The 65,722-nt window shown below is 36.9% G+C and overlaps 3 protein-coding genes, 1 long non-coding RNA gene and 1 pseudogene across 4 annotated transcripts; 2 read left to right on the top strand and 3 right to left on the bottom strand.

Annotated features, from left to right (window-relative positions):
- The first annotated feature begins 9,747 nt into the window (after positions 1-9,747).
- Positions 9,748-16,969, top strand: LOC147496414 (RNA polymerase II C-terminal domain phosphatase-like 3). The gene is made up of 12 exons (XM_086559440.1): positions 9,748-10,588; positions 10,663-10,795; positions 10,886-10,941; positions 11,036-11,096; positions 11,205-12,845; positions 13,349-13,960; positions 14,080-14,226; positions 14,314-14,582; positions 14,868-14,979; positions 15,084-15,341; positions 16,143-16,189; positions 16,265-16,969. Exons 1-12 carry the CDS (start codon positions 10,038-10,040, stop codon positions 16,335-16,337), a joined length of 3,960 nt encoding a protein of 1,319 aa, XP_086415566.1. The 5' UTR covers positions 9,748-10,037; the 3' UTR covers positions 16,338-16,969.
- An 11,189-nt stretch (positions 16,970-28,158) lies between these two features.
- LOC147496413 (uncharacterized) lies at positions 28,159-28,498 on the top strand. Its single transcript, XR_015196541.1, has 2 exons — positions 28,159-28,211; positions 28,343-28,498. It is a non-coding gene; the product is annotated as an uncharacterized LOC147496413 (long non-coding RNA).
- Positions 28,499-32,676: 4,178 nt separating this feature from the next.
- Positions 32,677-33,522, bottom strand: LOC147496412 (uncharacterized). Its single transcript, XM_086562573.1, has one exon. It carries the CDS (start codon positions 33,520-33,522, stop codon positions 32,677-32,679), a length of 846 nt encoding a protein of 281 aa, XP_086418699.1.
- Positions 33,523-37,602: 4,080 nt separating this feature from the next.
- On the bottom strand, positions 37,603-38,913 carry LOC147496411 (eukaryotic peptide chain release factor subunit 1-2 pseudogene; annotated as a pseudogene).
- A 9,120-nt stretch (positions 38,914-48,033) lies between these two features.
- Positions 48,034-50,758, bottom strand: LOC147496410 (zinc finger BED domain-containing protein RICESLEEPER 3-like). The gene is made up of 3 exons (XM_086562458.1): positions 48,637-50,758; positions 48,459-48,539; positions 48,034-48,340 (listed from the first exon to the last, which is right to left on the bottom strand). The coding sequence occupies exons 1-2, from the start codon at positions 49,682-49,684 to the stop codon at positions 48,493-48,495; spliced, it is 1,095 nt and encodes a 364-aa protein (XP_086418584.1). The 5' UTR covers positions 49,685-50,758; the 3' UTR covers positions 48,034-48,340; positions 48,459-48,492.
- Positions 50,759-65,722: the final 14,964 nt, after the last annotated feature.

The following is a 65,722-nucleotide window of genomic DNA, read 5'->3' as shown; positions in this document are numbered from 1 at the left end:
TAATAGAATTCTATTAAAACTATGAATTCTTATAGAATTCTATTAAAATTGTGTTCCACTCTAAAATTGAAACTTAACAATATATTTAACTCTAATATGTAAACAGAAAATCATGGAATTTTAACTCTAAATAGGTCAAAAATTCATTCCTATCTATTATTTAGGCTAAACATTTAATGGTGTCGAATTGTTTATGGAGTTTTCACTCTAAAATAGGTCAAAATTTTATTCATACATACTATTTTTATTTGGGCTAAACATTTAATGGTATGTTTAATGCCAAGATTTCATTTATGCTATCCAGTAGTAATATGGTTATTGGTTGTCAGCACAAATGGTCATTGTATCAAGTCGTGGTAGATGAAGAAGAAGGAGAAAGAAAACAAAAAAATAATTCACACTTTGAAGAACTAGAGCAGTTACATCGAATGAGTTAAAAATCTTGTACTAGAAAAAATTAACTTTATCTTCAAAAAAATTCTTAGCTGATATACTCTAGATTCAAAAGAAACCACATGGATATGGATGACTTTTACAAAACATAATTTGAAAATAAGAACTATGCATGGCATATTGAATGGACTAGTGCATATATAATGTATATTTTTCCTCTTCAGATGCAATTATACCTTAGTATAGTGCATTGTATGAAATTAATAACTATGTATATGGTTATGTAAACACATACACTTTTCTAATTGCACATACCTAGTATATTGTACGATATTAGTAGTGATGATTGTGGTTGTGGTAAGACCTAAACTTTTATGAATGCACCACACTATGAGTACTCCCACGTACACTATAATAATGCCCACGCAAATGAACCTCTAAGTACCTCTGGATGATGGCGTTGTTATTGATACTTGTATAGTACTATTTATCATAATCCAAATTTTATAATGTGTAGTGAGTATGGTACCGATCCACTTCCAAAGTTGTGTTCTAACGCGAGAGAACAAAATTAGAAATGAACAAACACGTGACTTTAATTTAGCACCGATAACCAAAAGATGGTTTTTTATTTAAACTACACTAAGAATGCAATTGAGGTACAATTAGAATCATATCAAATAGAGAGCAACCAGAGGAGGGTCGAATAGTTTTAACTTATGATAATTATTAACAAACCCCAAACTATTTCTAAGTGTGTGTGTGTGAATGACTTCATTGACAATGTGATATCAATTCAATCAAGTAATGATACTCAAAGTCAATCTAATGTTCTTTCTAACAACTAGAAATGACCGATCTCGGGCAGAAATTCAACGAATCACAATTATTGAAGACAATCAAAACGTATTTTTCCATTGTCCCATGACATTGCACAACTATAAGAAGATCGAAAAACAGATACTTATAACATGTGGAATTAGACACATGAACTATATCACAAGCTTTCATCTGAGAATCAAACCATGGGATTATGAACTAATTAAACATGCATAATTGATGGGCAAACCTCAAATTTTTACCATGCTTAATTCAAGTTAAAACCAAAAATCGTATTTGTACAAACTGTAACTTAGGAGGTTTTACTGTTAAGTGATTCAGGAGGTTTTACTGATCAGTTATGAAGAATATACATGAATTCTTCTAATGATTTAATTTGAAATTGCATTGTCAACTGACCAAGATAATCAAGAAGTTAAATGGTACAGTCGGACATAAAAATTTCTCAAAATCATTTGGTATTATATAAAATATCTAAAAACTTTATTCAAACCAAAATGGAATTAGCCACGGTTAAGAAATTCACTATGTTATATGTAGTATTCTAAAAAGTTATCCTTAAATGACGTACATGAATTGCTTATGATGACATTAGATCCTTTATTACTTTTTTACAGAATTTTTTTAAAATATTGTCGTAACCAAGCCATGTTTCTTGCTCATAAGAAGAAGACTGGTTTCACTTTTCAATAGTAATAGTATGCTACCACAGTGTCCATGATGCAATGATAAAAGCCTCGTCATATTTGAGATTTTAATCAATATAAAGGTCTCATCATATTCGAGGTAATAATCCAATGTCGTAGATTCTTCTTCTTCTTGCATCCCCCCTCCACTCTCTCCATTTATTGATTATTATTATTATTTTGAAAGCTTATTCACATTTGTTTTTCATTAATCTTGGATTAGCTGTGTTAAACAAGTTATAATTGATGGCTTATTTATCAGGTTCAACATATCCTTGCTTGAGTTATATGTATCATAGCCAGATTTGTGTCTTGGAGAATCCAGAGATCATTTGCTTTTATTTTTTGTATTATTTGTAAGTTTACAACGTGTTTTTTATTTTTATTTTGTTTTGATTAATTGCAAACTCTTCGTAATTTTTTTTTTATAATTTAAAAGAATAACGTGATTGATGAAATATCAGGAGTTTATTATGTTATAATGTCTTTTTCGTTATGGTAAATTTTTTTGTGTTTTTTGTTTTATATGCCAATTTTTTTTGAAAAAGGATTGATTTTGTCAAGTATTTTTCTCGTCAATTTTTTAAAGTTGTGCCATGGATATCCAATAGCTAAACTAAAGGCATCACTAGTGAGCCAATATGATTTTCAATAAAACAAAAATATCTAGTTCATTTAGCAACTTTTAGATTAGACTATTTTTTTTGTAGGTATGATTTTCTATAACTACTAAGTTAGAAAAAACGTGTTTACTCTGTTTTGACAAATTCATGACCAATTAAAGACTTGTGGTATGGTTCAGGGTTTTAGAAAAAAAACATTCGTAAAAATGTTTAGTCCATGAGTGAGCAAGACGGTAAAAACGGTAAAAAAACAAATATTTTGACTATCCCCTCATTCTTCTCTTCTTTACAGGGCGCTCTTATTGTCCTCGCATCTTTTCCTAGTATTATTTGAGGTTCCTCTCACGATTCTCCAGAGTTGGTTATTTCAGAAGCCAGGCTTCTGATATTACGTAGGGCTTCTGATATTACGTAGGTATATATACCACTCCACTTTGACACTCAAAATGTAATGTAATTTGTCGTTCTATATCTCGTCATTAATTTTTGTTTCCTTTATTGCCCTCACTGTATTGCCGAAATTACATATTTGTCTTCCATTATAAATAAAACAATAGAAGACAAGAAAATAGGACCCAATCATGAATGTTTTGAACACTGTAATTTGGTTGTTTCTAACGTGGCAATATGATTGGCCTATGGGCTTAAGATTTTTTTGCCATACCTATTTAGTTTAAGAAATAGTATTTTTTATAAAATTGTTGAGATATTTAATTTTTTAATGCTATGCTTAATTCAACGCTCATCGAGGTTACAGAAATGTGTATATATCTCTATTAGTAAAGTACATCATAATTAACCTAGCCTTTTAAATTAGACCAGCCTTTTTTCTACCACCAAATACCCCTAATTAAATATAAAAAAAAATTATTCAATGTCTTTAAAAAGGACTATTTCGTCATTTAAATTTTTATTTCTATTTATACCCTTCAGTTACAACACACTCACAAAGGAGTTTTATGTAAATTCAGGTCGAAAACCAAATCCACGCCTATATTGAAATGTACACGGGTAGCCTTACCATTAATACCCACTTAAATACCATTAATGTCGGGTCTTAAAAACAGTCCAAAAAACTTAGTTCTTTCAACTTCCCCTCCTTTCTTCATGAACTCATTCAAAGTATTTCTGTAACCTAATCAACTCTTCTTGATGGGCATATATTCTTGATTGCCCTCAATTGCTTACGAACTTTAGAGTCGCATGTGTTTTTACCGTGTTGGCTGGCTCTTTAAGGTATTGTCTTCGTTGTTGAAAAGGTATTTGGAGGCTCTTCAACAAGCATTTGTTTACACCCTTGATCGTGTGGGATGCCAAGAAGATAGATTTTCATCTCTGTTGCTCATCAAACACTCTGAATTTCAGAAATGGAAACTTCATGAAAAAAAAAAAAAGTTGGCGTGCTTGGCCACATTTACGGAACAATGGGTTCGGCTTTTGTCGGGGGAATGAGTGCGTCTCTTCTCTCTCGGCCCTTTGTCTTTTTTTTTTCAAAAATGGTTAGTTTTTTTTTTTTTCTTGTAATATTATCTGTTTGTTTGGTCTTAGTTATGTTGGATCTGTAGTTGTAGGATGAAAATGGGGCTGTTTATAAAACTAGATCGGATCTTATCTTGCATTGTGTAGTTCATGGTCATGTTACACTTAAAAAAAAAAAAAGATTTGGTTCGATTGATGTGAGTGTTTTATTTTGTGTGTGTGCAGTTTGGAACTAGGATTTGACCATATCATTGATTGATAGTATAGAAATTATAAAGGTGAGGGGACAAAGAAGGGGTGGAAATCTATTGTTCCTCTTCATTTAAAAACAAATCGGCAACCCGTTTCTGCATCTTCCCAAAGTTCGCTTGGCTGGTCTTAGTCCGGGGAACTCTCCTGTTTATCTCAATGTGTATGATTTAACCCCCATGAATGGCTATGTTTCTGGGGGCTTAGGCATCTTTCACTTTCGGTGTAGAAGGTACTTTGGATTCCGTTATAGTTTACGTATCGAGGGAATGTGTTTAACTCCTTCATTATCTTCTTTTCGGCATTAGTGTGTATGATAGGATGGTATCTTTCAAGTATCTAGAATTTTCTTCTCCTTTTGCAGTTTGGGAAGTAATCAATTGAGAATTTGAAAATGGAAAGCGGACCACGAGGCTTTACATTTGTGGTGAGGGAGGTTCATAGTCAAAGGAATATGGAGATCATATGTCAATGCAACACAATTTACATTCTAAGTTTTGTGAACCGGTTATTGTGATATTAACTTAATTAGCATCGTTATTGTGATCATTGATTTGTGAGTCATTTAAATTATGGCTAGGTCGGGTCACTTAAAATGATCTCTGAGGAAGTATTTGGAAATCTTAGCAATTGGAATCCAAATAAATTACGGCTAGGTAGCTTGCTTAAATGTTTTCTGATATGACATTTGGAAATCTCTTAGCAAACTGGTATCCAGTTGAATCATAACATATAAGTGATGAATGCCCACGTCAACAATCTATTATCCTTACTTATGCTAGGCAAACTTATTATACCAATGAACAATCTTTTCTTTTATTTGTGTTGTTAACTCTTCTTTCTTTCATGCTTTACGTGATCACAGGTTCCGTTCATCCTTATTTATATTTGGTTTGTGAGGTTGGGGCGATGGTTTTCTTTTGCAAATATTTCTTTAATGTTGTAAGTCACTCTTTTATATATATGATTAACGAAAATTAGGTAGAACCACAGAGTTAAAAGAACTTCATTGGTTATATTGATTGTGTATGTGGTTGACTAAACAATTTCATTCATTGTCTTGCATTGGTGTCTAATGCCTACAGAGTATTGGTCTATTGATACTCTATGATCATTCTCTTATATCTTTTAATGTTAGCAGTAGAATGATAATTGAACTTATAGTTAGAAATCCCTTATGTTTTTTTAATTATATATATATATATATATACTCTTTGCTTTCGTTCAAATATGGTTGCTTAGCTTACTTATTCAGTTATTTGATATCTGATTAGAGAACTGGAATATGCATCAATATGCTATTAATCTATAGTTCAAATTCAATTTTCGATATGCTCTGAAATGTGTGGTAGAGACCTATCTGAGTAACTGGTTTGGTTTGGATGATGCAAATAAACCTTGGTGTTGTATTGGTGTTAGAAAGGTAAGGAAGTATATAGCTTAGGTCTCAGCATTATTATGTTGCAGGAACAGATCATATGAAATGTTACAAGTTATTCAAACTTGATTCCAATCCATGTTTTGTGGAGGATGTTGTTTAGTTTGAGGAATTTGTTGTGTCATTGCACACATGAAAAACATCTAGCAGATCGAAAATTAAAGGGACTACTGCTGTTCAACTTGGTTCATATCACGCCAGTTGAGAGTAATCCCCATATGAGGTATCCTTGGCTCAAGAAGCACAATTTTTACAGGTTCGGTAATCTCTTTTGAATCAATTTCTTATATATATGCATTTTGTAGTCAATTATGCAGGTTTACAACTCCGTGGATGATACGGTTATTTTCAAAAGAGAAGCACATTATACCAGGTCCATGTAATATTAAGGTGTTGCGGCTATTATCAGTTTATCACATATGATTGAATATTAGCAGACATCATTGGATATTTTTGGATCTAAATTTAGGTTAATGGCCTGTCACCGATTTTGCTTATTGAACCTTGCTTGTGCTTTTTCAACATCTCATATACATTATCATCTATTATCGGTTTATCACATATGATTGAATATTAGCGGACATCATTGGATATTTTTGGATGTAAATTTCGGTTAATGGCCTGTCTGATTTTGCTTATTGAACCTTGCTTGGGCTTTTTCAACATCTCATATACATTATCATGTGACTATGAAGGCTTCCGTGAAATACTTAGCATGAATGAAGTAAATTACTCATGCTTTGATATTGAAAAATACCAATTCATGCATGTCGACCCTTTCGTTTATTTTGCTACCCATGAATCTCAAAGCTTAGGTGCAAATTGATCGCTCCAAAGGTTGATCTCAAAGCTCTTTGCTTTCTTCTTCGGAGGCCATGGATTGAATGAATTTTTTTGTTGACTTTCATCTTAACACCCAGTTTGTCTCTCTTCAAATCATGATCATGTATTTTTTTTTTTTTTTTTTTTTTTTTGCTTGCTATTTCTTTCAATTGGTTGAATTAGTATGACCCTTAATTATTCTTGGATCGGCTGATGTAGTATGAGGACAAGATAACACAAAATAACACAAGAAATGTGCTGATTGGAATGGCATGGTTAGTCTCGACACACACATACACATACACATAAACACACCGCTTTTGTCTCCTCGGACATAGTTTATGTACCCACGCATATATGTATAACAATCATCTATTTTTTAGGTTTGATAAGAATGCAATAAGCACCCTGTCAACATTTATATTTCCCTATTGTATCGTTCAAATGAAAATTACATTAGTCAAATATCATTATAATATGGTGCATACTTGAGACTAGCTGCTTAAGAATGCATCTTGTGAAGAAACACCTCAAACTAGATCGACACTTCATAGCCCTATCATAATTTTATCATCCTGCCTTGGACATTGTTATCCCTATATCCCCACCGGGAAGAGTTTAATATTCAATTGCTTAATGTTGAAGTCTCGGTTTATAGTATTAAGGTTTTGTTTCCTAGCCCGATAAAAGTTAAACACCCTAATAGAGTCGTGCTATCTCTTTACTTTTTATGTACTTCTGGGCGGTTGTATCTATCGTTTATTATGATAACCACAATAGTTGTTGAGGGAGAATAACAGGAGATGATGTAGTATTTGGTTATTTAGGAGCTACATACAAGGACTTGCCTATTATCTATGGTTTTGTTGTGTAGGTCATTATATCCTGCTTTTGGTTCTGTTGACTCAAGTGCCCGTTTTATTCTTACAAGTGTAAGAGAGATTAATCATCCCTCATCATTTAAGGCCACTCATTCTTTTGTAATTACTGTTGCACCATATTATCCTTGGGATGAAAGAAGATTATGTTGTTTATGTCATGGCCATGGAATTAAATTTCAGAGAACTCTTGAAAATTTCATGAAAATTTCATTTTTGGCAGGCAAAGAAAGTTTTAGTGTCCTGAAAATTTATATATTAATCATACTATTTAGAATGTTTTTCTTTTTCTTAAAACCTAGACGACTTTTTTTCAACATTCCTAGAAACTTTGATCGAAACCGAAATTAGTTCCTTGGTCACAACTTTTCCTCATCTTCTGTTGTTTAGTGTTATGAGTTATGACTAGGATGTCTTGGTGAGATGAGTCGAAAAGAACAAAGAAAAAGAAAAAAACAATAATGGGCTTACAGTTTTTCTTGGATCTAGAATTCCTTTCTATGTATTAGTATTTTGTACAGTCTTAAATAGTGCTGATTTGTTCATTTGTGTTTTTTTTTTTCTTTGTTGTTTGGTGTTGATCCTTAGGAAGTGGCTATGAAAAAGTTCTTAGATCAGGACTTTTATGGGGATGCACTGGACGAGTTCAACAGTGAAGTAAGTGATAAGTTGACTCTCAATGTGTTCTTTAAAGCATAATTTCTATTCATGACCATATGTACCTGTTTTTCCAATTTACAACATTCTAAAGTAGTCCGGTGTTCTCAATTGCCAGGTTCGCATAATGCAGAAATTGCGCCATCCGAATGTTGTCCTTTTTGTTGGGGCTGTAACCCGTCCTCCTAACCTCTCTATCATCACGTAGTTTCTTCCGAGGTACAATTGGCCACTAAGCTACGTGCTCTTTGTAGTTAGTTGAGCTCGCTAAGAAATTGTTGTTGTTACCTACTTACCTGAGTTTTTACTGTTGAAAGAAAGCATATTTGTTAGCAAAATGCTTGGTACGTCATTCTTTTACTGCCATTTCAGCATGTATATTTAGATTTGGGTCTTATTCCCGTATCTAAAGTTGCTCTATAAGATTTTGGTGTCAGTCAAGGATGTACCTTGCATATTGCCATTTCAGCATGTATATTTAGAAGATGGAGATTTTTTTTTTGTAATACTATCAAATTAGGAAAACATTAATGATTAGTATTCATGTCTTTTGTATTTTAATTATTATGGTCAAGACCCTTTAAGGTGTCTGTTGTAGTTAAGGAAAGTCCACCCTTTACAGATTGCTAATTTAGTAGAAGCTTTTATTTATTATTATTATTATTATTTTTTTATGTCTATGGAATGGAAACGGCAATTACTATTTTTCTTCGTCAAATTTAGAGAACACAATTATTCTTTGTGACTATGTTTACCATGCCGTAGGGACTTCAATTCAACTTAGAACCTATGATGGACAATTGCATTTTTTTTTTTTATGAACTTACACAATATTACCTAATTGTGTTCCACACTTCTAAGTTCCACCTCTAAAACTACGTAACATTTTACGTAATATTTTTTCTAAGAATATATCTGTCGCCACTATGTAAATTTTTTTGTATGTCTGGGCAGATATATGCTATGACGATATTTAATGGCTTCTATATTCTTTTAGCGTGCCAGTTTCAGAAGCTAATGAACTGAGTATGCTAAGATAATTTTATAAAAATTAAATGTAGACACCGATATTATATTCAAATACAAATATCTGTCAACATGATCTATTTGCCATTTATGCGTCTGAGATCACGTATTTCAAATGTGTAGGGGACTTTGAGGACCATATATATTAATCTTTTTTTTCCTCCCATTTTTTTTCATGTACTTAGATTGTTCTGCGAATGCAGCATTGGAAATTATTTGTAAATAGAAAATGATATTTAAGAAATGATATGTATTATGAATGTAATGTAATTTACATGATTTTTATATTGCAGCATTTGTTACACGTGCAGCTTTGTTAGATTTTTTGAATTTTATGTATAAATTAACAACAAATGAATTAGTAACAATCTGACATAGCTCTCTTCTTAATAACTATGTTCACATTCTCTTCAATAAGTTTTGTGTGTCGTTCATGTGCAGAGCACGTGCATTTTGCTAGTATATATATATGATATTGTTAGGAAGGGTGACACGGAAAGAGGAGTGGGGTGAAAATTTGATTTTCAAGTAACCGAAGGGGTAATATCGGCAATTGACATTCCCACCCAAGTCACGAAACAAAAAAACCTGCACGACCAAACAACACTCCGATGACGCTATATATAGATCATCGAAGAAAACTTTATTTCTAACTTTAAAAAAAAACCTCGGATTGCTTACGTGTACGGTTGAGATTCTAGAATAATCTTCTTCTTCTTCTTCACCCCAAAAAAAAAAAAAAAAAAAAAAAAAAAGTCTTCTCTTCTCCTCCTATTAAACACTCTCCCATTCAACATTAAAAAAAAAAATACTTGTTCATCTCTCTCTCTCTCCAAAAAAAGTTTTCATCATCCACCTCTAAAACACAATAAAAATCCAATCTTTCGTTTTCCCCATCTTTGATTTCAGATCTGAAAATAAAAAAATAATAATAATAATAATAAGAATGGGATATGTAGAGGAAGGAGAGTTATCTGACGTGGAAGAAATAAGTGAAGAAGAATTCATTAGACAAGAAGAAGCAAAGATGCTTGAAGAATCTAATAATAATAATAAGAATAATAATAATAATAATAATAATACTTCATCATCATCATCATCAAGTAGGGTTTGGAATAACTATCCTTTTTCCAGCAATTATGGTTCTGGTTTGTATAATTTTGCTTGGGCACAAGCTGTTCAGAACAAACCTCTAATTGTTGAAATAACCCCAGAAGAAGAAGAAGAAGAAGTAGTAGTAGTAACTACTACTAATAATGTCATTCTTGAAGAAAAGGAGGAAGAAAAAGAAGAAGGGGAGATTGAGGAAGGAGAGATTGATGAATTGGACTCCGAGGTGGTAGAACTGAAGAGTGAGGAAGGGGAGAAATGTTTGCCAATTAAGGAGGAAGAGGAGGAGGAGAATTTGTCTCCGATAACTGACGAGGCGGAGTTTGAGAAACGGATTTGTTTGATTTTAGAAGCTTTAGATACTGTTACTGTTAGTGATGCTGAGAAGTAAGTTTTGAGACAATGACTAGTGTTTGGGAATTATTATTGCTTTTTTTTTAATTGAATTGGTTTGTTTGTAGATGTTTTGGTGAAGTTTGTTCGAGGTTACGGACTGCTTTGGATACCTTGCAGTTGATTGTTTCAGAGAGTGGGCTGTCAGTAGTTGGTGGTATTACTGATCAGTGCTTTGTTGGTTTTGAAGATGTGAATTCTGTAAGACCTCATGTTTGTTATATTAGTTTCTCATGAATGTTTTACTGTACTGGATTGTGAGTTAATGTTTGTTGAATATGATGCTGATAGGTGTTCAATTCCATGAACCCCAAAGAAAAAGGACAGAACAAACAAGTTTTTACGAGGTTTTTGCTTACAACTTATCTAATAATGTTATTTGAATGCTCTTGTGCATGTATGTATGTTTGGTTGTCTCAGTTTCTGCATTTGCTTTTACAGCTTGCTTGCTCATATGAAGAATCAAGTTCCCAGTCTTTTCTCAGCAGAGCAGATGGAAGAGGTGTGGCTTCATTATTTAATCTGGATGAGATGATGGCAATGTGATTATGGAAACTCCAGTTTTTATATTTAAAGTAGGGAAAATTAATTTGATGTATTTTGATCTCAGGTTCAGGCCGTGTTGCATTCCCTGGATCCACCACCATCAATTAGTTTGGGTGTTAAGGACATGGAAGTAGAGAGAGAGGTACCAGTAAATAATGATGTGAAGAGTGAGTTGGGCATTTTAGGCGAAAAACCTGTGAAATCTGTGAATGAGCTGGGAATTTTAGGACAAAAACCTGGGAAGGATTTGGGCATTTTAGGTGAAAAACCTGGGCAAATGTTTAACTCTTTAAAAGTAGTTCCTTTGGAGCCATCATCTACTAAACTTGGGGATCAGAACAATGCGTACATGGGATCTCAGTATCTGAAACAGGGACTGACCTCAGGCATTAGGGGTAGAGGAAGCTTTGGTCCCTTACTAGACCTTCACAGGGATCATGATGTAGACAGCCTTCCATCACCTACGCGGGAAGCCCCACCTCCTCTACATTTTAGGAAACAGCAAGTTGATGGAGATAGAAGTATAAAAGCAGAGTCTAAACCTAAGGTAGCAAATAAAAAAAGTGAAGATGCCTCGGTGCATTTCTATGAAACTGATGCCCTCAAAGCTGTTTCTACTTATCAACAGAAGTTCGGTCGCAATTCGTTTCTTTTGAGTAATCGTCTCCCGAGCCCAACTCCCTCGGGGGAGGGTGATGATGGAGATGGTGATTCTAATGGCGAGGTCTCTAGTTCTTCCAGTGTTGGTAATGCTAGAGCCGTCAATCCACTTATGCCACCACAAGCTGTGGTATCTGTTACGGAGCACATGGATAAATCAGGTGGACAAGGAGTAATGCCTGTTAAAACTATGGGACAGATTGCTTCTCGTCCAAATTCTCATGGTAGAGCTTCATCCAAGAGTAGAGATCCTAGGCTTCGGCTAGCTAACCCTGAAGGGGGCACATTAGATCCCAATGCCCGTCCTCTGTTGAAAGACACACCTAAAAATGAACATGTTGCAGGTGTTCTGAATTCGAGGAAAAATAAGAATGATGGGGATATTATTGGAGATGGTCGGACTGTTAAGAAACAGAGAAATGGAGTGGGAAATTGGGAAGTTTCTAGAGAGAACTGCAGCAGTGTTGGCACCCCAGTTATTGATAGGATCCAATCGACAGAGAACAGGGGTGATCCTAGGAAGGGTGATCCTAGGAAATCAGTGATTGGAGGAATTTTCTCTGGTCAAAGACAGGGTAGTACTACCGGTATCTTTAATCCAGTAACAGGTGGACCTCAGCAATTACCAGTGACTGGCAGTACCCCACAGTCGTTACCTTCTATAGGTACCTTTAATCCAATAACAGGCGGACTTCAGAATTTACCAGTGATTGGCAGTACCCCACATTCGTTACCTTCTATTGGTACCTTTAATCCAATAACAGGTGGACCTCAGCAGTTACCAGTCATTGGCAGTACCACCCAGCCGTTACCTTCTTTGTTGAAGGACATTGCTGTTGACCCTGCTCTGCTTATGCAACTGATCATGGAACAACAGAGATTACAAGCTGAGGCGCAGAAGTCTAGTAATTTACCCCAGAGCAGAATGCCTGCTTTCAGCTCGAGTTTCACACCAGGAGCAGCTCCGCTGGTGACTACTGCTCAATCAAAGTCCTCAGGTGTCGAACAAAAACCTTTGGAAAAACAACAAACTCTTCCTTCAATGGTGAGCAACAGATGTTACTGTCTGAGTTTTTACTTTAGATGGTTGAGTTATCACCCTACCAGTCCATTTTTTATGTGGTTTATGCGGTCCCAGTTTCTGCATCTGTTTAGTAATTTACTTGTGTCACAAAATGGAGTAGAACTTTGTTATTTAAATTCATAAATTCGCACACAAGCATAGTAAGTGATACTTCTTGCATGTTAATGCCATTTTAGATGCACTGTGAAGTTAAAAGTTAATCTCTGTGAGTATGATGCCGACTTTTTTTTTTAATGGAAGGGGATTAGGGAATTAAAAGTTCCAATCATAATAAAAGAATCTTTTTGTTTTGTCTTTTTATTTCTTCATACTGTTTCGAAGAATAGCTAGGATTACCTCCTCTTCTTGTGTTAGTGTAGCACTTCTCTAACTCACTTGTGTTTTAGCATGAAAACCAAGAGTATTTAATGTGTTCTGTCTTTCTGTTCATTCTATCTCATATTAATTATATTTAATCTCCACAGAACCTTCAGGGTGAATTGGGAGTTCGGATGAAACCACGCGACCCTCGTCGTATTCTTCATAGTAGTACATTTCAAACAAATGAGAGCTTCGGATCTACACAGTTCAAAACAAATGGATCTCTAACATCGAATTCTCAGGCCAGCAAGGACAATATGAGTGGTAGACAGCAAAGCCAGCAGGGCGATGCCACTTCCTTGCCTACTCATTCTTCTCCTCCGCCAGATATCACTAGACAGTTCACTAAAAATTTGAGAAATCTCGCTGATATTATTTCATCTCAACCGACTGATACTGTCCCAACTGATCCTCAGAGTGCTCCTTCTTCCCTATCAATGCCCGTCAAGGCAGAACAAGCAGATTTGCCAATGACTGCTTCCACAGATCAGCACATTGGGCCTTTTTTGAGACCTGCAGAAGGTGAAACAGAAACTTCCCGATCAGAGACCACATGGGGAGATGTCGAACATTTATTTGAAGGATATGATGAGCAGCAGAAAGCTGCTATCCAAAGAGAGAGGGCTAGGAGGATAGAAGAACAGAACACACTGTTTGCAGCTAAGAAGCTCTGCCTTGTCTTGGATTTGGATCACACCCTTCTTAATTCTGCTAAGGTATTATGATTTAACTACCCAGAGAAAAGAAATGGAAAACCATTTATTATTCTAGTCAAAAGGTAGTGTTGCTATATAAGATTAGTTTTTTATAATCTTCTTTTCTTTTGGCCATTTAGTTTGTTGAAGTAGACCCGGTGCACGAAGAAATTTTGAGAAAGAAGGAAGAACAAGACCGAGAGAAGCCACATAGGCATTTATTCCGCTTCTCCCACATGGGTATGTGGACGAAGCTGAGGCCAGGAATTTGGACTTTCCTAGAGAAGGTAATTTTCAGTAAAAGGTAATTGTTGTTTAGTATCAGTTTCTATTGGACACTGAGTTTCTTTTTGTTTCCTGTTACTTTACCTTAGGCTAGCAAGCTTTATGAGCTCCATCTTTATACAATGGGGAACAAGCTGTATGCCACAGAGATGGCAAAAGTGCTTGACCCCTCTGGGGTGTTGTTTTCTGGGCGAGTTATTTCGAAGGGAGATGATGGGGACCCTTTTGATGGCGACGAAAAGATACCAAAGAGTAAGGACTTGGAAGGGGTTCTGGGTATGGAATCATCAGTAGTGATCGTAGATGATTCTGTAAAAGTATGGCCGCACAACAAACTGAATTTGATACTTGTGGAAAGGTAACAGGCTCAACACCTCCTTGTAGATTTTCCATTTTTTTTAGTGTATAACAACTTTGGTGTATTTTGTTCACTAAAAGAATCGTTGATAAATTTAACTTCAAAATGACATATTCCATAACGAGTGTAATGTTTCTTAAATTGGAGGAACAAAACAGTAAAACGACTTCTCTTAGGACTCATTTGGCAGGTTTCTTTCCACCTACTCCATGTGACAGAAAATAGTCTGAAGTTCCTTTTTTTTTGCCTTCACTTGATTTAGATTTACTATCTGTACTGCTGCAGATACACTTATTTCCCCTGTAGTAGACGGCAATTTGGACTTCCAGGTCCTTCTCTTCTTGAGATTGATCACGATGAGCGACCGGAAGATGGCACTCTAGCATCCTCCTTGACGGTGAGGCTTTAGTACATCACAGATGTTTCGAGTTTTTAATTTTAGATATAACACATATTCAGTTCCATGTTTAAATTATTTTTTGGTCTATATTTATTTAATAGGTAATCGAGAGGATACACCAGAACTTCTTTTCAAACCTATCCTTAAAAGAGGTGGATGTTAGAAATATCCTTGCCTCAGAGCAGCGTAAAATTTTGGCTGGTTGTCGTATAGTTTTTAGTAGGATTTTTCCAGTTGGCGAAACCAAGCCCCACCAACATCCACTATGGCAAACAGCTGAACAGTTTGGTGCTGTATGCACCACTCAGATTGACAATCTGGTCACTCATGTAGTTGCTAACTCTCTTGGGACTGACAAGGTATTTTTTCTCTCTTCCAATTCTTTAAATGTTAAAATGCCACATCAAACATGAAATTATTCGTCTCCCAGAAGAGAAAATCTCAACCATCTATTTGGTGTTCTGTAAAGAAGTTTTTTTAAATAATTATCTTTGAGAGTTGTTCATTGTCTCTGGCAAATCATCTTAAATCAGAAAGCTGCAGGATATAGTGATAAAGCTACTTTTCTATACGTTTTTGTCTGGTCCATTCTTTCCTTTTTCGTTGGTTGTCTGAAGTAATAGGATAATGATCTGTTTGTGGAATAGAAATCCATTATGAGAAGGAAGTGGTCTAGGAGATCTTCACTATGAGAAATAACTAGAGTGAAATGGAGTACAAATAACTTGAGTGGTCTAGAAATGGGTACAAATAACTCTAGGTAAAGGATCTTATTGAAATGGAGTCGCACATGTACTTGATAAAACTAAATCCTTTAGTGGACAGCCTTCAGACAGATTATTGGGAAACGACTAGAGTAAATTTTTCTTTACCCAAAACAGTAAAATAATAACCTTAGATATTATTCTTTGCAAGATAAGGTTGTAACATTACTAGATGCTGGAAAGGATGAAAATGGGAGTCCCATTGTTGTCATTGTGAATAAGTCCCTACATATGGATCTCCTCTTTGATAAGGATATGGAGAAAACCCTACCAGCCCATGCTTTTATGCCAATGATTAAACTATCATCGTTCTACTGATGTATCTGGTTGTGTGGTTAAATTTTTGTTCTTCTGATTGATTTGGTTGCATATTAAGTTTTTGTTATGCTGTAACAGGTTAATTGGGCTCTGTCGACTGGAAGATTTGTTGTCCACCCTGGGTGGTAAGGACCCTTGCTCCTGAATTGTAAGAGTAAATTTTTGTTGCATGTTATGGACTAAACCTCTTGTTTTGACAGGGTGGAAGCATCAGCCTTGTTATATCGGAGGGCGAGTGAGAATGACTTTGCAGTTAAAATAAACCTCCCCTAACTCAAAACTGACCCCATTGGTGAACTAAATGTGGTAATCAAATTGAAAAACAGGGATCTAATTTGGGTGGAACAGAAATTGGGTGCTGGATGGGACAAGTTTTGGTAAAAAAACTGGCCTAGTTTCTGTGGGTGTAGATCAAGATAAACACCTATTACACCCTGAAAAAAGTGTTCTGAATATGAACAAAGGGGAAAATTTTGACCCTATCATATACAGCAAAAGTATACTTCAGCTCGGGGATTTGAATGTTTTCACCTCTGTTTTGCGGTGAGTTCGGAGGAGATAAGAAATTCAGAAGAGGGCTCCATAAAGACTTGCATGAACTGGAGGCCGTGGTGCGGGGTTTTTGTATTTGGGGCTAGTCGCCTACTCCTAACGGTTTCTTTAAAAAAAGGCCTTAAAAGCTTGGAAGTGTTGAGAAATTGGTATAATTTTTTGTTGATGTTGGATAATGAAATAAATCACTAAGTAATAGTCTGAAAACATTTACCTTGGTGTTTCAGAGAAAAATGAATTGGCCATTGAGAAAACGTGGGTAAATAAATAAACAGAGAAAGGACTAAAAGAATATATTCTTCTTCCTATGTTAGATTGATGATACAACAATAAAGAAAAAAAATCTAAGAGAATTCTTTCAGCATAGTTGAAGTTTAAGAATTATTCTTTAGTGTATTGGAGTAATTCTCCGCTTATCCTTGTTTGTTTTCGTTTTGTGGAAACGAAGTATTTCCAGTTGCTTGTTCCAGTTGTTTGTCGGCTTTTAAAATAAGAAAGAGAATGAGACCGCACCTAATTTGAAAAAGAAAGAGAGAAACACCCATTGTCCAAATGTCCTTGATGTGGAAAGGCTTCTATTACAAGGCTACATATGGACAAACGGTTAGAGTAAAATTGGAATTTCTGTTTTCTCTTTTTCAAAAAAGAGCTAATAACCATTTAAAGAGGTGAATCAGACTACCAGAGTCCAGAGGCACCTGAATCCCCAGTTCCCTACCATGCAATTGCACGTGGAACAAATTTCTATGAGCAGATGATACACTATGCCTGACCATTCTTTCGTTGGTAAAGAGTAGATTGCCTGGTTTGTCATGAAGACACAGGTTAGGTGGACCACAGAAAATACATGTGTGGACAAAACTGGTACCTGTTTGCCAGGAGAAGATGCAACATCTCGTACAAATAAACAAAATCCAACAAAATTGAGATACTGAAGACCTATTGCCATCCTGGTACAGTTGTAAACCAGTAAAAATCGATTAAACCATAAGGACAGGGCAGACTTTGATATAGAGCGACTCTATTAAGTAACAAAGTTGCGCAAGTTTAGAACAGGTGATGTGCCTAGGGACGACTTCACATGACTTGATTTGCATTGGAATTGATTGCACATTCTAGTTTGTAAGGCTAAGTCTAATAGTGCGGCAAAACATTAAATATCATGGAAATTCTGATATAATGGTGCGTCAAAATGCTAACCCGCTAACGCTATCGGTATAAGTTTACCTATCTATAGCGTCAGTTTTAACGATATAGCGTCAAGTCTACACGCCAGTATGAGTCGGGTGTGAAAAAAACCATGGGATTTGAAAAACGCTAATCCACTAACTCTATTGTGGATTTGCTTTGAAAAAACACTATTGTGGTTTGGTGGGATGGAGCACCAAACCATTGGACTTATCTCTTGGGTTATTTAGGTTTTGGTCCTCCTAAATAATGGGTATTTGGGGTTTGGTCCGCACTAATCGATTTATTAGCTTTTGGTCCTCCTAAATCGTCTTGACTAACAGTCAACCAAGTTAACTGTCACATGCCGTTAGTTAAAATAATTTAGGAGGACCAAAGCCTAATAAATTTACTAATGCGGACCAAACCTCAAATACTAATTATTTAGGAGGACCAAAACCTAAAAAATGATGAATTATACTTGAAAGTTGTTTTTTTTCTTCACTTATTTTTTGCTATATTACAAGGGAATGGGGTGTCCCTTAGAACATCTCCAATGGGGGGTGTAAACTGTATAGAGGGAAAAGTTTACACTCCAAGTGTCAAAAAAGCTCTATCCAATAGGGGTGCTAAACCGTAGGTAATAGACTATTAGTTGATAGAGGGGGTAGGAAATTTCACATCTCACTATTAGTTGATAAATAACCTGGGCGACACTTGAACACACGTCTGAACAAAAGAAATGAAGTGACGTCCCTATCTATTTCTAAAGTCACAATTTGAAAAATTTAAACTCGGATGACACTTGAAGTGACATCCCTCTTCAAGTGTCGTCCGAGTTTAAAATCAATTTTTTTTACACTTCTCTGTTAGGAACAATAAAGAGTGGATATTTATGGGCTATACAGTAATTTGCAATTAGAGTTGCAAAATCTTAATGGCACCTAGGTGGAGGTGTAATTTTACACCCCCCATTGGAGATGCCCTTACTCAGTGCAACAGTAAGTTCTTACATTGCTTACCTTAGTGATCATGGTTAATGCTGAACACCTATTACTTTTAAGAGGGCATCCAACTGAAAACCTTGTCCTGATTCTACATTGTGAGTAACTTCATATCTATTCCATAACTTATATGTCATATTTATGTCCCTCAATTGATCTCTTCAGTTGTAGCAGTTTTATATGTCTAAAGTTGTATTAGGGAGAGTTCATTGATTGGCTAATCTACCTACTTAAATATTTATCGAAGACATTACATGTCTACTTGCATTGGTATGATTGTCTGGAGTTAATGATTCAATCTAAAAAGATTAATGATAAAGGGATTTTTTTTCATAATTGAAACAACCTTACTAATACGATCAGAGTTTGTACTAGGTAGAAAAGATAGCACACATTTAGTTCTTATACATAATTAACAACTTCACCGTGAATCATGGTTATTAACTTATTTATAGTACCAACTATCAAAACACGTCTTTCCTACTGCATGATACGCTTTTAGTTGAACGACATAAATATGACAGATAAATTATGAAACAAATATGAAGTTACTCATAAAATGGAATCAGGACGAGGCTTTTAGTTGCATGCCCTCTTAAAAGTAATAGGTGTTCAGCATTAACCATGTTCACTAAGATAAGCAATGTAAGAACTCACTGTTGCACTGAGTAAGGGACGCTTTCTTATGTGCACTCCTCATCTTGTAATCTAGCAAAAATAAGTGAAGAAAGAAACAATTGTCAAGTATAATTCATCATTATTTAGGTTTTGGTCCTCCTAAATAATTGGTATTTGGGGTTTGGGGTTTGGTCCTCACTAGTCGATTTATTAGGCTTTGGTCCTCCTAAATTATTTTGACTAACAGCTTGTGACAATCAACTTGGTTGACTGTTAGTCAAGACGATTTAGGAGGACCAAAAGCTAATAAACCGATTAGTGCAGACCAAACCCTAAATACCTATTATTTAGGAGGACCAAAACCTAAATAACCCTTATCTCTTTGGCCTCTTTGCAGCGGTAGTTTGCCTGTAAATAATCGCAAAATGTTACTTTGTAGTTGAAAATTGGTAGTATTTGTATTTATTAATTTCTTTGTGTTCTTGTGCTCCTTATATTTCTTGCAATACATTTTCCGATGGTTTGTTGGACTACACCAATATAAGTACATTACCAGTTCGATACTTGGATAATTGAATTTAGACTACCTTTGTTCCTATAGAACTTTCTAAGAGCATTCCCAATGCAGGTGGATATGGTGGGTTTGTGATTTTATTCACTTCTTTTTTGTTTAAAACTTTTGCCCAATGCAATGCAAAGGTGAATATGGTGGTGACTATTTTCCCAAGTCAAAACGAAGGTGAAACTTTCAACCAAGATAGTGGCTGAGTTGTGAACTTCGGATGAGATGTTGGATTCCGTCTCTTGTGTTTTTTTTTCAAAAAAATGGGTTTTTTTTCCGGACAGAATGTTTCATTCTCGTCTCGCATGATTTTTCAACTTTTTTTCAGTTTTTTTAAAATTTCAGACCGGATGTTTCATTCCGTCCGGAGCGTTTTTTTTCCATTTTTACGTCCAGACTGAATCTAATATCCCGTCAGAGATTAATATTCACCTTTTCATTGGGTAGCCTCACCTTGTTTTTCACCAAAACGGTAGAAAAGAGAGATGGATGATTCATTACTTTTTACTAAAATTAACTGTATTTTGACTCGTGGGTTCGGAGATTGATTAGGATCATTAAGCATCCACAAACATAGACAATAGGCATAGATAGTAGTTACTAGATTTGTGTGCTAAGATTCACTGAAGCACCTTAAAGCAATTGAGATTATAGATTTCGGACGCAAGTTCTGAGAAATTCGCTTGCAAATGCCTACGTCCTTGAGAATATGAATACCAAATATGTATCCAGTATGTCGGAAAATGGAAAGATCAGGCTAGAGATTTGTGGAAAATTGTTGACAGTACATTACCAAGGGTTCCCATCATACAACCATAGTAATCTTCTGAGTTAATATGGATTATCTTGATAGTTGCCGTACCATCTTTCTCCAATCAGCTAAATCTACTCAATCAATAATCTTTTGGGAATGGGAAGTTGAAGATTCCAGTTATTATATTGTTGTGCATTTGAAATTTCCTATTCTTGTTTATAGTTCACTTGAAGTCAGTCTGAATTCAGTTAGTTCTGATTATATATTGGTATTCGGACTCAATTAATTTGCTTGTTGTGCTCTACATGAATTTCAGCGACATTTTGAGTGCTAGAATTTGCAGGTTGGGTTATATCTCACTTACTTCTAAACTCTTTTCTCTCTTTCTCTAGGTTTAGCCTTCTCTTAATTGTGAAAAAACCTCCATTTCTCTCTCCTTCTCCTTCCTCTTTATACCACGCTCCCCTTTCATCCCAATCATCCACCTGTCCCTTCATCTTTCGGTCTTCTTTTCTCCACGTGTAGGGTTCTCGTACCTTACCTATGAGTTCGCGGTCCGATCCTGTACACCGCACCTTCGCAGCGTATTTTACTTCGGGTTCATCCCACCACTGATCTCCCATACCCCGGATCCTACCACCGCATATGCCCCCTCTCGAGTCCGCGATCATGGTTGCAATCGGGGGGTCGAGAGTTTCGGCTTTGACTCTTTCTTTAGGCCGCGGCCTATCTCCTAACATGTACAACTGGCCTCACATGTTCGACACGTGCATGAGGTTAGCGTCCCTTCGTTTTATGTGCATCCACATGTCTCCTTCATGTAGGTTCCTTTTAGTGCCCCCTCAATTTCAGCACCTTTTAATTACTGTTTTGCCCATTCCCCTTATAAAATCCCGCTCAATCTTCCTTCCCTTTCATTCAGTCCCTTGCTCTTTCTCTCTCGTTTCTTCTTCTTCTTCTTCTTCCCTCACACTCTTACTTTTATCCCTCCGATTGGTGGTGTTGTTGCTCCCTATTGCTCTTCCTGTTGTAAGCGTTCCAGTGCCTGAGACCCAGACTGGTTTTTCCCTTTTTCAGGTTGGTCCTTTTCTCTCTCTCTTTCTCTTTCTTGCACTGTCTTTGATCTGTGTCTTCTTTTCTCCGCCATTTTCAAACTGTGTGCTCTCTTCTTCTCCCACCCGTTCTGATGTAGGACTCCCATTCCGGCGACTCTTCCTCTTCCCCTTATAATACGATGGCGTCTCCCCCACCCATTGATCCATCCGAGGCCCCCTCCACCTCAGGGCAACAATTTGCTCTTCCGCTGCCACCGCCTCGAAGTCGTAGACCTAATTTAGAGGCAGTCAAGGCCGCCTACGGCATCCCCATTGACGTCACCCTAAAACATGTACCTGACCTAGCTTATTTCCCTCACTTAGTCCCCTACCGACCAGGGTGTCTAGTGGCCATAGTTGGGCAGATCATCGCTAGACTCCGTTTCCCATTGTCCCTTCTGGATGTTGAGGTATGCAACCACTTCAACATCCCTCCTTTCCAAGACATTGACAACTTTTGGAGGGTCATGTATGCTGCGAACCATTACAATAAGTCCGGGGTACCCAAAATATCATGCCGCGATATAATTGCTCACTATTACATAAAGAAGAGCACCAAAAATATCAGTGTGGATTATCATTCTTTTTGCGTCTGTCCTCGGAAATAATCATTTGTCCTCCGTGTCACCACCTTGGACAAGGCATGACATTTCTATCCGCTGTATGTTTCTGGGAATTTCTTATCCACAGATCTCCCACCCGAACTGAATCTTAACCATCTTGCCTTCTTGGTTAGTGATGAGTCATTTTTCCATCTATCTCTTGATATTCACTGTCTGTCTTATGAAGGGTAACATTGCTATTTCTTTGTGCAGGTTGGAGGATAGATTCAAAGTCTCACAATTACGCTGGCGAGACTTCCACCATTTTTCAAAAACTCCGCGAACTAGGATCTTCCCAACTAGCGGTCCTCGGCATTGACCCTTCTTCTGGACTCCACTTTTATCTGACCCCCAACTTCAAACGATCGGAGGATATAATGCTCCCTTTTACCGTCCCCCACCCCCTAAGGAAAGGAAACCTCGCGCCTCTCCTCCCATTGTGAAAAGGCATAAATCCAATAAAGGCAACCCGACAAAGCCTACCGTCCGTAGACCTGATCCCCCATCCCCCTGGCTGCTCCCGCCGCTCTGCCTTCTTACAAGTCTATCTCTACTTGGGAAGATCAATATCTATCCCCTCACTCCCCATCCGCAGACTCTTCCCATATTGATATGGACATTTCCAAGAGGAAGCTGTTTGACAGTGACTCTGATGATGAGGATGTGACAGAGGTCCCCTCTACCACCCAAATTGCTCCTCCGCTTGAACCACAACACAAACGGCTGCGAACCTCAATGTCTGAGGATCCAACTTCCACGGCCGTCACTGCTGCGAATGCCGTCACTGTGCTTAATCCTCGCCAAACCCGTCGTCCTGGCAAAGAACTGGTGATTGTCAACGATAAGGGGTCCGCAAACACTCTTGACGCTTTATGCCCTACCTTCAAAGTTCGTAGTCACACCGTCAATATTGGCAACTCGGCTTTGGAGACGCCGTGGCATCTACTTTGTTTTATGGCTCCCGTCTCCCAAAAGATCTTGCATACACGGAAGGGGGCACCTTTGAACAACACCAGACTTCTTTCTATACCAATTGGGAGAAGGTAATTCCCCTCTTTGCTTGTACACTTACTTTCTCTTATTTCCCATTTTCTCAATCCTACCCTTATTCTCAGGTAAGCCTGGACATTTCTTACATTATCCGCGGCCTATTCGGAGCAAAGTCCAAGGTGGAATCATTGGAGAAGGAGGTTGCCAAGCTTGAAAGGCTGCGAGACACTTGTGCTCGATTCCAACAAGAACTGGAAGTCGCGGAAATGGCCAAGCTCAAGGCGTTGGATGAGCTCAAGGGTGCTGAGACTGCACACCAGCAGTATATGGATGGAGTTAATGAATGCTTGAGCCATCAGCGTGAAGTACTCCTCCAACAACACAGCGAGGCTGCGGCTATCCTTTCTCAGCAACATCAGGAGAGCACCGCAGAACTTATCAAACAAACAGGTAGCCAAGAAGATCAAGGAAGAGTACGCCCGCCTTACTCAAGAGGGACGCCTACTTCCAGAGAAGCCTGCCCTTGCGGATGAGTCTGCGGTTACTCTGATTCCCCCAGCTCCTATACCCAATAGTGCCGTCCTCATTTCTGGCAACTCTGCTACCCAAGTCGCCATGACCATTGAAGTCGTGGCAGATGCTGTCATTGAGGAGGCCGCAGATGAAGAGATTAACAAAAATGTTTGATGGTTGCACTTTGTATCTCTTTGTTTTGCCCTACGAGGTTTTTGTATGCTAATTTGTATCTTGTTACTCTATGTTTGAGAGGTGTCCAGTACTTGACCCTTTAATTAACTTATTTGCATTTCTGCTCTGATTGTCACTTTGATGGGTGGTAAATTTATCTGAATGACTTCGCATGTGTTGTTTGCTCTTTTAGCAAGGGTCGTTGTATTGCCTTTACTTGCATAGGCCCTTGCCGCCCACTATTTGCATTAATAACTTAGATATATGGGGTTTTTAGGTTTTGGTCCTCCTAATAATAGGGTAATTAGGCTTTGGTCCACCAATGTTCGATTATTAGGTTTTGGTCCTCCTAACCGTGAGTTGACCACGTTGACCAATGATGGACGTCCGCCCAACTCACATATTTTGCTATTACCTACAATACCCTTATGAGGTCAATGTTGACCAAGTTGACCATATCTAATTTTGTAATTTGATACCAATTCAATGGTATGTGATGAGACATGTGGTCACTTTTTAACGGGTAAGATCTTCTAGATCTTGGCCGTTGTTATCAAAACACGTGTTAACTATGGATCTCGATAAAATTGGCGGGAATAAACTCACTAACTCACGCCATTTCTCTTCCTTCAGTCTCTCTCATTTCTGTTTCTCCCTTCTCATTTCTCTGTTTTGTCATTTTCCACACAGAGAGAATGAAAGTGTTAACAGTCTCTCATTGACGTAGTTTGGATCTTCGAAGGAAAGTTGCAAACTTGGTTAGTTAGGAGTTGGAGTTTTATATATTAACGAAAAAAACAAACTTGCAAACTTGGGTAGTCAGGAGTTGGAGTTGGAGTTTTATATATAAAAAAAAAGGAAGCAAACTTGGTTAGGCACGTTGTCAATGTTCCTTCTTTTGCATGTTTAATTTGCATGTCAATGATTATTTTGAATATTTAAACCCTAATTAGGGCTATAAATATTACGTATTTTGTTATTCCAATGGTTAGACCTTTTTTGTCTGTTGGTTATGTTATTTAATTTAAAATGAGGGATTCTCTATGTTATTGCCATTAAATAATTACTTAAGAATAGTGGATTTGTATTTCAGTTTCCCCGTATTTTATTGATGTTTATGTCCATTCCTTATTATATAAAATGTTGTGTTTTTGCTTTGGTTCAGTCATGTGGTATGGCAAAAGAAAATTTGTTGTTCATTTGGGAGGTTCATGGAAAAATACTATGCCTGGTTTATTTGGTTTGGAGGAGTACTCTGGTGGATTGAGGAGAGTATATTCAGTAGAAGAAGATGAGTTGAATTGGATGGAATTCATCCAGGAAATTAGGATGTTTGTTCCTAGGAAAAAGGTGTCATCTGTTCAATGCATTTTAGCAGGGTATTTGTGTCCACTGAGTACTGACAAACAACTTATGGATATGTGGGAGAACATAATGGTTGAAAGTGACAATAAATTCCATCTGTTTGTGTTTTATGATTACCAGAATGTGCAAGGAATGACCCAAGATTGGGAGACAAACCCTAAGGTCATGGGTGTATGTCCTTCAATGCCCACACATGAACCTAATTCAATGCCTGCCCACACATGAACCTAATTCAATGCCCACACATGAGTCCACACTCAATTCAAATCCACCAATTGATGAGTCTAGTTCAGTCCCTTCACATCATCCAAGCCCATCTCTCATCTTTGACTTGACCATGCCAAATGATGAGTCAAGTGAAAATGTCATTGTAGACTTAACCACTTCACATCCTATGCCAAATGATGAGTCAACTAGAAATGTCATTGTAGACTTAACCACTCCCTTAAAACAACCTATTCTGACCAAAAAACCAAAACCAAATGATGAGTCCACTTCACAACCTATTCTGACCAAAACCAAAAAACCAAATGCAAAACTTCCTAGAAGAGCAAATTATTCTTTGAAAGATGGGATTCCAAAGACTTTTTTACAAAACAAGTCTAATTTCTCAAATTTTGAAAGTCAGAGTGATGAAGATGATGTTGAACCAATTCTGGAAGCAAGTGATGAATCATTGGATGAAGGATTTAAGGATGATCAAGGGGAGATTGGCTTTGAAAGTCAAAGTGAGGATGGAGATGGTGTGGAACCAACTGTTGTTGATCAACAAGTTGTTGGGAGTAGTCAGGCATGTGTGGAAGAAATTCTTTCTGAATTCAATGATTTGTTTAAGAGTGGTGAGGCATTTGAGCATGATGTTGAACATGGAAACAATGATATATTCCTTGGTGATAGCTCAGATGATGAAAATGATAGACAGTTTGAGGTGGTTGCTAGATTTGGCCCTTGTAGTCAAGATACATTTAATTTGGGTGATCCTGAATCTGATAAAGAAGATGAGGATTGGGATCTTGTTGATGTCCATTCAAGTCAGAGTTCAGAAGGTTCACTAGTGTCAAATAATGAAGAAGAAGATACTGAGATGAACAATTTTGTGATATCAACAAGAAATTGCTAGGTGGAAGAAGATGCTGAGAGGATTGATAACTCAGAAGTAACAGTCTCCAAAAAGAACTTGAAATTGAAAACAAATATGGAATGGAGACACATTAGAGAGTGTAGACAATTTATAAAAGATATGGCAGTCTCCCACAGGTTTAGTTTCAAACAGAAGAAGAATGATAAGGAAAGGTATTTTGTGATTTGTAAAGATAAGGACTGCAAGTGGTTTGTGAAATGTAGCAAGAAGATAAATGAGCTTACAGTGAAGCTCAGGAAGTATAATGACATCCATACTTGTGAAGCTGATGAGGAGAACAAAGTTATGCAAGCCAAAGCTCCTTGGGTTGCTAATGAATTGGAAGCATTTGCAAGGGCCCATCCAACCTTTGCTCCAGTTGACTTGTTTAATGAGATATGTCGTGAGTATGGTGTACACATATCTTATTGGATTGCTTGGAGAGCAATGATCATGTTGCTAGAGAAAATGCATGGTAATTATGAAGAGGGGTACATGGTGATTTCAGAAATGAAAAAACAAATTTTGGAAAGGAATGAATGCAGCATTGTCTTAGTGCCATAGGAATGGATGCAATGAATGACATTTTTCCACTTGCTATCTTTATATGTAGGGATGAGAATAAGTTTACCTGGAACAAGATGCTGAGCTTACTTAAGCCCCACTTGAACAAGCATCCAAACAGATACTCACTTTTATATCCGACAAAGTGTATGGTCTCATTGATGGTGTTGCAACAAACTTCCCATATGCATATCACAGGTATATTACATCATATATTTAAACTTGATTTTCTCATATTATAGTCTATATTCACACCATTAGGTCACCTCAATCACAGGTTCTATTTCAGACATATGTACAAGAATTTTAAGACTATCTTTAAAGGTCATTATTTGGAGAGTTTATGTTGGGGATCAGCTAAAACATACAGGATAACTACACATGAGGCATTTATGGATTCAATAGAGCAGGCAGACAAGGATGGCAACAAATGGTTGGAGAAGGAATCTAGAAAGACATGGGCTATATCATATTTTGATCTAACACCAAAGACTGATGCTGTCACAAGTAACTGTTGTGAATCTTTTAATTCTTGGATCCTTAAGATCAGAGACAAGCCACTTATGCAGTTTGTGGACAAGTATACATTGATAATTATATCACTTATGTATGATAGAAGAGAGATAGGTGATGGACTAAGTGAGGGTGATTTGGTACCTACTGTACAAGGTGTAATTGAAAAGTTGGAAGCCAAGTATCATAGGTATAAGATTTCAGGAGTTGCACCAAATGAGTTTTTGGCCACCAATACCAAGAATGGGAAGACCTTCCTTGTGCACATTACTAATATGACATGTGAATGCATTGTGTGGAAAATGACAGGGATACCCTGTGTCCATGTAATAGCTCTGATAAGACCAAGAAGACCAAAGAAGGAGAGTTGGGCCAAGTGAGTTGTTATGTTATTGTAAATTGTTTTATTTTATAGTATTTCATATTATCTTCTTATATTATTTTGTAAATTGTTTTGTTTTTAGGTACTGCAGTCATTACTACATTGTGGAGTCATTCAGAACAACTTATGCAGACTATATCTATCCAATTGCCAATAAAGAACACTGGGACAAGGTTGTTATTTGAATCTACATTGTTCTATTTATTTGTTATCTAAATGAATATGATTTTTCTTTTTTTTTTTTTTTTTTTTATAAATAGATTAAACCTAAGAATGTTGTACTACCTCCTCCAAATGAGAGAAGACCAGGGAGGCCAAAGAAACAAAGGATAAGGGGAAATGATGAAGAAAAGGCTAGTGGCAAAAGAAAATGTAGGAATTGTGGTGAAGTAGGACATAATGCAAGAACTTGCAAAAAGGCTGCAAAGGAGACAAGCTCATCACCAAGCAGAAGAGGCAACAAACCCTAACATGTTTGTTTGTTTTCTATTGGGATTTCTATTGGTTAGTTAGGAGTTTTATATTGGTTAGTTGGAGTTCTATTGGGATTTTGTCTGTTTTCTATTGGAGTTAGAGTTTTATATAAATAAAGTTGTCTGATTTTATCTGTTTTCTATTGGGATTTTGTATGTTTTCTGTTTTCAAAGGAGACCAAAACCTAAACACATATCCATGTCTTGTCTATTTTCCAAGACTAGACTAGACTAGACATATAAGCATGGTCTGTTTTCAAAACTTGGCTATTTTCCAAGACTAGACTAGACTAGACATATAAGCATGGTCTGTTTTCAAAACTTGTTTTCCAAGACTAGACTTGACTTTAGGCTATAAAACCAACACATTACTTTCATACCTCTCACACACTTCTCACTTCTCTCGTTTCCACATCTCACACACACATATCAATGGGAAAGAGAAAATAGAAGGTAAAAGAAAGGGACTTGACATTGTTGGACTGGTACCCACCCCACCCCACTTAAAAGATTTCATCCTTCCTGGTGTTTACAACAATTTCTCTGCCAGACAAGCTGAATCTCTAGACAATTCATAAACCTTAATCCAAAGTGTTCACACAAAATGGTGTTGAATCACATGGTTGAGCTGAACTGGGAGGAAAATCATGGATCTAAAAGGAAGGAGGAAGACCTTCATGATGGTGAACACCATAACATACCAAAGAAAGTTGTTGTGCAAGCCTTAAAGGCTAAGGGATTTGTGCTCCCAAAATTGAAGTAGTGTTTATGTTTGTGATCAACTATGTCTATGCTAAGTAAGGTCTATTAAGTTTATGTTTGAGTGAAAAATGTTTGAGTGATGAATGTTGTTGTAGGGGTCTATTATGTATAGGGTATGTTTTAATGTTATTATGTTATGTTTATATGAAGAATGTTTGAAGGAATTGTCCTGTTAATTAGGACTGTGTTTCAATGAAATTATGTTTGACTTATTGTCATCTGTTTTAAATTATGATTGCATCAATAAATGTTTCTTAAATCTTGATTAGTCAAACAAAAGGATCAAAATGGAGGGCAAGAAGAAGAGCATGATCAGCACAACCAAGCTGAGCAGCAAGAGCACCATGTTCATCAGCAGCAGCAGCAAGAGCACCAAGAGCATCAGGAGAATAATGCTAATCAACAAGATGTTGGGCAGCAAGTGCCAAGAGCTAGGAGAGTGGGGAGAGCACCTAGGGGAAGCAGACCGCCAAGGGGAAAAAGAGGATCAAGGGGGTTTCATTACTGGTTTGGTGGAGAGGATGATGATGGTGGTCATGTTCAGACACCAAGTACACCAGGAAATACATCTGCTCCTTGCCTCTATGAGCCTTTAAGTCAAACCCAGTGAGATCACTCACATCACAAGATGTTGGAGTGTTATTTTGTCTGTTTTTTTTTTTTTTTTTTTTTTTTTTTTTTTTTTTTTTTTTTTTTTTTTTTTTTTTTTTTTTTTTTTTTTTTTTTTTTTTTGTTTTTGTTTTCAAGAATCTTATCACAATGCTCTGTTGGAGTGCTATGGTTTTTGTGTTTTTTGTTTGAAGAATCTTATATAGTACAATGCTATATTTTGATATGTAAAAGCAGACAACTTTATTTATAGGGTATGAATAGAGTACTTGATAGCACTACATCCACACAGATTACACCCACAGTAGAACATACTATATTTAGTACAACTTACACATAGCACTCTTCCTCACAACTCTCATGCACTCTTGACACAAGTATTAGAAAGATGACAACTAGTGCACAACTCACACTCTTCACAAACTCTAACTTGTTCCTTGCAGAGGTTACAAACTTGGTGGTATACCTCTTTGTCGAAGTATATCCATTTCACAAACTTACAACTAGGACGAGAACACTTAAAATACTTGAATTGCCTAGTACCTTGATTTGTGTGACCTAACACAACTCTCATAAAGCCACAACAAGGTGCATAATCACAGTGAATGCCAAAGTATGAACATGTTGAAGCATAATGACCCTCTTCATAGCACAATTGGCAAACCTGCAAAATAGAAAAATAAATTAGCTTTTGGTCCTTTTATTAATATCATCGTTTAGGTTTTAGTCCTTCTAAACTAACCTAACTTTACCTTAGGAGCAGCAACGACTGCAACAACCTCACTTCCACCCATCTTCTCTCCTCTCTTCTATTTCTCCTTTAGGATTGAATGGACAACCTTACTTATAGGATTGAATTCCAACGGCTAGTTCAGAAATTAGAAAATTGGTGTAATTGAATTCCAACGGCTACTTGTTCAGATTTTGACATGTGTCTTATATTTTTTATTCAAAAACCAATAAGTCACATGTAAGGCACGTCAAGGGTATTGTAGGTAATAGCAAAATATGTGAGTTGGGCGGACGTCCATCGTTAGTCAACATGGTCAACTCACGGTTAGGAGGACCAAAACCTAATAATCGATCATTGGTGGACCAAAGCCTAATTACCCTATTATTAGGAGGACCAAAACCTAAAAACCCCTAGATATATCCCTAGATAGTTGGATTCATGTGGCCCTTGGCCTTAGCCCCCTGTCATCTCTTTCTCACTCTCCCTGTATGGACTAGCTCTGTCCGTTAGCTCCGGGGACACCTCAATATGTCCCCCCTCCCTTGAGGGCAGTTCAATTTGCCCTCAAATGTAATTCGAAACTCTATTCCGCGAAAGGCTTGCTCCCCCTGCTGGCTCTAGTTGATTTCGACCTCATTTCCGCGAAGGAGGCAACTCATCTTGCCCCCAGTTCGATTTGGACTTCATGTCTGTGAAGGGCTCGTCCCCCCACCCCCCCCACTGTCTTCGGTCGGCTGTTAAGCCTTTCATTATTAGCAGCATTACTCTCTCAAAAGTGTCATTGTATTATATATTTACAAACAGTACATTCAAGCGTAAATTTTTTTTCAACATTCTCACATTCCACGCCCTCTCTATCAATTTTCTTCCTACTGTTTGTAGCTTGTAGGTGCCGACCTCTGATATCCACCACAGTATAGGGTCCCTCCCAATTTGGACACAACTTTCTATCATTCTCCCTCTTGGTGTTGGGAGTTACTTTCGGAGCACGGAATCTCCCACTTGAAATCGTCGTGGTTTCACTCTCTTGTTATACAACCTTTCCAAATGTCTGTGATATTCCTCCAACCTGATGAGTGCGGAGTCCCTTCTCTCTTCTGCCAAATTCAAATCCCTTGACAATATGCCCCAGTTCAAACCTTCCTTAACAACCTTTGTCTGGGTTGTGGATGTCACCATCTCCGACGGAATCACCGCCTCAATGCCATAAGCCAGTGAGAAAGGAGTCTCTCTGGTGGTTGTCCGCGGTGTGGTTCGGTAAGCCCAGAGGACATGATTTAACTCATCAGCCCACACCCCTTTCATATCTTCCAGCTTTCTCTTAAGGTTATTCATTATGGTTTTATTAGAAGATTCAGCCTGTCCGTTGCCCTCTGGATTGTATGGGGCAGAGAATCCCTGTTTCAGATTATATGCTTGCAAGAAATCTTTAATATTTGATCCTGTAAACTGTGTCTTGTTGTCCACTATGATCGAATGTGGCAACCCAAATCTACATATGATATTCTCCCACAAGAATTTAATCACCTGCTCCTCCTTTATCTGTTGCAATGGCACGGTCTCTATCCACTTGGTGAAGTAATCGGTGGCCGCTAACATGAATCTCCTCTTGCCACTGGCCATGGGCAGCAGATCTACTATATCCATGACCCACATGACAAATGGCAAAGGACTAGATACGTTATGCAACGGTTCGGCGGGTGCGAATATCAATTGAAAGAACCTCTGACATTTTCCACATTTCTTAGCAAACTCCACTGCATCTCTTTTCATATGAGGCCAAAAGTACCCCTGAGTCAACAGCCGGTGTGTTGTGGTTCTTCCCGCTGAATGGCTCCCACAATCCCCCATGTAGTTCTGCCAGCACCTCTTGTGCCAACCTCGGCACGAGACATTTCAGTAATGGCCCATCAAAATTATTTCAATATAATTCTCCACCCAACAAAGTGTATCTCTGGGAAGTCTGTTCCAACCTTCTCTTCTCTTTCTTATCAGTCACCTCTCTCCCGGACAAAAAGTGCTTAATAGGGTCCATCCACCCCCCCCTTCCTCTTCCGTGGTCTAAAACACCTCTTCCGACTCCTTAGTACTCGGTTTCTCGAACCTCCCTACTTTGATTGTTCTTTCTTCGGATCCAGGAATTGCCACGGCTACATAGGCCAATGCTTCTACATGTCGATTCTTACCACGACCCAAATGTATGAACCTGATATTCATAAACTTCACGGTCCTTCTGTGTAAAACCTCAAAATATTTCGCCATTTGCGGGCATCTAGTGGCAAAACCTCTATTTGCTTGACACACCACTAAGTTCGAGTCCGAATATACTGTCAGCTCATTCACTCCCAAATCTTCTACTATTTTCAACCCTGCTATCACAACCTCATACTCTGATTTATTATTAGATGCCACAAATCCCAGCTTCATAGTTTGTTCAATTATTTTGTTATCAGGTGTAACCAATACGGCACCTATTCTGCTGCTCGCATCTATTGTTGATCCATCCGCGAACACTTTCCATCTGTTTCTCTTATCCCATGGATCTAGAAGGTCCTGCTCCACATCCCGTTCGGGCTCCATGACCATTTCTTCTCCCCAAGTGGGATCTTCCGCCGGGAATTCCACCAGAAACTCTGCCACCGTCTGTGCCTTCTTTGTTGTCCTGATCTGATACTGGATTTCGTAAGAACTTAGCATCACTGCCCATTTCAGCATTCTTCTGGACTTCTCTGCCTTCAGCGCTTGCTTGAGGGGAAGGTTTGTCATCACCACCACCGAATGTGCTTCGAAGTAGGGTTTCAACTTTAAGGCCGAGAATATCAGCGCTAAAATGTACTTCTCAATTTTACTGTATCGGGTCTCTGCATCCAGCAAGGTTTTGCTCTGGAAATACACCGGCTTTTCCATCTTGTCGGCAATCCGGACGAGGACTAAGATAACCGCGTATGCCGTGACCCCAAGATATATATACAATTTCTCCCCCTGTTCCGGCCGAGACAACAAAGGAGCTTTGCCCAAATAGCTCTTCAGTTCCTGAAACGCATTCTCACATTCCGACGTCCATACAAAATCCGGGGTTCTTCTTAGTAATCGGTACAACGGTCTACACTTGTTCGGACGACTTCAAAATGAATCTATTTAAGGCCGCGATCCTTCCAGCTAGTCACTGTATTTCTTTGACGTTTTGAGGAGAAGGCATTTCCACTAAAGACTTTATTTGTTCAGGGTTTGCCTCTATTCCCCGATGAGTAACTATGTAACCCAGAAACTTCCCTGTGGTCACTCCAAATGTGCACTTCTCCGGATTGAGCTTCAAATTATGTGTCTGTAGTATGCCAAATGTCTCCCTTATACCCTCTAAGTGCTCTTCCTCCGACATGCTCTTCTCCACCATGTCATCTATGTATATTTCAATTCCTTTTTGGATCTTGCTCTCTAACATTTTTTTCTCATAACCGCTGGAAGGTCCGCCAGCATTCTTCAAACTAAACGGCATACTTATATAACAATATGTACCACCTTCCAACACGAAGGATGTCTTCTCTTGATCTGGTCCGTACATCATGACCTAATTATATCCCATAGATGCATCCATGAACGAAAATATTTTGAATCCCGCCCTTCTATCCACTCGCAGCATAGGGTAGCTGTCTTTAGGACACTTTAGGCTGACGTCTGTAAAGTCGACACACTTACGAACCTTGCCATTTTTCTTCGGTACCGCGACGACGTTGGACAACTAGTTTGTGAACTCCACCTCTCTTATTATTCCTGCCCCTTTTAACCTTGCAACCTCCTCTTGAATCCCCTCAGCATACTTCGGCCTTACGCTTCTCATCTTTTGTCTCACAGGCTTCGTGTCTTCATATGCAAGCGGTGACATGCGAAGTCTGGATCTAACCCTGTGATAATATCCTCAATTATCCATGCAAAAACATCCTTATTTTATGACAAACACTGTACCAGTTTACTCTTCCACTCATCCGGTAAATTGGACCCTACTGATGTAAATTTCTCTTCCTCTCCTATCCCCAAGTTTACAATTTTGACCTCATCGAGGGTCTTCGGCCCCATCGACGACTTCGCCTCCTCCTCCGTGGTGGCACACTGTAATTGCTATGCTGACCTTTTCTTGGGATTTGATACCTCTCCTCCTTTTCCACGGACCATTCCTTTCACCGACCCCTGATGATTATTCTTAGCCGCCACTTCATCTACGCGGACTTCATACATCCCTGTGGTTTTGGGTAATCGAATCACCTGATAATAAGTTAACGGCATCGCTTTCATCTCGTGTATCCACCGGCTTCCCAGGATTGCACTATACTGTGAGTGAGAATCCACTACCATGAAGTGGGTGAATACCGTCACTAGACCTGTTGTAACGGGTAGCAAGAGTTCTCCCATGGGCTCGTCATACTTCCATTGAATCTATATAAGTTGGTTTGCAGAGGTCATAGCTGGCTCGAATCAATTCTCATTTCCTCCAAGGCTCTTATGAATAATAAGTCCACGACACTACCACAATCAATTAACACCCTCTTGACCATGTAATTACCCATCACTATTGTGATAACCAACGTGTCTTTGTGGGGGGAATCGACAACTTTGAGATCCGCGTTTGTGAATACAATCCGATCCCCTCCCTCCGCCGACCATGACCTGGGTCGCGGAACTCCTGTTACTTCATTGACCTGTCGAATACTTGCGGTTCTCTTTATCTTCTCTCGATAGGCGTTGTGACTCAGAACCTCCCCGCTGAAAATCACATTAATGGTTCCCAGTATCCTACCCTGAGTCGGTACCTGCTCCTCATTTGGGGAACCCGCAATAAACTCTCTCATCATTCCCTTCTCTACCAGCCTCTGAATCAACAATTTTAACGCATAGCAGTCATTAGTCTCATGATTTCGTACCTGGTGATATACACAATATGGCTTGTTCGGCACCTCTATCGGTGTGCTTCGCAATCTTTCATATCCCTGAAGATTTTTGATCAATGACAAGATCTCACTCACTGGCCTATTCAACGGCGTCTGTTCCAGTTCGCGGTATGACTTTTTCTCCCTATTCTCCCTCCTAACTCCCTCCCTACTTTTTTCTAGCCGCGACGAGTATCCGTGATACCCTCCATTCCCTCTATCTGACGTCTTCGTTTTCTGGTTATCCCTGCATTTTTCTAAAGATAATACTGCCTTCTCTGATTTTCTGGAATCCTTCTGCATTGTGTCCTCATACCTTATGTATTTTTCCACTTGGGGATACAACTCATGCAGAGTCGCGATCTCATTCTTAGCCACGGATTGATGTACTCCCGTTCCTGGTCGCATACCTTTTTCAAATCCTATTACCGCAGTCCTTTCATCCATGTTCTCTACCTTCAATGTCTCGGCTTTGAATCGGCACAGATAATCCCTAACTGATTCTGCGGATTTTTGCCTAACGTTGAATAAAGCCGCGATGTCCACCACCCGCCTTTTCTGATGTTTGAAATGGTCTATGAACGCCTGCTCCAACTCCTGAAAACTATTTATGCTCCTTGACGACAATCGGTATTACCAGTCTGACGCCCCCCCGTTTAAGGCTAGCTTGGATCATCATGCACCGCAACCCATCATACCCCTGCAGCCCATCGTACCGAGCTTCTTGCCAGAGAGGCATCTATTGTCAAAAATGGTGAATGTGATCCGCAGGGTCTCCTTTGCCGTCATACCTTTCGACCGGGGTTGGTTGAAACGCTTTGGCACCTCTAAAGCCCATATGGTATCCGCTAACGGGTTCCGGTTCAGACCAGCCACCACCTAGCTAGCCGCTCCTACTTGGACTTTCGCCTGCTGAAAGTTCGCCTTACAATCATTGTTTATCATCTCCTGAATTTGCTCCATCGTAAGGCCGGTCACCGAGTTGTCAACAAGGTCTGGCACCTTTTATTCATTACCAGACTCCTCGCTTTCTTCCTCTCTCGCCTCCTCCTCCACCGCTTCTCTTTCTCTTCTGAGTGCGTCATTCTCCTCTCTCAATCTCACCATCTCTTCTTGCATAAGTCGTGTCTCTTATGACGCTGAACCCGCGGCTGTCTCCTCTGCTTGATTTGCTCCTTCATCGCTTACTACCTTCGCCTCAGGCTCCTACACTATCACCTTTCTCGGTCTGCCTACCCCTCTCTTCACTACTGTTGCCATCTTTAAGTTGCTTTGATCTTTCCCCACAGATGGCTCCAAATGTTATATCTTACTTACTTCTACACTCTTTTCTCTCTTTCTATTTCTCTAGGTCTATCCTCCTCCTAATTGTGAAAAAACCTCCCTTTCTCACGCTCCCATTTCATCCCAGTCATCCATCTGTCCCTCCATCTCTCGGTCTTTTTTTCCCCACGTGTAGGGTTCCCGTACTGTACCTATGAGTCCACGGTCCGATCCTGTACACCGCACCTTCACAGCGTATTTTACTTCGGGTTCATCCCACCAATGATTTCCCATACCCCGGATCCTACCACCACAGGTTGTTTGTAAGTTTTAAGGCATACAACTCGGATATTTAGAAATACAGTGCATATTTGTAGAATGAACGATCTCAACTATCCCATTAAGAAATGGAAATCCAACAATACCAATATCTTACTAATTAATGGTTCGACTAATGCTACTGCAACACAGAGTCATCACCCTATTTTCTAGCTACACTGCCACATCAAAGCACAGAGTATCTTGCAAAACTATCAGCTACTAGTCAAACTAAGAAGTGTTTGATTTTTGCAGTTGAACTACTGAAAAATTTAAATCCTAAATATTGAAAATCCCCACCAAGGAGAATGGGAGGAATTGAGCATTGATCTGGAAAAAACTTCAGGGCCAACGGAAATGTTGTTCTGAAAGTGAAGACGCAACAGCCAGAGCCACCATGAACTAATGACGTACCCTAATTGATTCTTCCTCGAACTTTTTATGCCGCACCTCTGGGGCAGCAGCAGCACGGCTCTGAGACATGCTATTCAGAGTCTTCATAAACTTCTTCATCAGATAGCTCATCAAATGACCTCATATCAAGCTGGTAACGGAGGATGCCTCCAATTCCACCAAACCCTCTGCAAAACTGAGAACCCTCTTGGGACTTGTTGGTGACAAACTCAAGTTTGCACCGAAACTTCCGGTACTCGTTCGCAAACCACTCTAGAAGAGAAGTCTTCTCCTGAATTTCTAAGACTGAAGAGGTGGCAGAATCGTGGAAGTTCCTCTGATCGGCCTCTTGTTCTTTGTTAAAGTGTTTTATGATCGTCTCACCTGTAACATTGTTCTTCAGCAAGTACCGGTTTATATCAAGATTTTCTCAGACAATAAGCACCTCCACTGCACCCACTTCCAGCGCTCTCAGAGTATCGTCAATGCCAAAAACATACTTACCAGTGTCCTGACTTACTTCCTCAAAGTACTTCCCAATTAAACGCATCTCCTGAACAAACTTATCATTAGACAAAATCTCAGCGGACAACTTAATGGCCTGATTGAAACCATTCTCACCTCCATAAGAAACATCAACAACATTCAGTATTTTAGCTTGTAGACGGGGATCAAATATATTAGACTGTCCTAACTCAGTTTTAAGGTCCGCAGATCCAGCAAGAATCAGCCCCGAAACATTGGGCTGGCTAGTGGAAGTATTGATGTATAACTGTGTTGCCAGCTCAGCTGTCTTCCTCACGTAGTTGTGACGGCTCTCCTCCCGAAGCCTACCAAACCTCGCAGCAGACTGGCCTCCTCTTCCGTGTTTCTTGGGGAGATCGACAGTGAACTTATGGAGAATTTCACGAGTATTGCCACTTAATGTGCCGAAAAGAGTTCCATGTCCGTCCATGACTATGAAGCCAAACTTCTCGTCAGATTCCAATAGTCATTTTAGAGCCTCTATGTGGAACTTGTTATCACAAAGGTATAGTGATGCATTAATAGGCCTGAAAGGCTCATAGTCAATTGTAACCTTCTTCTCTTTGCCATCTTCAGTCACAATGGTTCCGGTGTATAGAACCAAACCATTGGTAGGAACCTTGCTGTAAAGCTTCAGCCTCTGCTGAGCAGATGTAATGGCACCCAACACAGATTGCCGATTAACCTTTCTTTTGATGTTTGAAGCAGTACCAATTTCATCGCCCAGCAGCTTAGTTACTCGAGCTATCTGATCACGTGGAGGCATGATAAGAGAAATCATGCTAGTACCATTACCTCTGGCAAATTCCAGGGCTTTGATCAATTTCTTGATCTTCCATATCTCAATGCTCTTGTCAGTATCGTGACCATCTGACATTGTGAGAGGCTCAGCAAAATTTAATGCACAAGGAAAAAACTAATCCACCAACCTGCAAAAAAAACAAGAACATTTAAAAACGAACTATAATCACTGCAGGCAATTTTTTTTTTATAGTAACACTGCAGCAATTACATACATGTAATGGTGACACTATCAACTTCAACATGCAACAAATTTAAACACGCAACAAACACAAGTATATATGTGAACACAATAACAATGCTGAAGATAGTATACACAGACTTTCTCTTAAACGGACATGTTCGTGGAGCAGCTTATATAGTGTATAGTGTACACTATATAAGCTGCTCAAGACACTATATAACATGTCTGTAAACGGACAGTCCGTTGAAGAGAAAGCTTGGTAATACATGAATACAGATTTGTTTAAGTATATCTTGGTTAGCACTAGTAAATATTGACCAAACGGAGTGCACCTTCTCTTCTACACTGCTTCTCATCTTTATTGCTTGCTAATAAAATCCATCAACTAAAATTAAAATAATATATGGAAATAACAAGTGTCTTTAGAACATAATGGTGGTGGAAGTACTGGAAAAACAAATAGGTATCTAGCTCTATCATCAAATCAGTTAACTATCAGGTTCCAGGAAAAGAGATGTAGGGCCTATAATTGCTAAGATCACAGAATTTATATTTTGGACATATTTAACCATGGACCACAACTACATGAGAACAAAAGTGGGGACCAAAGTTTAAAAGTCCCTAGTTATGTTAGGGCATTCCCAATGTGAGTGGATTTCCCCTTCCCCCCCTCTTATCACCTCTACCTAGGCAGTTTTTCCCCTTTTTTTCACCGTTTTGGTGAAAAGCAAGGTGAAGCTACGCAATGCAAAGGTGAAAAAAAAATCTCGGACGGGATGTTGGATTCCGTCTGGAGGCTTTTTGATCGAGACGGAATGTAACATCCCGTCTGGTATTTTATAATGAGACGGAATGTAACATCCCGTCTGGTAAGTCAAATATCATAACGCGAAACAAGCCCATTTTCACTTTCTTCCAGCGCCTCCATTCCGATTTTCTTGCCGCCATCACCAATTTTTTTTTCAATTTCTTCAATTCCTAATAACTTCTCCACCCCCCAATGATTCCCCACCAACCTCACCACATGAAGAGCGTAGTACATGGTTTGGAAGTTATAAAATATCCAAAAAAAGGGACAAAAATGATCGTCGTCAAGAACGCAAAATGTGGGCGAGGAGGACGAAATTGAACTTGGGTTTAATTTTCCACCGCGTTGTGAAATCGAGGAACACCCACCATTAGCGTCAACATCGGTCCAACACGTAGCAAATCGAGCGGCGGAGTCTCAAGTAAGTTTTTTTTTTTTTTTTTTTTTTAATGTTAATTATTATTTTTTATGTTAGTTTATATCAAGTTTGTTGTTGTGTAATTAGTTTGAATTTGTTGCATTGCATTGTGTTAAAAAAATTGAGTTGAAATTATATCATATTGAATAGTTTGTTGTATTGCGTGTAATATGAATATAGGAAGTACACTTATGGAAAGTGCGTTGTGCACTTTCAAATGCTGTGTCATGGTGGCGTTGTTTGAAATAAAAAACGGATCCTAATTTTGTCACGGTTACCAACATTATAGCCGCTATACCATTTGGGAACTTTTTGAATTCAAATTTGGGACAAAATGATCAAGCATTGTTGTTTGGGATAGTTGAGCGGTGGTGGAAATCTACCCACACATTCCATTTCCCATGGGGTGAGTTTGGGATTACCCTTCTTGATTTCACAATGCTCACGGGTATCCCAATTGGTTATGGAGATGTCGTTTCTTTTGATGAAAATTTGGAGGTTTTTATTACGGCAATGAGTTTCTTTGAAGATTTTGATTTGGTAGAAGATGATGAGAAAGACGGGTTCTTGAGATTATCGGCTGAGTAGTTTAAGGGATGAGCTATAAATATGAGTTGGTTTATTTCGAGATACTTGAATAGGCTAAAGGAGAAGCCGAAAGACTATCATATTGGTGAGAAGTCGATCCAAGAATATGTACGTGGCTTCCTCTTCTACTTTGTTGCTGGGCGGTATTATTTAGATACGCTGATAGTTTTTTACGTATCAGGTGGATGGTCGCTGTCTGAAACGTAGAGAGGATGTGGAATTATAACTGACCGGACTAGCCGTTAGGACTCCGGACGGGATGTTAGATTCTGTCTAGAAAAAAAAAAAAAGAGACGGGATGTTGGATTTCGTCTGTTGAGTTTTGTAATCTAGACGGAATCCAACATCCCGTCCGAAGATATCAAGTCAGTCACTATCTCGGTTGAAGGTTTCACCTTGGTTTCAACTTGGCAAAATAGTCACTAGTTATTCACCTTTGCATTGGGCACTGATTTTCCACAAAATAGAGGTGACTATTTTCACAAACCCCCCATTTTCACCTGCATTGGGAATGCTCTTACTTCTTGATTTAAACAGGACAAGAAAGCAATAATAGTAGAGAAAGAATAATATTGAAAAAACTATAAACAGATTAATTAGATCAAATTAAATAGAAAAGAAGAAAATTAGGGCTTACTGTTACGAGGAGAAATCTTTGATGCGGAAGTCGGAAGGTACATGTAATGAGACGTGAAAACCAGTAAGAGTTTGAGGAGTTGTAAGTTTCTTTATATGAACCGATAGAAGACGTGTATAACAAGGAATCTGCTAATAAATTCCTAATATATATATAAAGCTTGAGCATATTCTCTCTCCTCACCATATCGCTCTATTTTGCACCCCGAGCAATATAATTGGCTCCTACAAAATTGGATGTAATAATAATTAGTGATATCTCCTCAAATTTGTTTAAATCTCCTAATAATATATATATATATATAAAGCTCGAGTATATTCTCTCTCCTCACCATATCGCTCTATTTTGTACCCCGAGCAATATGATTGGCTCCTACAAAATCGGATGTAATAATAATTAGTGATACCTCCCCAAATTTGTTTAAATCTCCCTAATCTATTCTTGTATTATTATGACCTCCTCAAATTCTAATTTTATAAACAAATAATAATAAAAAAAAGCAAAACAAAATAACCAAAAAAACCTAAACCAACAAATTGCATCCTTTGTAATTATGAACAAAGCCCTTTCTTTAAATATATAAAAAAACCCACAAAGCCCTTTCTTTTCAATCGCTCGGTACCCTTGAACAAGGTGAACCCTTGGAAACTCCTATACTTGACATTGAAGACAACACTGTCATAGATGTAGAATTGCAATATGATGTGGAACAACATAATCATCAAGTACAAGAAGATGATCTAGCAGACCACCCAAGTGAGGATGAAAAGAAAGAGGATTCTTCTCTGAGTCGCTTAAAGGTGGGCTATATATAAAAATATGGCAATAGAGCTTCCAGGCGTGTCCAACTTTTGCTGTTTTTGTTGAAAAGTAATATAAAAAAGAAAAGGAATTGGTACAGAAGAGAATTTGGCGTTCATCCTCAGGTAAATATCTTGAAGGGAGTTCTGTTTCTTAGTTTCAAGATTTGCACTATTTGCTTCAAGTTTTAGATTATGGAAAAGCTCAAGTCAAGTTCCGGCCCTTTTATCATCTCCTGGTAGCATTTGCAACCTACTAGCCGCTTTACAAAGATCGATTTCAAATGGCGAAGATGCACAATCTTTGGTATACACTCTTACATGGATAGTTCTTTGGAGTTTTCATATCTTTTGGTCTTCAGCGGCTTGCTTCATCACCTCGGAAAAGTATGTAATATCATCTTTACTAAAATACGTGTATTAATTGTAATCAAGCACTTCTTCATGTTCAGCAACATAAAAAAGATTTGCTGTTCCTTTCTCTCTCGAAATTTACTATATATTTTTTAACATATACTAAAGCACTACACCTTATGGAATGGGCTGCGACTTTTATATTCGGGTACTGGTCCCGAGTACTGTGCAAAGAAGGTACTACATTAATCTTCCAGGGATCTATTCAATTGCTATCGCTTGAAGCACTGCATCAGCTACACATTTTCATCTTCGTGTTGGCAGTTGTCCATGTGATATTTTGCGCGACAATGATGGTTCTTGGAGGGTTGAAGGTAATGTAGTGTCTTTGCAGTACCTATCATAGATATGTTATATATCCATCATTGACCCACAGCGTCAAGCCAGTCAAAAACTCATAGCAATCTTCATTATATATAGATACGCGAATGGAAAAAGTGGGAGGAATCAATCGCACCACCCACGGTTCGAGAACCGGTGAAAGTAACTGATTGCCAAGTGCCCAAGTATCTATTTTTGGGTCTTCAGCAATATTATTTCGGATAAGAAATGCATGTCTTCCTCAGTGGGCACTGAGTAACATTGTACAACAAAACATCCAATGCACCACTGGAGTGCTAACAACTTTTTTTTTTCGATCTACAACTCCCGGGTCGGTAAAACCAAAGACACATGCTCACCGTCACTCGAAGTTTTTTTCAGCGTCGCAAAGATGGGATATTGGAGAAAATCGGTTTTTATAACCTGGATTGTGAGTAGAAGTATTTGTTTTTTGTGATGCTGTAAATTTTCATACAAATCCTAATGATTAGTTTGAAGATCACTACGACCAATACAGAAAAGCCTTCATTGAATATATCACTGCGAAGGTTTTGCCATATATCCCAGAAACACACAGTGAACACATGTTGCATTATTGAAGAACGTTTTGGATATCTTCATTGAACTTGGGATGGGGCTAATGGATATATTGCTATGCAAACGACTTTGAAGCAACCTTTCTTGCTAATACTTCTACTAATTATGATGGGAAAGGCACTAAGTGGATTGAAGAAGATTCCTGTGCAGAGTACTGAGTACATGTTGAAGATTCAAATGTGTTTGAGACAAGAGAAGGACAGGGTTTCTCATTACTTGCATTCTAGCAGCGGAAAGAACCTCGATCATACTCTACCTTCAGCTGTGCTTCTTTTCGTTAGTCTGATCAACTTTCATGATCCCAGCCCAGCTTGAAGCCTTCTGTTATAAGCTCTTCCCCATATACGGGTATTTAAAACCTCAATCTCAATTGGGTATGTTTTTTATATTAGAATTTCTTGGTTTTGTATTCCTTCACTTAACTTTAGAGTTCTAAATTATTTTGTTGCACCCAATTGATTTGCTACATGTTTGATTCTTTATTTGACTTTGTGTTTGAAAATTTGAAGTTCTAAAATCTAATTACTAATAAATTAGTTTGACGGTTAATAGTTGCGCCGGAGTTTTAAATTTTGTGTAATCATACCATAAAGGCAAAAACCCATAGATAATCGTGTGGTTAGTATCTTGACCAAAAGATTTTGATCATACTATTGTCTGTTTGAGTACTAATTAGTTGCCCATCGATGCTACAAAACATATATTGAGTTTGGATTTGGTTTTTATTCTACTAAGTTGTTATTTTTTAAACTTCTGCATTCTTTTACCAATGATTTGTGAGGAATAGGTGCTTCACATGTACGACATGGACTTGATTGATTATTTGACATCACCTGTGTAACAACTTCTCTCGGCTGTTCAACAGGACGTTTGGGATCCAATTGATTGAAACAACAGTTGAGGTACTTTATCAGTTTTTTGTGGTTTACCTTATATTGGTTAAGATTAGTTGGAACTTTTTTAGTGATCAAGATGTAATATTGGTACCTCAACTGTGTTATATATCCAAACCATTTTATAACGAGAAAAATATATAAAAAACCAAGTTTAGCCATTTGCAAATAAATGTTCAAGAGATTGGCTTTTCATTTTTCATTCGGTAGATAGCAACAGATGGTTGTCATTACAATACAATGGAAGTCAAAGACGTTGGTAGCGAAAGACACACATTTACTTAAGATCATCTTTGTAGGTATGAGCAATGTTACAAATTTGTATGTTGATTGTTGATTTTGCCTTAATTTATGTTTTGATGCAAAATGAAGTTGGTATGCACCTTTGGTTTGGTGGGGTGAGATAAATTACCTAAAATCATGTTTCTTCTTTTTGTTGACTCCCCCATCCTCTTCATCAGCAATTCTTATTTTTCGAAGTCTCACATTTAGTTCAAAGGTTCGTTCAGCAACCTTGGGCTATTTCTTATCTTCTCATCTTTTAATATATTTGTTTCGGGATTTTTTTATTGTTCTCTGAAATATTTTCACGGGGTTTTGAGTTCTCTAAGAGTGTGATTTGAGGATTTCTTTGCAATTTTTAGAGCCAAGTTGTGTGTTTTTTGATATTTTGGATCTTTATGATATTGAGTTTTTAGGAATTGCAATGGGAATTTGCGTTGCTTCAATGTACAACTAAAGGTATCATCCACATCATTCTCTTCTTTTAACGTTAATATAGCTTAGTGTTAACGATAAGGTAGCTTACTACCGTAAATCCCATATATTGTCTAATGTATCAAAAAACAGAATGCTCTCAAATAAAGAACTTTAAACAATATCATATTGGATTTACAGTTAAATTGTTCGTTTTGGATAACTCAAGTTGTTTGAGTGGTAAATGAATACACTCATTTCCACTTTTGTTTTGCATTTGTTTCATAGGCCAGTTCTATTAATTAGTTGCACTGATTATATTGAAGCAAAACATAATTGATAACAGGATTTAGGATAAAATTGTCAATTAGAAAATAATGTTGTCTCTGTTCTCAAATTTAAACGTAGCCATTAATGAATAGAAACTTTTTTTTTGAGGTTTCGACGATATTTGTTATATGACAGTGGAGTTCCAAATGCAGGTAGTTGCATGAAATAAAAGTTTACCACACTAATCGATTTAATATATTATGAGAGAGTTCTTACTTCTTAGGCTTGGGATTTCATTAATGGATGTGAAGAAGTAGGATGTAACATTCATTTTCCAACAGCTAAAAATATATTGGTAAATAGAGGAGCAATTTGCAAAAGGACGCAAGACCTATGCTTTTTAATTATGACTTATGAAGATTGACTATACTTGAAATTAAACAATATATATCTTCCACCTTTGCATTTTTACGTCAGCTCTTTTGGAGGTGCTGCAATGTTTAAGGTAGTCAATAAAATAGGAATTGAGGTCAGAGTAGTGAGATTGTATGAACATATATGTTGTTTAACTCACGCACATACACCTAATATGGTACTACTTTCGTTTTTGTCCATATTTTCAGCTAATTTGTTGCGTGATTATACATATTTTCTTAATTTGTTCATGACAGACTATTTTCAAGTATTTTTTTCATCTATACAAGATGTTGTCAACAAAATTTGAACCAGTTAAAAAAAACGTTACATAAAAAACGGTTTAGCATAATTGGGACTTCCGTTCTTAGGATGGGTTTAGTATAAGTTAGATTCAAATTAAATGGTCTGTTTTCTAATTGATCCTCCAGGATTTAATTTATACAAAATTCCTATTGATCTGTCAAATAAATCAGGATTCAAAGTAGTAGCAAAATCAATCAGAGACATACGAGACAAAGCATTGACATCACAGTCATCACAAGTAAGGACAATTTTTCTTTTGTCTCACTATCAGTTTGGTTTCTCATCTTCTTTTTCATCAGCATTTACTCATTTGTAATTTTTATATGAAACAACTATTAATATATGCAGGTTTGCAACTCTTGCTATGGTAGTTGTTTGTATATAGGTTTGCAAGCATTGCTCCTATGCATTTCACTCTAATCTGGTATAAATTTTTTTCGGGTTATTTAGCTTTTGGGCCCAATTATAATTGGATAATTTGCGTTTGGTCACCAATTGATCGTTTATTAGACATTGGGCTAAAATTGACGGTGATCCGTCTATGATTCTGTGTTTTCCGTGACTTGACTGTTGGGCCCAAAAACAACTTTTCTGTAATGCCTAAAACACCCTTGCACGTGTTTATCTTGAGACTTTTCAAATATCATCAAAATAACGATAAGATCTGAGATATAATCTAACGGTCCCAATTAAATAGCCGTTAGAAGTCGGTTTCTTCACTCATCTTCACTCTATATATTGTGAGGAAGTCCCACCATGAGAGCCTCCATTAGCAGTTGTCCAATTTACAACTTTTTCAATTTTGACAACGAACAATGGGTGGAAGTTGTGAAATTGTTTTTGTCTCTTCTCCAAAGGTATGTTTCACACCTCTTGACATGTTAGAGCTTTAACTTTTATAATGGCAGTTCGTTGGCCCAAACGCAAAATAAACTATATTTATTAGGACTAATCCTAATATGGTAGATAAATTTGGCACTAACCACTAATATAAGCATCTAGTTTTTTTTTTGCAGGTCTGCCAGTTTTGTAAGGAAAAAGGACATTATGCTTCAACATGCTCTTACATAGGTTTTCACTGTCCTAAAGCATATTGTTGTGGTTTTATGCGTGTGGTTATAGAGTACAATGAGACTAGAACCCTAGAGAAAAAGTTTCTTAGGTGCTCAAGGAATGGTTGTAGTGTTGTGCAGGAGATTTACTCAAACAAAGAGGTGATTACACAAGTCTGTCAACTATGCAAGGAAGAATCTCCTATCTGCAGGGGTTGTCTCCTATGTGAACAATGTCATCTACTTACTAGTGCAGATGGTGTGACTGACTGTGTGTGAGTACTGTGAGAGAGTGTGAGAGACTGAGAGGATGTAATCAGTACTCTTAGGGGTGACTTCGGATCGGATTAACCTCCTTCGGAATTTTTCCGAATATTTTTCAGAACCTAATATACTAGCCAAATCCGATCCAATTTTTTTTCGGATTCAAAATATATTTCCAATTTCGGAACTTTCGGAAATTTCGGAATAACTCGGAAATTTCGGAATACTTGATAAATTTTCAAATCATTGTTGTTAATCTTGTTATGACAGACGTGGTGGGTGTGATGGTGCTATTCGTTTTTGGGACATATAATAAAGTCTTCGTGAGAGTCATCTGTGGCTCAATCCTGTGTAGAATTCTGAATTCATAATAAGAGAAAAAAACACAAAGGGGCATATATAGTATAAAGGGTCCTGTGTAGAATTCATAACAAGGGAAAAAACACAAAGGGGCATATAGTATAAACTATAAAGGGTCCTGTGCAGAATTCATAATAAGAGACCTTGAGCTACACGTAAAGTTGAAGTTAACCATTTAGAGAAAAAACCCATGCCTTTACATAACTTCAAAATACCAAAAATCCAAAAGCAATATCAAAATCCACCTGAACAATTTTGGATCAGTTTAATATCTACTATGGCAGTATGATATTGTACAAAAATTTAAAACCTATTCAGCCAATGCAACGTCTAAGAAACCATCACAAAATTACAATGTTTCATTAGCCAATGTATGATACTCCAATTCATTTACTCTTCCTATTTATCAAAAGCATCCAGCAGCTGTGCAACACCAATGACCTCCATAGCTATTACTCCTATTAGTGTAACACTTGAAGTCCTGAACACACAAAATTTGTATAAGAATCTACAAACCAAACAAATCTGGATGTTGAACTTAAAATAAAAAACTATACAAAGTAAATATAGAGATTAAATAAATGAGTTATAAAACTTACAATTAAGATGATGATCGCCCCTTCCAAAATATAATCAAGTAGTTGATCCAATTAACAAAGATCCCAATTCATGCAAAACAACTATAATGAGTTAATAACAAAGCAAAACACATAATAAGTTTTAGTAAACAATAATAGAACAAGAACAAAAACCGAAATCAGGTTGAGCACAATATACCTTCCTCAATTTGTTCAAGTGCAGCAAGATTTTCTTCAACCTCAATTGATGACAATGAGGTTCTTAGCCAATCTTGAGCACACACCAAACTTTCCACAACTTTTGGAGTCAAAGAGCTTCGAAATGGATCTAGAATTCGGCCGGCAGTGCTAAAAGCACATTCGGAAGCAACCGATGTTATAGGAATGGTTAAAATATCACGTGCCAACATAGCAAGTGTATGATAAGTTGGAACCATCTCTTTCCACCAAGCTAATACATTAAAAACATTTTCATCCCCTTCTACAACACTATCATCCAAGAACTTATCCAAATCATTTAAACCTATATTAGCATCCTTCTTCTTCAAATGGCCCTTAAACACATCTTTAGACAAGAGACGCTTATTCACCTTCCCAATCAGATTACTCCCCTCATCATTTAAAATGCTAGATGATTCAATTTCTTCATTTGAAACATATTCTAGTTTATAATGGTTATAAAGACGAGTCATCAAAGATTTTAACTCATCACGGAATGTCTCCACCAATTTCTTCCTTGCATCATCATCATCATGACCAATTCTTACTAAATAAGTGTCATACCAAAACTCCACATATTGCATTTTATACCGTGGATCCAAAACTATTGCAACAATCAAAATCTGATTTAGAGTTTCAAACTTGCAATACTTATCAAACTTTAAATTCATTTTCCTAGCCATATCACAAAAAAACACATCATCACTAGCTAAATGATCCATGATCAGATCTTTAACTTGTGTTAACTCATCAAAATACGTATTAGAAGTAATATATTTGGAACCGGAAATACGTTTTGTTAGATCATAAAATTCTTCTAAGAAAGCATGCAAAGCCTTTAGTTTCATCCAATCAATATCCCCCATTACACCCTGCTTATTTACATTACAATCAAACCTATAATTTGGATCACACTCATCATACTTATCGAAGACCTTCTCAAAATCCATTGCGGCATTTATCATTAAATAGGTTGAATTCCATCTTGTTTTGACATCTAAACACAATGACTTTTTAGAAGCAACCATCTCCTCCACACAACACTGTTTAAACACTTGCAAGCATGAAGGACTACTCCTCACATACTTGACACTTCGACGAAGGCGTATGATTGTATCTTGAACCTCCGCAATTCCATCACCAACAACAAGATTAATAACATGCGCAAAACATCTCACATGAAAAGAACTCACCACCAAGCAAAGAACCCATTTCTCTGTTCAATCTTCTTTTCAAGTCCTCAACACATGAATCATTATTTTTAGCATTATCAAGTGTGATGGTCATTAAATTTTTTATACCCCACTCTAATAGACACCCATCTATAGCCTTGGCAATGGCTTCACCAGTGTGTGGGTGTGGAAGCACTCGGAAATTGATAATCCTTTTGTGAAGCTTCCACTCCTTGTCGATAAAGTGAGGGGTTAAGACCATATACCCCAGATTTTGGATTGAAGTCCACAAATCTGTTGTAATGCATACCCTAGAAGGCACCAACTTCATACACTCTTTCAACTTGATTCCTTCTTCATAAAACAACTTTAAGCAATCCTTAGTTATGGTTGTTCTACCAACCACATGAAACTTAGGCTGAGCTTCTTCACAAAACAACCTAAACCCTTCATTTTCTACAAAACTAAACGGGAGTTCATCGACAATTACCATTACTGCAAGGGCTTTGCGACACTTTTCTTGGTCAAACCTCCAATTAGAAGGCTGACCTTGTTTAAAAGCAAGTGTTGTTTGAGTTTTGTCTCCTTCATAACCAGGAAACTCTCTACATTTCTTAAGATGATTCCATAATTTGTTGGTTCCATGAGATGAAGGTGCAGTAACTGGTTTATGACAATAGTTGCACATACCTGTGCCACTATATTTGTTGGTTCCCTCTGATAGCTGCTTAGCAAAGTGATTCCATACAGCAGAAGGTCCATGGTGTCCAACTAACCCAGACTTTGGACCTGTCTTCTGCTTCTTCTGACTTATAACTCCACTACTATGAATACTAGCTACTGGATCTGAGTTTTGCTTCTTCTGACTTATAACTTCATCACTACTAGCTACGGGAGTATTGTTCTCACCCATGGCTGACATATAAACCTGCACAAACATATATTATTTCAAACAATTAAACAATTAAACATTTAATTTATTTAATGTCTTCTATAACAAACACCGAACATCATTGTCGAACTAACATAAGATACATCATTGTACTTATTCGAACTATATAGAACTAATAATTATAGTTAAAATCGAATTCTTTTGGTTGGTTGGTGAGTTGAGTCCATCTCATGGCCCATGACCTCACAATAGCTAGAAACTAGAGCTATACAAACAAACTGAAAATTATCTCAGCTAGGATCATAATTCTGATGTATATAGGATGCCAAGGGTATCTATAATTCGAACAGATATATAATTCCATGCAAAAAAAGTACTAAGATTTAGATTCATTCTTCAACTCAGACACCACATCCTACTTCCGACTACATTGTGAACTCTATATATAGCTGTTCCATACACAAGTTGGCCTGTTCTAGCTTCCTTTTGAATCATAGCAATGGCTGTGCTTACGGTGGTAATGAAAAACTAGTTTTGATTATTAGCTTGTTAAGAAAAACTAGTTTTGATTATTTATGATTCAGGTACAAACAAACTAAAAAGTAGTTCTGACTTCTAACATTTTAAAAAATAAAGCTTTAGAATAAATAAACAAGCTTACTTTACTGAAGAACTGAAAAGAACGAGAGAACCTTGTTTTATTCAAAGTCATCAGTTACGGAATTACAAATAAACAAAGACCTTTTGTAATGAATAAACAAAGACCTTTATTTGTTTATTTGTAACAAATAAACAAAGAAATAAACGAAAATACCTTTTGTAATGAATACTGAAAGTCCGAAACTCGAGAAAGAGAACGAAATCAACTCATCAACAACAAATGGACAATAATATCACTGCCCAAAAAGATCAAAATGGGAAAATCATTAGAAAAGTTATTTTTTTTTTTCGATAAAGGACATTAAATATGTTACAAGATATAGAAAAACACATTACTTGATCATAATCTCTTTCTAACATGCAACAAATCTATTCTTGATAATTAGAAATCAGATTCTGACTTGGTGAGGGAGAGGAGTGGTGAGTGGGGAAGAATGGGGAAGTAGCGGCTAGGGTTATCACTTATCAGGTTATGTTTTTGTTTTGTTATGTTTTGTTTTAGAAAATGAATGAACGGTCGAGATTGACCAAATCTAATCAAGTGGATAGTGATATTTTCGGAATAAATTGGCAATAATTTCGGAAATTTCGGATCGGCTATATATCGGAAATTTCGGATCGGATATCGGATCGGATCGGTTTTTAGAGTTATATCCGAATCCGATCCGATTTTTTTTCGGAATTTTCGGAAATCGGAAAATCGGCCTATGAAAACTACACCCAGAGCCAGACCAATTTCGGGTCGGATTTCGGAAAAATCGGAAATTCGGCAAAAAGAGACACCCCTAAGTACTCTATATGAATAAACATAATATTCTACCAATAACAGTTATTATAAAACTTCAAAAAGTATGATAAGTCTTCATTCATTCATTCAAACAGAGACAAAGATGCGTAAGTTTGTAAACAACCAACAAAATACCACCAAAATGCTTCAACATTGCCATCAACAACAAATTCAACAGTTAGTCAGTATATCTCCACCATCAAAATAAAATGACAAACCAAAAACATGTCATTGCCTAATAAACAGAGTATCTCAATGAAGCAAGACATCCACTAATTGGGTTGGGATTGAGTAAGAGACTCACTGAACACAGGGCAAGGTGTTGATTGTCCTGGTGTGGAGGGTGGTTGTGAATCTTCACCTAACCACCAGCCCAAGCCTCTACCACCTCTGCTTGCAACACTTCTTGTACTATATCTTCTTGGGTTCTCAGCTCTACCACCAGTTGTACCACTAGCTGTATCACCAACTCTACCACCAACTGTACCACCAGTTGTACCACCAACTCTACCACCAGTTGTACAACCAACTCTACCACCAGTTGTACCACTCTACCACCCGGTTGTACCACCAAACCACCACCCGGTTGCACCACCGTTGTACCACAAACTCTACCACCAGTTGTACCACCAACTCTACCACCAGCTCTACCACCTCTAGTTGCTCTAGGGATATCATTCACTACTTCATGAACTTCTGGTTCATTCACTACTTCATGCACATTGACATTGTGATCCCTACCTCTTCTGCCACCACCTCTAGTTGTTATAGGGATATCATTCACTTGAGGTTCACCTTCATTGTTGTCCACATTTTGAGGCTCAACTTCATTGGCTTCATTGTCTTCATTGGTTTCATTGGCTTCATTGTTTTCATTGGTTTCATTGGTTTCAGCTGATTGCTTTGATTTTTTAGATTTCCTACCTTCACCCTTTCCTAGTGGACATGTCCTCCTATTCTGCCCTGGCTCATGACATTTCTTGCACTTTCTGTTACTTGTCGCCTTCTCTTCATCATCAGCTCTTATTCTCTCGTTTTCTAGGCCTACCTGGATGCCTCTCAAGTGGTGGAGGGTTTACATGGTTTTCTGGTTGAACCTGTCATTAACATTAAATAATGCACAAGTCAAACCCTTATAAGTAACCTAACCAGTTCATATAACAACATGCACAAGTCAAAAGCAATTTACCTTGCCCCAATCTTCCTCATTATCAAATGGAAATATAAAACCAAAGATAAGTTGCTCAATGCATTGACATGATAGTATGGACTACAATACCTGTTTATATTCAAATTTCAATTGTTATACTTAGGGTTTAGAATCCATTAGCATATCAATATCATATCATTTAAAGGTTAATAGTAAAAATTTACCTTGCCCAACTTTCTTTTCTTGGCCTCAATGGTCTGATCACAGCTATAGCATGCACACATGGAAGCCCAGTCATTTGCCAAACAATGCACTGACATTCTTGTTTAGACAAGTCCACTACAAATTTTTTTTCACTTTTGATGTTGATGACACAATAGGTAGTGAGTGACACTCCTGAAACCTTATATCTAGTGTGTTTCTTCTCAAGTCTTGCAATGACATTAGTAACAGCTGGAATCAACTCATTATCTGGCATCTCACATGAAATCTCTCTTCTTTGATGCAGCAAACTCATAACTGCCAGACTATATTTGTCCACAAACTGAATTAAAGGTTTATCTCTAATTTTTAGGATCCAGTTGTTAAATGACTCACTGAAATTGTTTGTTATAGCATCACATTTTGATGTGACATCAAAATGTGCCCTAGCCCAGCAACTTTTGGGTTCTCTGTCTAACCACTCTTTTGCCTCTAAGTTATCCTCCTCCAACTGATCCATAAACAAGTCATGATCAGGTACCTTATATGCCTTTGTTGCACCCCAACTCAGACTTTGCAAGTAATCACCTTTGAAATCTTTCTTAAAATTCTTATACATGTGCCTAAAACAAAATCTATAAAACAAAGCAGTCTTCTTGTCAAATGCAACTGAAATATGATATAATAACTAAAATAATTGGGATAAGAAAACATAATTTGTTGTACCTGTGATTTGCAAAAGGAAATTTGGAATCAACAGCATCTATGAGTCCCTTTTTGTCCGCATGCGATATGAATGTAAGAGTCTCAGGGTGTTTGTTCAAGTGTGGTTTTAGATTCTTCAAGAATTCATTCCATGTATCTTTATCTTCCCCCCTGCATATATATATACCAAGAGGAAAGAGCCCATTTTGTGCATCTAACCCAATGGCACTCAATACACAACCCCCATATTTACCTTTCAAAAAGCATCCATCCAGACCAACAACTGGCCTACATCCTTGAACAAATCCATCAAGTGATGCTTTATAGGCCAGGAAAAAACCAACAAACTCACCATCTTGATCCCTATACCATTTTGAAAATGATCCTTCATTCCTTTTAAGTATTTGTGCTATGAGTTCTGCTATCTTGTGGTAACTAGCTTCATAGTTACCATTGATCCTCTCAAGCACTCTAACTTTAGCCTTCCAAGCAGTCCAATAAGAAAGTTGTACCCCAAATTGGTTAGATTAAGCACTTCCAACATTAGGTCTTTGGGCCTCATCTGTGGATGAGATCTTAGAAAACCTTCCAACTTATCAGCTACCTATGGTGCTTTTGTTTGTGCATTTCTGTTTTTTTCATCAGCCTCACAAGTGTGAGTCTCCACAAAGTTCCTCAACTTGAAAGTGTGTTTGTCACTCATAACAGTACAGTATGCCCTCCAACCACATTCTTTATCCTTACACTTCAACTGGATCATGCTCTTATTATTTCTCACTTGCTCATAACTAAACTTTTGGTATATTGCTAGGTTTTTCATAAACTCCCTACACTCTTTATATGTTCTCCATTCCATTTTGGGCAGCAGTTGCCATCTTGTTTCTGTGCTTAGATTTCCCTCTACTCTTTCTTGTTCTTCAGATGCATACAAATTCTTTGGTAACTTCACAAAAGAAGAGATGTCATCATCCTCATCAATATTATCCCTATCCAAATCTAATTGCTCATCCACCAAATCATGTACTTCATCATCATTGTCACCCTTGTCTTTAGGGTTAGGCATAAAATCAATATCTTCCTCATCAGATGAAGGTTCACTAATATAACCAGTAGTCAGCCTAATACTAGGACCATACTCAACTCCCACTTGTATAAACATATCAACCTCATCATCCTCACTAGCTCCACCATCTTCAACTTCATTGTCAACCAAGTCCTCAAATGCCACACCACTATCAATCGCAGTTGTCCAATCCTTAATCACATCCTTTGCAGTAAGTTGAGGTTCCACTCTAACTTCAGCTTCAACATTAAAGACAACTTCAGCTTCAACATTAGAGACAACTTCAGGTAAATGCCCAAACAAGAGTTTCTTGGCTTTCATAGGTACTGTTGGTGTAGGATGAAGTCTTGGTGACTTTCTTAGCTGAACATTGATTGGGTTTGGAGCTTTTGGTGTTGTTGGGGTATTGGAAGGAACATGGTTAAGCCTAGGTGATTTCCTGACTTCAACCACCCTTTGTTTTTTGGCTTTTGGTGTTGTTGGGATTGATGCAGTAAGTCTAGGTGATTTCCTTATTTCATGGTTGATTGGGCTTGTTGGTTTTGATGTGGTTGGGATTGGAGACTGGTTTGTGGATATTGGAGGCTTGAAGGGCTTATTCAAACTGGGTTTGGCTTTATGTTGTTGTTGATTGGGCCCAATTTTGGGAGGGCCTTTACTTCGGATTGGGGTTTCTTTCAAAGTGGCCAATGTGACAAATAAATGATACAAGCCATTCCTTTCAGGTTTAATCAAATCCCACATCTTCAACATATCATTATCATTACTAAAATAAGTAAAATGTCCCTTAGCAATGAATTGGACACATGAGACAGGTTTCTCATCCCCAAAATTCTTATGTATCTCCTTAAGCAAATCAAGGTAACACATCTCATCACCATTCACCTCATAGTTACAACTCCCCACACCCCTATAGTAAGAGTAACTAAGCTTGCCAGGTGCAAAAGGCATCCAAAAACCATCATAGTGCAACCTAAATATCCTATCACCTCTCAAAGTACCCATAACTGATACAACCATAGAATAACAATAAGGGTAAATAACTGATATCAAGATATATAACATATGATAACTTCATTTCATTTCATAAACTTCAAAACATTGAAACATCATATAAAAACCATAACACCATTAATAAAAAACATAAACATAAGTTTAACAGCCAAACATAGCAACCTAAACATAACACAGTAGCATCCTCACATACTTAACAACCAAACATAACATAATAACATGAGTCCCTAATAACATTGAAACAGTCATAACATAAAGCTTTAAAACCATCACTTCTTCCTCTTATTCTTGAGTGCAGTCTGTAGAGCTTGATACTCTTCAGGACACATTAAAGCTTGCACAACCATCTTAGGTTGTGCTTGATTTCCTTGTCCAAGATGTGTTTGACTTGAACTTCCCTCACCTTTAGCCTTACCCTTACACTTACCCTTCCTAAAACAGTCCTCAAGATAATCCTCCTCATCTGATGAATATGGAGGTAGTCCTACAGCCACCCTTTGTGCTTCTTTCTTGTCCCTATATTCAGAAAGATGCTCATGGACTTCCTGACGAGAAACATTATCACCATGCTCATCAACATAAGCTCTGGCAAGCATAACCTCATCATTAGGGTAATTGTTATACCCAAATCTACAAACGCCCATTAAATGGGGTGGATAATCCTCACCCCTCCTTCGTGATAGACCCTTGCCCTTCCTAACACCCTTTGCCCTTACTTTTGCCCATTTGATATTCAACTATATGAATGAGAGAGACAAGTCTGCGAGGAGAGACAATAAGCAACAAGTTACTTTACAACACATACAATACAGATGAGTCTCACTTGAACCTATTTGACATTATTCAAATTCAAAGTGTGTCCAATTTTAGTAAAAAACACCAAGTTATTTGTTTCCAAAATTAGTGTTTGGGACCACATTATTATTAAAAAAATTAGGATTAGGGCAATTTTTTAATAGACAACTAGATGTTGGGCCAATTATTTTAATAGCAAATTAGGGTTTGGTCAACCACGTAGATTTAAAAAAAACAAACATTCAAAACATGCAAATTGTAAAAAACAACTGAACAAACGAAACTAAACAATGAAGTGAAAAGTTTGTACTTACAAACTGACTTTCCTTAAGCTTTAATCCAAAGATCATATCATAAAGTGCTAAAAGCTACCACATTTACTTCCACCCAGTAATCTAGGGTTTGAACTGATACTCCAAAATGTGTTACTTTAAGAAAATATGAAGAAAGTGAGTTGAGAGAGTGTTGTCTGAAGATGATGAGAGAGTGTTGTCTGAAGATAATAATGAGAGAGTGTTGTCTGAAAATGAAAGATGTTAGGGTGAGAGAGCGGTAAACTGAGTGTTTTTCCCGCTAATAGATAGTTAGTGAGAGATTACGACACGTGTTACAACTATACGGTCGGGATATAAAGTCGTGTTGGCCGTTGATCTCAAAATAATATTGATCTCTGCCCGTTCATTTTAATCACGTGCAGTACACGTGTAAGGGCTAAATTAGCCATTTCAAAAAGTATGGACGGATCACCGTCAATTTTGGCCCAATGTCTAATAAACGATTAATTGGTGACCAAACACAAATTATCCAAATATAATTGGGCCCAAAAGCTAAATCACCCTTTTTTTTTCTTTTAATTTCTAGGTTCTTGATGTTATAGTTACTATAATCATAATGTGGTTGCACCATAGATACTTAAACTTTAGAGTTAATGACTATTTAGTACCACGAACTTTTGTTTTTTTCCTAAATAGTACCCAAACTTTGTTTCTCGCCTATTCGTATCACGAAGTTTCAATTTAGTACCTCAGTTAATTTTCCGTCCAATTTCACTAACGGCGTTAGAACTATTCACACAGCACTATTCACATGAACATTATTTTTCGCTATTCACGTGAATAGTGTTTTTTTTAAAAAAAATCTTTAATCAATTTTTAAAGATTTTTTTTAAATCACTATTCATGTGAATAGTGAAAAACATTGTTCACGTGAACAGTGATTTTTTAAAAAAAATCTTTAATCAAACTTAAAAATTAATTCTTTAATGAAAAATAATAAAAACACTATTCACGTGAAACAATGTTTTCCACTATTCACGTGAATAGTGATAGTGATTTTTTTTAAAAAAAAATCTTTAATCAACTTAAAAATTAATTTTTAAGATTGATTAAAGATTATTTTTAAAAAAATTACTGTTCACATGAACAATGTTTATCACTATTCACGTGAATAGTGATTTTTTAAGAAAAAATAATCTTTAATCAAACTTAAAAATTAATTCTTTAATGGAAAATAATGAAAAACACTATTTATGTGAACAGTGATTTTTTAATCAATCTTAAAAAATAATTTTTAAAAAAAACACTATTCACATGAACAGTATTTTTTACTATTCATGTGAATAGTGATTTTAAAAAAAAATAATCTTTAATCAAACTTAAAAATTAATTTTTAAGATTGATTAAAGATTATTAAAAAAAACAAAAAAAATCATTGTTCGCATGAATAGTGATTTTTTAAAAAAAAATCTTTAATCAAACTTAAAAATTAATTCTTTAATGGAAAATAATGAAAAACACTATTCACGTGAACAATTTTTCACTATTCACATGAATAGTGATTTTAAAAAAAATCAATCTTTAAAATTAATTTTTAAGTTTAATTAAAGATTTTAAAAAAAAACACTATTCACATAAATAGTGGTTTTCATTTTTTCATAATTTGATTTTTTTGAAAAAAACTGTTCACATGAATAGTGCTGTGTGAATAGTGCTAACGCTGTTAGTGAAATTGGACGGAATTGAACAGAAAATTAACTGAGGTACTAAATTAAAACAAATTGAAACTTCGAGGTACGAATAGGCGAGAAACAAAGTTCGGGTACCATTTTAGAAAAAAAGCGAAAGTTCGTGGTACTAAATAGTCATAAATTCTAAACTTTACAGCTTTCATTTGTGGTGTGAGTACTAATCATTAAGCAATAGTGATTTCATCATAGCTGGATTCTCTGAGTTGGAACTATGCATGGTATGTATCAGTGTAGCTAAAGAGATAGATATGTTGTAATGTCGAATTAATTATTATTTTCATATTGGCATTTCTGTCTTACTTCAATCCCTTTACACAAGTACATAAAGTGGATAGAATTGAAAATAAACGACCAGAGTCCATTTACACAAATATATAGACAAGAGGGTTAGTTCATGTTCAGCCACTATAATTTGTTAATATGTGTATCTATACTAGCAAAATGAAAGTGTGTCATAGACGTGAAGTGTTAATGTTTGTTCCTTACTTGGACTCATCTTTGTTCATCATGATTTGTTTGTAAAATTGAAAAGGGTTCATAGATTAACTCACGTACATACCTGATTGCATCTCAATTAGGTCATTGGTGAGTTTTGATAAGATTTCATTTTGAGAGTCAATTTTCTTTTACCCATTGATCGAATGCATTTTGTTTTCTTAAATGGTTAAAAAATAAATAGAACTTGGTACATAGACAATGTAATAGACAATGCATATCATGCCCTATGATGAAGGAAAGTCAGTGGCAAGTTCACTAGCTAGACAATGTAATAGACAATGCATATGTGTTATGTCTTCTTTTTAATCGTTATGAAAATATACACCCATTTATCACAATTATGATAAAAAAAAAACACTTGGATCCTTATTGCAGGACAAGGATATTGTTGCTGGTATTGTTTTTTTCTTGCAAATCATGCTTTCTAAATTTTCAATGAGATTTTGAGTTTTGTAATTTACTTGCAAGGAAACAATCTTGATGACTATAAGAACCTAGATTAGAAGCTTTGGAGAATATCCCTACTGAACATAAAGGTGAGTTGAATGATTGGCGTCATTAATAGATAATGATGGAAAAGGAAAGAGTATGCGCGTGACAGGAGGTGGAGGGTATCAAACATCGTGGTTGGTCAAGTTGCTCCTATCTAAAGGTCAGAGACCCAAGTACATACTCTCTTTCCCTGTACTTAGTGCTAATAATACACTACACATGCAAATTCTCTTCCTCAAAGATTAAAAAGTCAACTTTTATTTTGGTTTTCAGTGTACTAAAAGATTTAGGGATTTGGTTTTCAGGTTACCAATTCGCTTGAAATTGTGTTTTGGGCGTTTACGTATGCAAATTCTAAAGTTGATTCAGCGACCAATGTCCAGTAAGTTATTCTGAGTTATTGTAAGATTATATTACAATCAATAATTGTACTTTGCAGCTGTTCCATTTTATTTCATTTGCATTCACAGTACTTGTAAGTTTTAATTTTTTTTTTAATTTCATTATTATAGTTGGATTCATCATTGTTTGCGATTAAGTTCTTAAAAGTGAGTCTCCCGTGTTCTCTTTGACCTTTCAGTCTTTAATGGAAATGACTATAAAGTGGTGTCCTATTTGAAGGGTAAGGGGTGCACCGTGGCGGGCAAGAAAGCTTGTTAGAAATATTATCTAAAAATTTAAACTTCTTCAGCAAACAACCGGGCGGATGCTTTGTGCAAAGGAAGATTATATAATTCCTAGTTCTTTTTTCAGAGGATATTAGGAAAATTGTATATGAAAATTTATAGGCATGGAATATGTGAGATTGTAACAAGCTATCTTTCTTTTTATTTTGTAGCCTTGCCTAAAAAAAAAATAAATTGTCTTTTCTTTTTTTTGTAGCCCTAAAATTCTGTTTGTTTTTCTTAACTTAACATTGATTCTTCTGACTTTATAGGGATTGTTGCTGCAGTTATTATTAATCCCTGATGGGGGAGAAGCTAATCCGATCCCTTGAAAAAGGTATTTATGAAATTATCCTTGAAAAAGGTACTGAATCCCAAACTCGATCTTTTCCTGTTTTGAAATCATCTAATATAGATTATCTAATTATATTCTTCCATCGGAAATGATACTCATTGTTTACATCACATATTTGTGAATTAGCAAGAATTTTGAGTGGGGACAAGGGTGAATTGAATCATTGCCAGTTGTTTCCATTTTTAATTTTTAATTTCTTTCCTATGAGTTGATTGGGACATTATTCTTTTTACTTGAATTTTTAGGGCTTTGCAAATTTCTTATGCTTACTGGAACATGTATTGTTAATTTTGTGGTTGCGGGAAAAGATATGTCATGGGGACCCTTCTTTCAATTAGGTGCATTTCTGTTTTATTATCCCTTCACATATTCATGTGTTGAGTGTTATTTAATGAGAGTGGGAAGCTAGATATAGGGAGTTAATTAGTAGAAGTACGTCCACTCCAACAAATGGTTTGTAGCCTTTTTTAAGTTATTGGTCACTTTAGTTTGCCCTCATGATATAGGTTGGCTGACAATGAAAGACTTCATATATTGTTTTGATACCGCAAGAAATACTTCATGATACCTTAACAATGTAATTCAATGCTCCTTTCAAATTGAAAGCTTACATAGTGAGGCGGCCTTGATAATTCTGACCAAGCCTTTGTCTGTTGTACGTAAAGAATTCTTATTGAGCTAACTCTCTAACATACATGATACCATTAGAGGGTATGAAGGACTTGAATTTAGGATTGGTAGCAAAGAAAATAAAATTTGAATATGTTGCCTATTTTTATCCTACTAATATGATGGCTATTTTTCAGAGAAAAAAATAGCAGTGCCCAGAAAAGGATTGGCATAAAAGTGATTGAACAATCAAATTAAAGATGTGTTAATGTTGATAGCCTAGCTTAAGGTAAACTTGGGTTAGCTGGCTTTGGTATACAGACATAGTTCATCATGTGTTATTCTACAAGTTCTATGGTGTGATTCCCAATTCTCTGTTGTTGGCAGTAATAGAGTGTTGAAGTTGCTCTGGGGATAAAGGCTTCGATAGGCTATGGGTAGAATCAGATTCGGCTATAGCAGTCGGTTCTTCACAGTTGCCATGGTTCATTAAGCCTGGGTGAAAGACCTACAAACAAAGATTGAACATCTGTTGTGTCTAAAATTCGTGGATTGAAGCAATTTTTGTTGCAGACAACTAAGCATGCTACCAACTTATAAATTCAAGTTATTGTTCTGAATAAAGGAAGACCCAATGGCTAAATGTCTAGGAGTTGCACTTTATAAAGTAATTAAGAGAGCGGTGTTCATAGCTACAACATTTCAACTGATGTCCTTAAGTTCAAATAATTTGGTGCCTCTGCACACAATTATATTGGACTTCTTATAACATCTTCATCGTCTGTTATTGCAATCTTGGTGATTAGGATATGATGGTGGCTATAAAAAAAAATTTGTATTCGTCTCTACTTTTGTTTATCATTTTGTTTGTGTATGTACGCGTGAGTGCTATCAAATTTTGGGAAACTTTCATAGTGAACTTCATTTCATCTTTGCAATTCTATTATTGTACTAATGGAAGGTTCTTTGTTTATAGGAAGCTTTGTACTGTGGCAACCATCTTTGACGACATTGATGTCTATTTAAGTTTGAAAATCATTTCATTGGACTGATAGCAATAAACTAAGAGAAGTCATATTTCATGAACAAATGAATTTGACCGAGTACGTTCAAAGTGATATTACTGTTGTTTTCTCCAATAACATTCAAAGGATCGGGATCACAATTAAGTCGAATAATAAAATCTCATAATACATTCATGAATTTTCATAATTGTAACCTAAAAGTTAGGCCTTCATCTTCTAAACCTTCTATTCCCCACTTTGAACTTTAAAGAAGTGAAACACACCGTTTCAAATCTCTCACAACTCCCATTAAAAAAAGTAGAACATCTTAAACACTTCTTATGAGTCTTTTCAGTCTACTATTTAAATAATGCACTGAAAAATGGAATTGGGAAACCCAAACTTTGTCCCTCATACCCGCCATTTCCCAAGACCTCCATGAACATTTTTTATCCTCCCATCCCAATATTTATTGCAGAACCAATGACATGAAGCTAGGGAGACTGCTTTGCTAATTCGCATTAAGGTAATACTCTGTATTTGGGTTTTGGAGTTTAAACTTGCTGTAGAGGTTTGAGATTTTGTTAATTGGGGTAGCGACATTTTTCCTTCCCATTGATTATCATTAACGTGGATATATTTTAATTTGATCCTATTATATTAAGTTCAATTCTCTGACCTAGGAGTATCATTTCAATTGTTAATGTCGCAGGGTGGTGGTAGTAAAGGGACTCAAGGAGATATTTGATTGGCGGCAGCTTGCCACGTTTGGCATGAACCTTAAACCACATGTAGCAGGTATTGCTTCTTCATCAGGGCATTGATTTACAACACGTAAACAGATACCTTATTCATTGTAGATGGATGGATTTTTGCTTTGTACAGATTTTGTTCTTATTTTGGATAATATGCTTATTGTGAAAGTTGCCTTGGTTTGGTTTTTCATTTATTAGAAGGTACCTTAACAACATAGGTTGCAAGGGGATTGTAAGTTAGTGTAGGTGCCTTGACAACTTAAGTTATCATAGTATGCATGGTAAGGACATTGATTAATTAGAAATGCACGTTGGAAACATTGGAGTAATAGTAATGGCATGGACACAACACACAGTACTAAAATTTTTCTAAGGATGTAAGCTTTTGTTTCCCCCCCCAATTTTTAAAATTTTCTTTCAAACCATGGTGACCCTTTCAAACCAGTTTTCAAGTTTGATGGTATCACTTGGTAAAATCTAATAAGGGTGTTTACTTTTTATTATTGTCTTTTATTTCCTGCTGTTGTTTACAATTGTTCTTTTCACTTATGGTATCCCATTTCAGTTGTAAGTGTCAGCTAGATTAGTTGGTAAAACCTTTAGGTGATGATACCAGAGGTCTGGGGTTCAAACCCCATTTGCACACTACCGAGTTACTAATCTCTTTAGAAACAGGCATGCCCACAAATTTTGTAGGTGCTAACGTACAAGCAAAGCTCTTCTATTCAGCGGATAGGGAACTCAAAGATATATTACTGTTAGAGCTACTACAAGTTGTGTAATGTCTCTACTCACAACTTAATTCATTGGAAAAAATGAGACTAACAGTCAATGTAGCCAGGCAAAGTAGAATGGAAGTTGTTACTTTCGAAAGGGATGCTCGACAAGCAATGAAACTATTTCTGAAGACTTCCAACTGTTTCAACTGGGTTTGGTGACCATAGATAGTATTTTTGTTCATGTAAAAAAAATATTCTACTACTGTTAAAGCTGTGGACAAGATGTCAAGTAGTGCAATACTCAATGAAAAAATGTCAGGTAATTCTGAGATATTAGTAGAAAATCCAAATTTTTGTTTAGCAGGATTTAGGAAACCAGTGGATATATTTTACATGCGAACTTACAAGTTATAATGCCCTTAGGCTTACCTTCGATGCCAAATGAAGATACCAAATAGAAAAGATAATGATTGTGTGAAACAATTAGGTGCTACATTCTTGATAAGATTCTGAGTCTGAAAGCATTGGTCAGGTAACCTTTTAGTGTAGTTGTAGGTATATAGTAGTTGATCTCTCTTTAAACTTTTTAGAGTAGTCACTTTGTTGTTTATCATGTTAACTCCCTTTATTTTTATTGCTTTAAGTGCACAAAAATTGAAATCAGGAAAACTACAACAGCTGTCAAGCCCATTTCTGAGAAAAATATTCAGAATATTCAGAGGTATGCATATCTTTTGAAACTAAAATTGTGTGCACCATTTAATTTAGTTAATCACAATGGGTCTTTGTTCATTTCGCCATCGACGCACCACTTCTCACACTTTCCAAACAACAACCAAGTGTCATATCCTAATACAAATGCAGGTACAATAGATCAAATATCCTATACCAATAAGAAAGAGGATTTATATAGATTATAGAAAAAATCAAAATGTATAATTTGGGAAGGTTTGATATAGATTATAGAAAAAACCAAAATGCATAATTTGGGGAGGTGTTAATAATTTGGATTAAAATGAAGGAGAAAGTAACAAACGGGGGGAGGTTTCTCTAATTTACAAACTCACCGTATTTTTTAGGAGTCTCTAATATTTATCTGTTAAGAAAATAGAGGCATATGGTGAGGAGAGAGAAAATGTGCGAGATCATAACAGGTAATTAGTTCTAGAGAGAAGACTGTTGCTTTTATGCAACAGATCAAAAGATACACGAAAGTGTTTACCATCTCTTTAGTAATTTGTCAGAATGTTGGATGGTGGTCTTCAAATTTTTTGAAATCATTGAATTTGGAATCCTGAAAGTACTACAAACACATTATGAGGTGAAAGTTTATATCCATATGCTATCATTTTCTCAATGAATTACAAAACATAATTTTTTTGATTATTACTACAAATTTAAATAATTACTAAACTGGAAAGAATATTTAAAATAGTCTATGATTCATATTCAACATTAACTGGGGTTCTATTTGTCATGTGGTAAGACAATTGTGAGCAACAAC

This window comes from Coptis chinensis, chromosome 5 (genome assembly GCF_015680905.1).
Source record: "Coptis chinensis isolate HL-2020 chromosome 5, ASM1568090v1, whole genome shotgun sequence".
NCBI lineage: Eukaryota > Viridiplantae > Streptophyta > Magnoliopsida > Ranunculales > Ranunculaceae > Coptis > Coptis chinensis.
The sequence above is the reverse complement of the archived record's forward strand: the minus strand, read 5'-3'. Positions and strand labels throughout refer to the sequence as shown.

Bases quoted from the DNA above. Each gene is read 5' to 3' on its own strand.
- LOC147496414 (XM_086559440.1), top strand. From the start codon at position 10,038: ATGGGATATGTAGAGGAAGGAGAGTTATCTGACGTGGAAGAAATAAGT. The intron at 12,846-13,348 runs GTGAGCAACAGA...TAATCTCCACAG, and splicing joins AACAAACTCTTCCTTCAATG to AACCTTCAGGGTGAATTGGG. The intron at 14,583-14,867 runs GTAACAGGCTCA...GTACTGCTGCAG, and splicing joins AATTTGATACTTGTGGAAAG to ATACACTTATTTCCCCTGTA.
- LOC147496412 (XM_086562573.1), bottom strand. From the start codon at position 33,522: ATGGAAAAGCCGGTGTATTTCCAGAGCAAAACCTTGCTGGATGCAGAG.
- LOC147496410 (XM_086562458.1), bottom strand. From the start codon at position 49,684: ATGGTTGCTTCTAAAAAGTCATTGTGTTTAGATGTCAAAACAAGATGG. The intron at 48,540-48,636 runs GTATATTGTGCT...AACTCATTATAG, and splicing joins ACTTGAACAAATTGAGGAAG to TTGTTTTGCATGAATTGGGA.